At 36.5% G+C, this 72089-nt stretch overlaps 2 protein-coding genes across 2 annotated transcripts; one reads left to right on the top strand and one right to left on the bottom strand.

The window, feature by feature from the left end:
- The first annotated feature begins 1922 nt into the window (after positions 1–1922).
- smarcal1 (SWI/SNF related, matrix associated, actin dependent regulator of chromatin, subfamily a-like 1) lies at positions 1923–19652 on the top strand. Its single transcript, XM_059343433.1, has 17 exons — positions 1923–2729; positions 2819–3170; positions 3830–3880; positions 4209–4469; positions 4778–4828; positions 4929–5112; positions 5357–5507; positions 7293–7451; positions 7548–7613; positions 9546–9686; positions 10447–10665; positions 12672–12742; positions 12970–13072; positions 14992–15174; positions 16543–16643; positions 16854–16950; positions 19001–19652. Exons 1-17 carry the CDS (start codon positions 2373–2375, stop codon positions 19193–19195), a joined length of 2742 nt encoding a protein of 913 aa, XP_059199416.1. The 5' UTR covers positions 1923–2372; the 3' UTR covers positions 19196–19652.
- A 344-nt stretch (positions 19653–19996) lies between these two features.
- On the bottom strand, positions 19997–42241 carry nme9 (NME/NM23 family member 9). The gene is made up of 17 exons (XM_059343434.1): positions 42107–42241; positions 41960–42017; positions 40147–40250; positions 38693–38764; positions 37265–37381; positions 33646–33730; positions 33387–33469; positions 33192–33284; positions 30176–30330; positions 28966–29162; positions 27880–28024; positions 27685–27792; positions 26286–26437; positions 24663–24807; positions 22835–23097; positions 22581–22664; positions 19997–20301 (listed from the first exon to the last, which is right to left on the bottom strand). Exons 1-17 carry the CDS (start codon positions 42137–42139, stop codon positions 20237–20239), a joined length of 1959 nt encoding a protein of 652 aa, XP_059199417.1. The 5' UTR covers positions 42140–42241; the 3' UTR covers positions 19997–20236.
- Between the last annotated feature and the right edge of the window lie 29848 nt (positions 42242–72089).

A 72089-nucleotide genomic window follows, 5' to 3' on the forward strand; every position in this document is an offset into this window, starting at 1 on the left:
TTTTTAAAAGTGATATGGAATTAGACCATATCGCATATATCAATATAGTAAAAAATGTTTCTTTCTTTATATATAAATGCTGCCCTTACTAGGATTTATCATATTTAGTTCTTTTGTAATGTTCGTTTTTCTTTCCTAATATATATAATTGGTCTATTTTATTTCATAGGCTACTTTTATTTAAGGTATTTTTTTTTATCTAAATGTGAACTTTATGGGGCTTTGTTTTTTTTTTTTAAAAAGGTACTCCTGTTGTTATACAGTATTTATGTTCACTTAAATAAACAGTTTCAATAACTACTTGTGACATGTCATATTTGACTGTGACTGAACATTTTAATCTCACTTTGCAATAAAAATATTGATATATATATCGTATATCGATATTCAGCCTAAATATATCGGGATATGACTTGGTCCATGTCGCCCACCCCTAACTTTAGCTAAGATAACAGCTGAAAACACTCAAAGAATGTACAATCAGAGGTGGAAAAAGTATTCAGATCTCTTACTTAAGTAAAAGTACTAATACCACATTGTGAAATTACTCCACTACAAGTAAAAGTCCTGCATTCAAAATGTACTTAAGTGAAAGTACAAAAGTATCAGCATCAAAATGTACTTAAAGTATCAAAAGTAAAAGTACTTGTTATGCAGAATGGAGCCACTTAGATTGTTTTATATATTCCAAATATCATATTATATTATTATTATTGATGCATTAATGTATACAGCGTTTTAATTTTCTCAAGGTAGGGCTCATATTGACTATTTAATATTCTGTTATGAGGTTTATTTAAAAAAGTGTCTAATCACCTAAATTTATTGTGTTTTTTATGTTAAACCTCGAGTGAAAAGTAACTAAAGCTGGCGGCTAAATGTAGTGGAGTAAAAAGTACAATATTTGCCTCTAAATGTAGTGAAGTAGAAGTATAAAGTAACATGGAAATGGAAAATGGAAATGGAAATACTCAAGTAAAGTACAAGTACCTCAAAATTGTACTTAAGTACAGTACTTGAGTAAAAGTACTTAGTTACTTTCCACCACTGTGTACAATAAGGTTATCTCAAAAGACAGGTTAAGTTAAGTTTATTTTTGCTATATTCCACCACACCAATAGTGTATCTTGTCTTGATGAGTAAGTTCAAATATTTAGTTATTTTTCAGTTAGTTAGGGGCTAGCTGACGTCACTTTAAAGCTAACGTTAGCTTAGTTAACTTCATTTAATTTAGCTAATTAGTTTAAATTGTATGCAAATAAATGTAATCTAACTAAACTTTTATATTACATTCTTCTTTTGTGTCGACTAGGGAAATTGTTTGGCACCTTTTTTCCGAGCTAGCATATAACTTAACAGATAAATAATAATTATTATTATTTTTTTTTTTATAAATAAACTTTATTAAGGCAGTGGGGTGTAATACAAAAAAATACATCAGAACGTCGCCAGGGGGTTTCAATAAATCATAAAGAGGTTGTCATACAAAAATATTATAAAAATTACAAATATTCAGAGTTTTAGCAGCTTTCAAATTAGTAGAGTCTTTAATAGAATTAATATACTGCTTGGTTTCACTTATAAATATAGAAAAGAGGGGATTTTTTTTTGTGTATCGAGATTTATGTATGTGATATTTTGCCAATAGTATAATTAGATTTATAATGTAATATTGATTTTTTTTTGTGTATGGGAAGTCAGTGAAACCAAACAGTATATTTTCAAAACAAAGGGACAAATTAGGTTCAATTGAAAAAAAAAGGAAGTTACAAATATCTTTCCAGAACTTAGACGAAAAAGGGCAAAACCAAAATAAATGAAAAATACTTTCAGGGTGTCGTAAATAATAATAGTCTATGAATATAACGTTATATTGACGGCTGTTTTTCCCCCGTCACCAAGCAACCGCCCTCTCCACGTGCCTGCATGTTTATGTACGTCACTTCCTGCGCGGCAGATACTAAACCAGCTAGCAGAAAGCAGCTTATGATGTTTTGACATGCATACTTCGGACAAACTTTACAGCATTTGCCGTCTTTAGCTCGCGCCGTTAGTCACATGCTCTCCCACGTGTTAATGTTCACGTGACGTATATCTAAAACAGCTGTCGATATACTTATGTTGCTACGTTTCCCTGTTTCCGTCTACGCTAGCAACGTTAGCTGGTAGCAAGGTTAGCAGGGAGGCTGCAGTGAAAGTTTGTAAACATTTAAGGTAACGGTCTAGATTGTTGTGGTAGGGCAGATGGGTCTACATGGAACACGTGTTTGTAGGTAACTAGGTGTTTTGGCTGGATCAGAGTGTGACTGTGACGTGAATCATCTGGACTTGTGAATGACGAGTTAGCGTTAGTTGCTGCAAAGTTGATCATCATGTCTAATCAGCTGACTGCAGAGCAGCAGAGAAAGATTGAAGAAAACAGACGAAAGGCTTTGGAGAGAAGAGCCCAAAGACTTGGACAGACTATTAGCAACAATAATCAGACCTCAGTAAGCTTCAGTGGTACATCAGTGCAGGAGCAGCCCTCCTCTAAACAGACCTTTGCCTCAGATCCTGCTAACCGGACTCATCACAGAGAGACACCGAGCTCCGCTCCTGCACCAAAACGGTTCGTTCCGCCCTTCAAAAAAGACTCACCAGCCTTCAATAATTACAATCAAGGTCAAAAGAATCAGCAGTTATCTAGCAATAGCAACCAAATCAACCAGAGCTCTTCTTCTTCAAGACAGGTGAGATTTGTGCTGTAAAGTTGAACCATTTCTTGTTTGGAGGAAAAGTATCAATATTTCCTGACTCCTTATACTGTCTTTCCTTGTAGATACAAGTCATTGATCCTCTTCCTCAGGCAAGAACTCACCATGTGAGCAGCCCTGTCTTGTCTAGTGGAGGAAGCTTTGGTGTGAAGCCAGCTCAACCCAAACCTAACCCCACCTCCAGCAGCTCTGGTGGTGCTATTGGCTCATTCTACAACAAAACTAGTAAACCTGCCCAAAGTCCTGTGGCGCAGCTTCCCTCCAACTCATCAACTTCGAATGCTGTACCTGCAAAAAAGCCTGCCATCTCTGTAAGAGGAAAATGTGTATCTCACTCAGAGGACCGATTCAGAGTAGAAGTGGGCTACCACGCAGAGCTGATTGCTGTTTTCAAATCTATCCCCTCAAAAAACTATGGTAGGTATCTGCCACTGTAACTGTGCTGTTTTGAATTTTGATGCTCAGTGCTTTTTGCAGTACTCCCATGTACACCGTTGAGGAAGACCACCACAAATACATTTTTCTCAGTTGAAAAATGAATTACCAGATTCATAATTAATTCAGGGATGTAAAAATACTTGGGCAGCATCTTGCATTCAAAAAATATTCAATATTTCCTATACAGACAGGACAACAAAAACTGTCAACATTGAACTCCTGCTGGTCAAGTGATTTCACATATATACCTCATAGCAAAATTAATAAACCCTCAATAGACGATGTAGGTCATACATCATCATGCACCAAATGGGTCTGTGTATTAAATCTCACTCATTTTAGAGTAGCAGCAGGTCTAACAATTTTTAAATAATGGTACAATACCAATAATACCCCTTAAAATAATAATATAATACTCTATTATCTATATATTGTAATAATAATCTATTAAAATAATAGAAACTGCTTTCCTTTGGCCAAAGCTAATGAGCTCTCTCCTGTAGTTAAATCCAGGTACACAAATCTTTTGTCATTATCGATTTTCAAAACAGGAATAACAATTTCCAAAATGTATCAGTTCTGTGTCATATGTCTTGTTTTGTATGTTAATCTTAGTAAAGTATTTTTTTCTGCCTTAGATCCTACTACTAAGATGTGGAACTTCAGTCTGGAGGACTATCGACAGCTAAGTATGAACATCAGGGAACTATTAACTGGAATATGCACTTGTGTAGCCTAAATTAAAGCTCTGACAAAGTATTGCCTCTCTACCTTTAAACAACTCCTGAAGACCCAGCTCTTCAGAGAGCATCTTCTCTCCTAGCACCACACAACATTTCTAAAGAATTGTCACTAGCACTTATCAGCGCACTAATGGCTCCTATTGCACTATACCTTGATTGTTTCCCTTTTTCCTGTAAGTCACTTTGGATAAAAGCGTCTGCTAAATGACTAAATGTAAATGTATTGCTTGAGCTGCTGCTGCTGCATCTCTTCTGTCTTCACCCTGTGTTGCAGTGGAGCAAGCAGCTACTATTGCCTCTGTGTCTCTGAGGCCTCTGGAGGGGATGGAGGCAGTGGACGTTGCAACAGCCACCAGCGCAGCTCGGGATGGTTTAGCTCTGGGGGCGCTGCTGAAGCTGTGTAACGGCTGGCAGAAACCTGGAGCCGCTCTGCGGGGCCAGTGCATCCTGGTGTCTCCGACAAAGTTCGAGGTTGACGTCGGTTACCATGTCGATGTCATAGCAGCATTCAAGCAGATGCCAACAAAGAACTATGGTAACAATTTAATTAAGCGGGCGTTCCCGGTGGCACACCTGGTAGAGCGCATACCACAGAGGCCCAGTCCTCGTACGCGGGCGGCCCGGGTTCGAATCCGGCTCGGAGCCCTTTCCCGCATGTCTTCCCCTCTGTCTCCCCCTTTCACTCTCAATATCTAATCTGTCAATAAAGCTACAAAATGCCCAAAAAATATCTTAAAAAAAACAACAAAAAAACAATTTAATTGAGCAATCAATATTTATTTCTGTCTCAAAAATTATTTGATGACTTCTGATGCAGGATGTTGTTTTTTTGTTGCTTGGCAGACATGAAAGCAAGAAAGTGGAGTTTTTCACTTGAGGATTACAAGAGACTCTGTGAGTACCATTTGCTTTATTCAGCTGGTTTATTGTTGCGGTCCTGTTTGTCTCTGTTACATTAGCCATCTTGTCTGACCGTGCTGTGTTCCACACCCAGTGGATCTCCTCAGTGGGATAGCAGCAGTGGAGGTGGAGCCTCTGCCCAGGGCAATAGTCCAAGCTTTCTCTGCCAGGTTTGACGGGAGTGAAGCCAGGTCTTTAGACGTCCCCGATGCAGACCTCTCCAGCATCGATCCCTCGCTCACCTGCAGCCTCATGCCCTTCCAGAGGGAGGGAGTCAAGTAGGTGCCTTTGGGCAGCCATTACTGCTCTTTCTGCATGGTGTAGCCAAAAACTCAACACTAGAAGGCAGTTATTCATCAATTATTTGCTCAGTCTTGTGAATAATGAGGAGATAATTATCATAGCAAGCTGATCTGTCTGTGCCATCCCTCCTTGACTTCAAGTTTGCAGATTAAATGGTTGGAACAGTATGACTTCCACTCACAGTCCTTTTTAATTTTAGCATTTCTTGTGTCCCTGTAGTTTTGCAGTGTCTAAACAAGGCCGCCTCCTCCTGGCTGATGACATGGGCCTGGGAAAGACTGTGCAGGCCATCTGTATAGCAGCCTACTACAGGAATGAGTGGCCCTTGCTGGTGGTGGCTCCCTCCTCTGTGAGATTCACCTGGGCAGAGGTAAAAGAAAACATTCTGCAGAGTTTAGAAGAAAGATGTCTCATTACCTATTAAGCGATAGAGTTTATCATGTCGTTTCCATTTAATGGTGTCATTATTGGTCTCTATTAAGTCAGCAGGCACCCTCTTAAGAATATTATTCTAGTCTCCTTTGACAAAAGTTCTGCCTTACACATTATAATACTGGTTTCTGCTTAAAGCTCATCTGCATTTGAGAAATGGTAATACTGTTCCCCAAGGACTGCTTGTCCTCTGTAAGGTACTTTATCTTCTCTCGGCGAGATGGCAGTATTGAATTTCATGCTTCTGTTTCTTTGTCTCATGGGTGCAGACGATAATTTGGACTGTTGATGGATAGTTTATTGTCATGGTATAGAAAACACAACAAAACTTCATCTGCATTATCACTACAAAATAACAGCATTAGAAAAAATAAATCACTGATTTATAATCAAGAAGAAAATACAGTTCATTTATTTGGCTATTTTGTTGAATTCTGTTATCCAGATATAAGATTCACCTGCTTCACCTGAAATAGTTAATATAGCTTGAGCTTTAATTTTTACACTTTGCATATTATTTTAGATGGTATTGTGGGGTATTTGCCTTTTAGTTTGATTGAATTCAATAGAAAGGTAGACTGGTTTTTATACTGCTTTAGTGTGGCGTCCATTCAGTTGTCAAGCGAATTTTAAGCAAAAAGAAAAGAAAGAACAAGAAAGAAACTAGTTAAGGTGCGTTTCCATCAACTGATTTTTAGAAGAAAGAGATATTTCAAACCAGAAACAAAAACACAGTACCTTGGCCATTATCTTCAGGAATTTGGTTAAACTGGGCACATTTTAATAGATTTTTTTATCACCTAGTAATGTCCATGTTTCATGCTGTCCTGAGACAAACTAATATATTATTCGGGGCGATCAGTCGTGAGCTAAATGTTCACTACGCCAGAACTCATTCAGCAAAGGTGTTTCCATATCCCGTTTAGTGCATCAATGTGCGATTTTTAAACGTGATACTACAAAATGTGCATAAAAATATTTAAAGTAAACTCAGCTTTTGTCCTTATTTTCCCTTGTTCTATGTCAATGTCTTGTAATTTATTCTCAGGTGTCCCTTTTGTCTGAGCGTGTGACTCATGTTCTGCAGCATATATTCACTGCTTAACTCGCAGCAGCATTACCAGGCTGCACTAGCGGCACATTTTGAGGAGAAGAGCTTAACTTGGCCCTCTGTCTATTGACAAGACAAGACAGTCTGCTCTCTAAATAGATATCTTGGATCAAACACAGTCTCCCAATCAGGAGTTGGAATCGCAGAGGAGGGTTTAGTCACAGAATGTCGGTCCATTAAAGGACATTTACTCTGTCTGGCTTTGCTCTTCTTATCTGCACTGTTAGTCTTGTGCATTTGGTCAAATCTATTGCAAAACATGGGAGCTATAACTTTAATGAGTTTAAGTCAGGTTGACAGGCAAATAGAGAGCAAGTAAGTGAACTGTCAGAAACATTTGGGCCACGGGGGACATTTTCTTAACTACATGATTAGTTGTTTCTAAATGGGAACACAGCGATAACACAGAGAAAGAATTATTAGTGATTAAAAGCTTTCAAAGCAGCTGTCAGTCACAGAACTGTTATTGAATGTGTCTGTTCGTTTTACATTTCAGAGGCTGACTGCTTCACAGTGGTAGGGAAAAGAACAGCCTGAAACCCAGAAGCTGCTGTTCTGAGGAGTTTTGTTTCACTCTTTGTGTCTGACTTGAGTAAGTATCTTTGTCTGTAGGCCTTCAGGCGCTGGCTGCCCTCCCTGAGTCACGACAGCATCAATGTGGTGGTGAAGGCCAAAGACAATCTGCGGTCAGGTTTGGTCAACATCATCAGCTACGACCTGCTGAGCAGGACGGACAAGCAGTCAGGAAAACCTTTCAATGTTCTTATCATGGTGAGCTGGGGGATTCTGCTGTGCACGATTTAAAAATGGCTGCTCTTTTTTACTGAATGTCATAAATTTCCTTTTCTAAATTTCCTTTCTGTGCAGGACGAGTCTCACTTTTTGAAGAACATGAAGACTGCCCGTTGTAAAGCAGCTTTGCCTCTTCTGAAGGTGCTTATTCTTCACTCTTTCATTAACCCATTGAAGCCTGGAAAGCGGATATGTCGTTTTGTAGTATTTGTATAAGCTCTGAAATACTTTTTGAATTTAATTTCTATCTGCTACAGAGGCTGAAAAATCTATTATTTAGTAGAAGCGTTGACACTTCTGTTGAATTTCCAGAAACACTTCAGATTTTAGGGGCTGATTTTAAAATCGCCCAGAGATTTTACAGGCGTTTCAGGCTTCAATGGGTTAAGTGTCTGATTTGGATTAACCCTTTATCGGACAAAGAAACATATTTGGTAACTTCAGCTGACATCTAAATGAGATCCCTGTGGCTCTCCATGAGGTTGTAGACCAACATGGATTTCTCAAAACTAATCAGCGAAGATCAGGCTATGTCACAGATAGTGACACCATGGCATCTACCCAATTCGTGTAATAATAATTAAATAGTAACTCAATTGGTCTTGATTTGCAACTTAAAAAATTAAACATTTTGAAAAAAAGTCACAAAAGTAAAGGTCTTGTAATATCCTCCAATAACACCTGGTTGGGTTGAAATTTCCAAGTATTTCAATGAGTGCCCTATAAAGGGTTAACCTTTTTTTACTTTCGATAACTGTTTTGACTTGTAAGTGATGTTGGAAAATAACCAAAGCAGCAGATCAAAGAATACCGGGTTCCATGCGTCCAAACAATCAGATTCATATGATAAAGAGTTCGAATGCTGCTATGTAAAACCTGTAAAAGGTTCCTTACATCACATTTGAGAGGGTTCCAGGTTTAGCAAGTAAAATTGTCCAGATATTTAATATAAATTCTTCGAACACGACCTAGATTTACTTAAAAGATAGACCTTCGGCCAGTTGAACAATTGATAAGATTTTAATAGGAATACTGATTTGGTATTTCTCCTTCTTCTTCTTTTAGACTTATTATTTTAACCAAGGTAGACTCGACCTTGCAGTTACTGTATGTGTGCAGTTTAATCAAAATCAAAAGGCCAACCTAAGAAAAAAAAAAAGTTATGCTACCAACATTAAAAACCAATTGAAACTTTTTTTAATAAAAAAAAAAGATCCATGGTTGACCAACAGAATTGTTATCTTAGCTAAATTCAAAACTCTGTTACATGTGAATATACATTCATTTTAGTTCATTTTATGTGGTTTTCACCTCACCTCAAATACGCATATAAAAAATAATAAGTTATTACTTTACTTTTGAAGCCTAAGGTTACTACTCCATATTTTTTTTTTAATTTTCATTAGGTCCATAAAGATTTATACTGAAAATGAAAGAAGCAAACTAAATAAATAAAGATATACTGTGCCCAAGTCCCGAACAAAAATGTTTCAATGTAGGGGTGGGCGATATGGCCCTGAAAGATTATCACAATATTTCAGAGTATTTTTGCGATAACGATATTCTCGACGATATTAAAAAATGCTGAAAAATATATAGAAAATTATGTTTTAGTCTAAATAAATAAAAATCGTGCAACAAAATAAAAATAAACCGGTATAATTGCGAGACGGTATGGCACACCGTTATTTCAATGGATTATTGATTATGTCAAAAAGTTATAAATTTGGTTTGATTTTTTTATTTAATGAAAACGTGTAACCTGGAGTTTGAACACAAATCTTACAGTAGTGGTACTACATGTTTTCAAAATTATTACATTTTAAAATATATTTTTTATTTGCTACAGGTTCAGATAGGATTCCTGTACTAATGCAGTTTCCCCGTTTGTGTCTTTGTCTTAAAGAGAATTATAGTTTTGTATAGTTAGTGAATGTGTATGTTTCCCAGCATCCATAAACCTGCTGAAGTCAAAACATGGCAGCTTTTGGCTCGTGGTTGGGTTTAATTTCCTGCTTTGTCAGCTAGATTCCCTCGGCAGTGCTCTGATCAGAGTTGTTTTTCCATCCTCAGGCAGCGAAGAGAGTGGTTCTTCTGTCTGGGACCCCTGCCATGTCCAGACCCTCTGAGCTCTACACCCAGATCCTGGCTGTCAGACCTTCACTCTTCCCTCGCTTCCATGAGTTTGGGCTTCGCTACTGCGGTGCCACACAGGTAGCTTAAGCCTCAAGAATCCTCATCCGACCAAGTGTGATGCTTAATACTGTTGAGCTGTAATTGGCGGTAGTTCTAGGACACCTCAGAGAACATGGGCGGCTTTAGGCTTAGTGAATATTTATTTATCTGCCTCACTCACATTTAAAGGCCTGCAGTTCTTTGAATGGGATGTCCAGCATGTGCAGTGAGGTCTGCAGAGAACAATGGGATAATAAAGGTGCACTTTAAAGCCAGTGTCCGTTGGTGCATGGCTGCATGCATTAAAGCCTGTGTTAAGTGTCAGTGGACTCCTTTTACTTTGTCTCCACTCTTCTTCTTTTGTTGCTCCATCCTCGCCACTTAATCTCCTTAATTAATTTTAGTGGGGTCAGTTAAAGAACACTCTAGATGATTTAAAGGCCAATTACATCCTTAATTTGGTCAAGATGACTCATTTTGAAGATTGTCGAGATTTTGCTCTGCTTTGTAAAAGTTTGGTTTTTCCACCGTGAAAGTCTAATAACATGGCTTTTTGCTTTCTGATGGAGACTCGGAGCAGCTGGAGCTCTCACGGTTTGATTGCTATGACTAAAACCTGAGCTTTTCAGTCTATAAGTTTGTCTTTGGCTTGACTTGTGTCAAATCTAGTCCCTGTGTTTGATTAAACAGACCCTTCCACTGGCTTCCTCTTGAGATTTTCCTGTCAAATTTGCCTTATAATCCTTTGTCTTTTCTCCTTCATCTCATCATTTCCCTCTCTATCCCCCGTCCTCTCCAGGCGACGTGGGGGTGGGACTACTCCGGCTCGTCTAACCTCGGGGAGTTGAGGCTGTTGCTGGAGGAGTGTCTGATGTTGCGCCGCCTCAAGCGGGACGTCCTCTCCCAGCTCCCTGCTAAACAACGCAAGGTCGTCACGGTGACCATCGACGGTGTCAACGCCCGCATCAAAGCTGCTCTGTCAGCTGCTGCCAAGGAGCTGGCCAGTGGACACCGCAATGTAAGTTACAAACTCACAGCCCCGAGGAAAACTAGACAAGAATTTTAAGTTTTCTTTTCAATAGATGATGTTGGTGGTTTATTATAGAGGAAGTGGAGAAGTGTTTGTTTAACAAGCATTTATTCCATCCAACATCGGACTCATTTTTGCCATGGTTACAGAAGATGAATGAATTGTGACATTGAGATTGGACACTTATTTACATGTCATGGCAGCTATTCTTGGACATTTGCAGGTTGCCGAAGATTGTACATACATAGTCAACATATCATACACAGATGAAACATGTGTCACATGTAGTTAAACTAGTCAGACTGGCCACTGCTAATATGGTCAGACTGTATGGTCAGTGTGTTGTCAGCATATCAATATCTTACTAAGATGTACAGTAGAGACACACAGTCTGTTCCTCAATGTACACATAAAGGGTGTTTCCAATACAGCCCAACACCCGGAATGAGGCGGGTGTCACTCACCAAAACGCCCCTAATTTGAATATGAGCCGTCCGGAGCGGTCTTTTGACAGGACTTTTTTCGGCCCTGTAGAAGAGAAGGGATGTATTTCTCCCCTGAAAAAAGCCTGGTTGCTGATTGGATAGAACGCTAAGCAGGATGTGACGTAGTACTCGACGCCACAACAACACGCGCCATTTGTAAAAGCCGGCAAAGCAGTGTTGCCAACTTAGCGACTTTGTTGCTAAATTTAGCGAATTTTCAGACCGCCTTAGCTACTATTTTTCAAAAGCGACTGCCGACAAATCCAGCGACTTTTTCTGGTGTTATTGGAGACTTTTGGAGACTCGTTCGAGTCGAAGCGGCACAGTCCTCCTGCAGCAGTCTCTCCCAGCTGCAGTCACAGAGCCGGAGGGGATGTTAACCCCTTAGCGTCCAGTCTGCAAATTGCTAATAGGCTAACAGTTAGCTCTGTAGCAGTACAGTGTGTATGTGCTGCTGCTGCAGGAGGTGTTCACTTAGTGATCTCTGTTTGTTTACAACAAGCACCGGACACTCTGTACACAGTTAGCGATGCCGGTTAATTCACAATCACTATGTTTATGATCAGTGGAGACACTGTGCATAATTAGCCATGCTGGTTTGTTTACGATCAGCTGCTGACGTTGTGCACAGTTAGCGACGGCAGCCACAGTTGCATTTCACATGTTTGATCCGTTGCGTATGTGATCACGGTCGAAACTGTCGCTAAGCGATTATGCGACGATCAAAAACCATACGTCAACTCCAGAGTCTCATAAATCCCTCTGGGGGCCTTTTTTGTAATGGAGACACGCAGAGTGAGCGGACATTTGAGAGGGCGTGGCCTGAGACTTTCCCAGCGGCCACTCGTCCCCCTAAAGGAAACATGGTCATACCTCAGTATCAAGTGTGCTGAGTTTACCAAAACATGCTGTGTAGGAACACTGAGAAAAGCATACTAGCAATAGATGTATTCACAAATAACACATTGGAATGATTAAATCACTAAAGATTCAGCCAACTACATCAGTTTCTTTGCACTGTGAATTCTGTTGCAATAATGCCATAAAAATTTTCATTATAATCCATCTCTACTTAATGCTTTTGGCTGAACAGCATATTCTGTCCTTTGAATTATTCAGTACCCACACCTGTTGATTAAATGCATCCAAAATACAGCAGCTTATTCTACTTAAAATGTCTATGTGACTAAAAAGGCCTCATAGTTTAGAAAATATTTCTCTTTTTTAGCCCAAGAAAAGTTCCATGCACTGGTTCTGTCCTCTTTGCATCAGGGAGTCATTTCACGTTGCAAACACACAAGTGCTTTTAAATTGACCCAGAATATTCGAGCAAGTCTTATTTTAAGGATATTTATACACTCTGATGGGATTGAGTGGCTTAGTGTGATTGTTCATTATCACACTGCTCCTCAGAGTAATGGCAGTCTTATCAAATCATCAATCAGAATCTCCCGTCAGTTCTTATCTTGTGCCGTTCCTTATCTCTTTTTTTTTTTTTTTTTTTTCCAGAAAATGGAAGAGAAGGAAGCCCTCCTCGTCTTTTATAACCACACAGCTGAAGCCAAACTCCAAGCCATTATGTAAGTACAGAGCCTCTAATGGTCGGGCATCAGCGAGTCGAATCAGCTTAGATGTGATGAGCACTGAGATTAAAATGTAAAATGAATCAGAATCTTTTGTCGGGCCATTGTGATTGCACTGGATTTGAGATAACTTGATGAGTTTTTTAAAAAATACACTCGAGGACTGAATATTTCACTGGTGCCTTTGAAACAGTTGAGAGCTGTGTTGTTTCTGTCACTGCCAGGGAGTACATCACAGACATGCTGGAGTGTGGGCGGGAGAAGTTTCTAGTGTTCGCCCATCATAAGTTGATCCTGGATCACATCACCACCGAACTGGGAAAAAAGGTGAGTAAGATGTACAGACAGCACACTGCACAAAAGCCTTAAATGCAAAGAAATATGATTTTGACTTAAAAGAAGTCATTTTGACATTTTCAACCGGACTGGTTCTTTCGTGGGAGTTAAAGACAACTCTTAGGTCGGCTCTCATCAGTAGCTGCAGGGAACTAGTGTGGGCAGCACATTTTAAGCCTACAACTACTACTACTACTACTACTACTACGACTACTACTACTACTACTACTATCATCTAAAGCAGCGGTTCCCAAACTTTTTTAGCCACGTACCCCGTTCTATGTCCAAACCGGGTTGACGCACGCTCAATCCCCCAAACCTTAAAAAAAACGAAAAAAATGCAGTAACCTTTTTTTATAACCATATTAAAGGCGGCATGTTAATCATCCTCAAATGACCAGAACACATATATAATAAAATAATCACGATCACAACAATGAGCTCTCGCATTTGAATTCATCTGTAACACAGTTTCAATATAATGCAACAAAGTTATGCACAAGCTTCCACTTTTAAGAGCAAAGAGGATGATGACAGGCTCAGGATCAGAGGCAGAAAGCAGATGAGTTGGGGAAAATGTTATAAAAATTATGAGCCGCGTTGAACAAAAAATTGCAGCCAGTTTAAATGAGCGTGGAGCTAAAACAACCCTGTCATCATAACACAGGTTGGAAAAATGGAAGAAGATAACTTCTTCTACGCTTCATTTTAAGATGAAGTGCATTTTGAATAGCCTGCATTTATTAATCAATTAATATTACAGTTTTTGATTTTACATTTTGTCTTTATTGTGTGTGTGTGTGTGTGTGTGTGTAATTATCAGACCGCGATTACATTTTTCATCTCGTGCACCACACATTGAGAATCCCTGATCTAAAGTTTTACAAGGAAGAGTTGTTAAATGCACAATAGGAAGTTTTCTGCCACTCAAACAAAACCCTAACAAAACGTTTTGGGTGTGTAAAGTGCTGTTGTATCATAGGATGTCTTCATCGCCATCACTCTGTTTCTCCCGTTGAGGATTCCTTCACTGTTCATCGTTCAGGAGGTTTTTTACTGAGAGCTGAATTAGTTGATTAAAACTGGCAAGAACACTGAATAAAGCAGTATCAAGTGTTTCTGCAAGCCAAGCTGCCCCTAACATTTGCTCAGCTTGTTTCTCTGACAACTTAAGCTCCAGATGTCCAATAACTAAAAACCTTCATCTGGATAATCATCATCTGTATTTTAAAAAATGGGACTTAAAACAGGATTAAAAAGTCACATTATTACAGCTTCTGGCGGACAAGTTGATACAAAGCTGATGCATGTGCAAAGGGGATAAGACGCCGTGCACAGGTGACTAAATGAATTGGACCATTACTTTGATTAAAATTGTAAATTTAAGTAAACAAGTCCAATCCAATCCACTTTATTTATATAGCACGTTTACAGCAAACACAAGGTTTCCAAAGTGCTGCACTAAAAGATACACAATAAAAGCACAATAAAAAAAAGTAGATCATAAAATGATAAAATACAATAAGATAAAATAGAATAAAATAAAAATAAATAAAATGCACTGCCCGCACAAAATAAAATATGCATGTATACACATAAAATCAAGTCAACAAAATACATAACATAAATCTAGTTATTCTTAGACCTTTTATTGGAAAAAGATTACATCAGAATAAATTAGATTATACTTTATCGATTCCACAACGAGGAAATTCACTTGTCACAGCAGCAAAAACAGAAGCAAAAGGTGTAAATATAAATTACAGGAGGAAAAAGAAAAAAAAAGGAGTAGTTGTTTGAATGAAAAATATAATTACAGAGCAATACATATACATATATACCTACAGATATACATATTATATCTTTTTTCTGCTAACTAAACCCATTCGGGCCTTTAATTTCTCCTACAGAATGTCAGTTACATCCGTATTGACGGGTCGACTTCTTCAGCTGATCGGCAGCAGCTGTGTGAGAGGTTCCAGTTCTCCACTAAGACGTGTGTGGCGTGTCTCTCCATCACGGCAGCCAACATGGGTCTCACCCTGCACGCCGCTGACCTGGTGGTCTTCGCCGAGCTTTTCTGGAACCCCGGGGTAAGCCACCGAAAGTCTTTACTGCACTACAATATACTGTGTACTCATTGTGATATCTTTATTAGGAACATAGTTTGTTTTGTAGTTTACATTTACATTTTGGAGCCAATTTGATAGCAGCATGACCCATCTTTAGCCTCTTTAACCCTTCGACTGTGCACCCATGGTCCTCAGTGGTCAAAAAGGACCCCATGACACAAGACTGTCGTAGCCTAAAGCCTAACCGCAGTAATTACATTTTTGGTCGAAATTGAGTTATAACTAAAAATGAACTCCTTGATGTCTGTTTTATCTTGTGACAAAGTTTCAATTTTGCTTTATTTCAGAGAAATAATGAGATAAAAATTGCAGTAACTACAAAATCCAACTCAAAACCAAAGCAGACAGCAGTATGTTCACTTACAATGGACAGTGTAGCCTTGTATTTCTTCATTGTGTTGAATAGTGAAGACAAGAATAATAGAAATTATAGGTTTATTTGGTCGGGAAATTATTATCTAGATATTGATTTAAGTAAAAAAGTGAGATAGAATTATATTAAGACTAAAATATAACATTACTTTATAATATTAAGTCTAAAATACACAAATCTTTGAATAGAGTTGTTAAACTCTTTGAAATACATTTATGACAAAAATTAATTTGAAAATGTTTATTCACTGAAAAGAAAATATAAAAGCTGAAAGAAGACAACAACATTGTAGTTACTGCACTCGTTACTATTAGAACCTTTTACAACAATGCAGAAGCAGAGTGCAGTAACTATATTTTTGGGGTCAAAGGTCAAATAAATCGTCATGATTTTTGAGCATAAAAATAATATCAATACATGTAGAAATAAGTGTCATATCACTTTCCTACCAATAACCCATTTGGCTGGCCAGTTAAAAAAGAACTGAGTTTTACCCTTTGCTAGTTACTGCAGTTAGACTTTGTAGGGCAGTATAGACCTAGATATTTTTTCTCAGGAGTTGGGGAATGTACTTAAAATTGGGAACTGTTTTCACTTTTTTACTGCCATTTTTCTTACCTTACCACTCCCTACTCAGTACAGTCAAACTACATTCTAAAAATGGAGATTAAAGGGGGACATATCTCCAAAAAAAGAGCTTGATTCATTATGAACTGATTCCCTTATTCCACCTGACCTCTGTGCCAGAAACCACAGCTTCCGATCCAGGAGGAATCTTAATAGCTCTTTAATTCCACCCGTTGGCAGCTTTAAGTCTGAATAATGACTTTACATTTTATTGATATTTTTCCTGAAGCAGCACTCGCTGACCTTCACGGCAGCTGAAAGAAGCCAGGAAGCATTTTGTGGTACTAAGAAAACTCAAAAGGTTTTTTTTTTTTTTTTTTCTTCTGCAGGTTCTTCTTCAGGCCGAGGATAGGGTGCACCGTATTGGACAAACAAGCAATGTGAACATTCACTACCTGGTTGCCAAGGGAACTGCTGATGATCACCTGTGGTATGTGTCAATCAGTGGGCAGTATGACCCAATTACACTGATTTTCAAACTGTGTTTTCCTCCCGTAGTCATCTGTCTTCCACTAGTGAGCCAAAACTAAACCAGCAGGAGGTCCAGTTAATGTGGGTTGTCTGACATGCATATTGTGACAAGCAGGGAATTGAACCATGTCCGCTCTATTATAATAATGCATCTCTTTTATTGATTCAGGCCAATGATCCAGGAGAAAATGAATGTTTTGGAGCAAGTAGGTTTGTCTGAGTCAAACCTGTCTGACAAAGCAGTGAATGCCAGCTTCCACTCCAAGGTAAGCTCTGCATCTGCACATACATAAATAAATGATGTATAATCCTATTATATATAATAATATATTTTATAATCCTATTCTATACCGCCCTACAAAGCCTAACCGCAGTAACTACATTTTTGAAATTGAGTTATAAATAAAAATGAACTCCTTTATGTCTGTTTTATCTTGTGACAAAGTTTTTTAGATTTCAAATTTGCTTTATTTCAGAGAAATAATACTGTGATACAGTGAAGCCTTGTATTTCGTCGTTGTGTTGAATAGTGAAGACCAGAATAATAGAAATTATACGTTTATTTGATAGGGAAATTATTATCTACATAGTGATTAAGTAAAAAAAAAGTGAGATAAAATTATATTTAGACTAAAATATAACATTACTTTATAATATTAAGTCTAAAATACACAAATCTTTCAATAGAGTTGTAGTGTGAGTGCAATAACTACATTTTTGGGGTCAAAGGTTAAATAAATCATGACTTTTGAGCATAAAAATTACATCATAAATAAACTGCAGTAACTACGCAAAGGCTAAAACTGAGAAAAACTGCTTTAAAGTTTTTAACGTTTTTTAGCCAACATAATGGGTTATAGGTAAGAAAGTGATATGACACTTATTTCTACATGTATTAATGATGTAGTTTTCACTCCCAAAAATCATGACGAATTATTTGACCTTTGACTCCAAAAATGTAGTTACTACACTCTGGTTTTGCTGTAAAAGCTTCTAATAGTAATGCACAAACAGAAGTAGTAGTGCAGTAACTACAATGTTGTTGTCTTCTTCCAGCTTTTAATATTATAAAGTATTAATATATGAATAAGTTTTAATATAATTTCATCTCGCTTTTTTACTTAATCACTATCTAGATAATAATTTCCCTATCAAATAAACTTAGAGTGTCTATTATTCTTGTCTTCACTATTCAACACAATAAAGAAATACAAGACTTCACTGTATCACAGTCAAAGTTTAGCTTTGGTTTTGAGTTGGATTCTGTAGTTACTGCAATTTTTACATCATTATTTCTCTGAAATAAAGCAAAATTGACATCTAAAACTGTGTCACAAGATAAAACAGACATCAAGGGGTTCATTTGTAGTTATAACTCAATTTCAGCCAAAAATGTAGTTACTGCAGTTAGCTGATTCTCATGAACATGGTACAGCTCATAGCTAAAATTCAGGAGCATTGAATACATATTTTCTTTGACCCTTTATAACATATACAATGTAAAGTCGCTGTTTAATATGAATTTATAATCTATTTGAAGAATTTTGATGTATTTTCTGACATTTTTAGAGACACTGTGAGCAAAATTCATTACCGTAACACATTTTTAAATAGAAAAAAAACAACAAAAGGTTTTTTTTTTCTTTGGCAAGCACTTAAATATGCTCAAGGGTAGCTGGTAGCACCAACATGTATTTTATTAAAATATACACATTTTTTAATGCAAACAATTCTATCATTTAACATTTAACCATTTTTCTCATCAATTTTCATTCAGATTTTGTTCTTTATACATTGCTAAAAACCATTATATTTGATTATATTGTGTTAAATTATACATTTTTAAACAAATGCATATTTATTTTTATAAAGTTTATCAAATATTTATTGTATATAAGTGTGGGGAAACCATGACATTTTATATCTGGATGCATTACAGTAATGAATTTGTGAATCAAAAATATGTTCAAAAATATAGAAAATATTATTTTAGCACAAAACAATGAATTGTGCCTCATTTTGTTTATATTGTTCATTCATATAAAAGTGAAATATATTTAGTTTAATAAAGTATGTCCTTATAATCTTCACAGACATAGCTTAGACTGCCATCATGAGAACCAAAGTTAGGCTTTGTAGGACAGTATAAATGTAGAAATAAGTGTTGTTTCACTTACTTACCTATAACCCATTTTGCTGCCCTGTTAAAAAACTTTAAAGCAGTTTTTCTCAGTTCTACCCTTTGTGTAGTTACTGCAGTTAGACTTTGTAGGGCAGTATACTAATCAGTTTTTAAATGGCTGAATCCACACGTAGGACCCCAAGCAGAGGAGCATCATGGAGATGTTCCAGCGATCGTTCTCTGCTGGTGACGACATGGACGAAGACCTTCTACTGGAGGCTGCCAGCGAATGGGAGGACTCTCCACCTGCCAGCAGCTCTGCTCAACACAACAGCACGCTCAGACCAAACCAGAGCAAAGGGAGCATCAAAGACTGTTTCAGCAGGTGACTCACTCGGATTCTCTCTGTGCTGACAAATTCTATCGACATCGCTCCGTTTTGCTCATTGGATCAAGTCCCAGTTCCTCGTTTTTAACCTCATCATGGCTGATGTGAGCTTATTTTGTTGCATAGACGGTAACAAATGCTTCAGTGAATAAATTTAAATATTAACTTACAAAACTACATATTTTTTTGCTAATAAGGAAAATAAATAAATGTTTGAACCAAGGTCTTTTTTTTTTTTTTAAGAATCCTTCTGAAACAACCTTAAGCCTTGCTCTGAAATCTCAGCTTATCCTTTAAACTACAGCGGCTTGCAAAAGTCTTCATCCCCCTTGGATGTTTCACACTTTTGTTGTTTTTACATATGAAATCATGGTCAATATAATTTGGCAGTTTTAAAAATAATTTGAAAAAAATCCCTCTTTAATATCAAAGTGAAAACAGATTTTTACAAAATAGTATCAATTAATTAAAAATACATGAGTTATTTTACTAGCTGGAACTCTGTTGAATTAGGTCAGTTACTTTAAAGGGTATGAATACTTTTGCAATCATTTATTTTACCTTATATATTTTTAATTAATTGATAACGGCTGCTTGGGAAATATAGTTGTTTTTTTTTCGTCAGTTCGTACTGCCTGTGAAACATCTGCAGCATAACTTAAAACACAACACAAAAAGTGATGCATATAAACGACAATATATTGTCCAGAAAATAACTGTTGTGTCCATTTTTCTAATATTGAACGATAAGTCAATATAGTAACTATCGTGACAGGCCCAAATATCAGTCAGGATATTTTATTACATTATTGGGTTTTATTACATTTTTGATTGACATCATTGCAAATTTTATTTCATTTTCAGGCGTTATTACATCATCAGGAAATTATTACATTATAGGGTGCTACAATCCACCATCTCCATGTCTATTGAGTGTGTAAATGTCAGATATGTGTTTATTTCATGATTCATGAGAGGACAGATGATGCATACTGTTACAAAATAATCCAAAAATACAAGAGAAACTACTAAATGTGCTGATTCAGTGCTCTGGGTCGTCACTTCCTTCAGTCTGTGGGCTGCTAGGATCAGAACTATGTGGCTCACCTGTGAAGTAAAGAGGAAAGTTAGCTCAAGTCTTCTCAATGATAACAACAACAACCACATATTAATGAATTCCCTATACAGCATGGGTCTCAAACTCGCGGCCCGTGGGCCAATTGCGGCCCTTGTGACGTTATTTTGTGGCCCTCACCTTGATATGAAAATTTAATGTGAGTTTAATATGAATGGCACTTAACCGTGTTGTGTGTGGAAGGTCCCTTTATTGCGCAAGCTGGAGCTTTGTTTCACTTGTTTCTATGACGACGTTAACAAAAAGAAAGGCAGCTGCTACCGGACCGTTTATTATCTGCCGAGTTGTTGTTACCGGAAGAAGTGGAAATGTTATGTAATGTCATTTTGTGTCTTTTTTTGGTAATTTTGTGTCTTTTTTTGTGGTAATTTTGTGTCCTATTTTTAGTTATTTTGTGTCTTTTTTTTAATTTTTAATTTTTTAGTAATTTTGTGTCTTTTTTTGGTAATTTTGTGTCTTTTTCTAATAATTTTGTGTCTTTTTTTTCAGTAATTTTGTGTCTTTTTTTCAGTAATTTTGTGTCTTTTTTGGGTCATTTTGTGTCTTTTTATTGGTCATTTTGTCTTTTTTTTTGTTGTAATTTTGTGTCTTTTTAAAGTCATTTAGAGTTTTTTTTCAGTCATTTTGTGTCTCTTTGTTGTCATTTTGATACTGCCTCCAGCGGCCCCCAGGTAATCTGAGTTTGAGACCCCTGCTATACAGAGACATCCTGCAAGCAGTAAAACTGTATTAGATCAAATTCATCATCCACAGGACTCATCAAGGTGAAACATTTTGTCGTTCTCACTGCTACAGAATTGAATCATAAGAAGGTATTGCCCATTTGAATTGAAATGATCCTCAACAATGCAGCATGTTATGATTTACTTCATTCTCCAGACATAGAGACCATAAGAGCCGTTTACATCTCCATTCCAGATGACATTATGAAAACCAATGGCCTCATTTTTCTCTGAATCAGAAGAGGTGCCTCTTCTTGCTCATGGAAACTATCTGAATTGTCAAACAAGAGATGTATCTACTGTACTTCCTCGCTACTCTCAATTCCCAGGACGTAATGCAGTAATTGCGGTGTCCCAATTCAGGAGATGGATCCTTTTGAAAGATGCAGCCTAAACATAGACGCTCTGGACGAATCTGCATCTCCTCCACAAACAAAACTCTTCTCGCCTCACAAAGACCAAAGTGTGTTGTGCTTTCCAGCAAAAACTGTAACATCTGACAAAGTTTAACCCTCTGGGAGCACCCGGGACATTTTCAGCCATATTTGTGATTTTCCAGTTTGATTACATGTAGTGCTGTCAAGAGATTAAAACAATTGAGAGATTAATTAATTATGATCTGTAATGAATTGATCTAATTAATCTATTTTTTAATCTCGCCTAAAAATGAGTGAGGAAAGCCCTCAACTTGAGGTATTTCCGTTTAAATGCATAAAATTATAGTGGCAGATCAAAAGATTGATAAATAACAAAAAAAGAGTGGCATCATAAAGTGATATATTGTTTCTAACAGATTTGAACAGATGTATAAAATAGGCCAATCTTTTTCTGAAATAAATATTGATATGAGAAAAGAAAAATGAATATTACAAAAGAACTAAACATGACAAACCCTAGTAAGGGCAGCAGTATTTGACCATTGTTTTCTTCAATTTCTTGCCAAAAAACAGCTCATAAGAGTTTAATTTAAGAGCTGATATCTAGACATTTTCCATGGTTTTCTTCATAATAACCAAAATCAATATCAAGAAAACCATGAAAATGTCTAGATATCAGCTCTTAAATTAAACTCTCATTAACTATTTTTGTTATCATTATATTTGTCCAAACAAATGTACCTTTAGTTGAACCAGGCATTAAAATGATCAAAAAATTGAAGAAAACAAGGATGGTCTCATTATTTTTCCATGACTGTAGGGAAAGAACTTTTTAAAAACTATATCGATATATGCGATATGATCTAATTCCATATCACATTTAAAAATATATATGAATACATTTTTTATATCGATATATCGCCCAGCCCTATCTGCTTCTACTCCAGCTATATTTTAAATTCATTAAAATGAACAATAAATTGAAGAAAACAATGGTCTAATCATTTTTCTTTCATTGTGACTGCATTAGCCTTTAGGTGGGAACAGCCCTTTGTTTATGATGTATTCAGTCTAGAAATGCAGGATTTGAAGGACTGGGTCCTTGAATAGGGACCGCTAACATGTAATCCTTTCTTCTTACTCCTTCCATACCTTCCTGATGGTTATTGGACATTTCTTCCGTTGGAGATCTTGACATTCCCATGTTTTCATCGGCAGAACTCTCTTGCTCTTTTGCTGCAAGGAATTTAAGAAATGTACAGTATTTTTCACTTGGAGAAATATAGCTTGATATCGCAGGAACAGGGTGTAAAAACCAACAAAATCATCAGATCAAAATTTGTTATTTACTTGGAACCAGATGGCGTGCCAGATGGAAATGGCTGTCACACACATCATATGATTACCTAAAACGCTTGTGTCAGTCTCTCCATCACCGGTGAGCTCTGCGTCTGAGCAGATGTCGCCGAAGATAAAACGGATCTTCTCCTCTGCATGCTGCTCATTTGAGGAGCCGTGGACCGAGTTCTGGAGGATGTCGGAGGCAAAACGGGCCCTCAGAGAGTCTGGGGACGTCTCTTTAGCCTGGTCCGGGTCAGTGGGGCCCATCATGGCTCTCCACTCCTCCACTGCATTCTCCTTGGTCAGGACCAGCATCATACAGGGCCCACTGGAGCAAACGATATCAGGATATTCATGTAACAGACGGGATTCTGTTTAATTCAATCATTTTAAATAAGTTTTGCATTCAGAGAACTGTGCTGCTGTAAAAATATGTATTATATAACATGCAAATACTGCTTTTCACTGGTGTTAGGTTATTTGTTTATTTATTTGAGAAAAAGAATAACAAACATGACAAACTAAATATGATAAACCCTAGTAAGGGCAACATTTATATTTAAAGAATTTTTTTTTTAACTATATCAACATATGCAATATGGTCTAATTCCATATCACATTTAAGAACATATCGATACAATTTATAGCAATATATCGCCCAGCCCTAGGTTATTCATGTAACAGATGGGATTCTGTTTAATTCAATCATTTTAAATTAGTTTCGCATTCAGAGAACTGTGCTACTGTAAAAAAATATGGATTATATAACATGCAAATACTGCTTTTCAGCCTGGTGTTAGGTTAATCCTTAAATACATTTCATAGATTTAAAGTAGCGATTGGACTAAAAGTCATATCCTGATATATTTAGGCTGAATATCGACATACGATATATATCCCGATATTTTTAACGCAAAGTAAGAGAAAATGTTCAGTCAAAGTCAAAGCCGGATATGACATGTCACAGGTAGTTTTATTTATATGTATTATTTATTTACAGTTCATTTAAGTGAACATACATACTGTATAACAACAGGAGTACCTTTTTTTTTTTTTTTTTTTTAAATCAGAGCTCCATAAAGTGCACATTTAAATAAAATAATATCTTAAATAAAAATAGCCTATGAAATAAAATAGGCCAATCTTTTTCTGAAATATATATGAGAAAAGAATAACAAACATTACAAAATAACTCAATATGATAAACCCTAGTAAGGGCAGAATTTACATTTAAAGAAAGAAAAAAATCTAACTATAGCGATATATGTGATATGGTCTAATTCCATATCACATTTAAAAACATATCGATACATCTTTTATATCGATATATCTCCCAGCTCTAGGATATTCATGTAACAGACAGGATTTTGCTTCATTTTGCATGCAGAGAACTGAGCTACTGTAAAAATATGGATTATATAACATGCAAATACTGCCTTTCAGCCTGGTGTTAGGTTAATCCTTAAATACATTTTATAGATTTAAAGTAAAACATTAAGCAGTAGTAACATTCCACAGTTGTTATAATCCTCAATTAAGGCTAAACCTGCGCTGATCCTGAGGAATAGTGACGGCTAAGGTGGTTTCTCAGGCTGAATTGCCGAGCTGCACACATCTTTCTGCCATTGTGTCCAAGCAGTTGTGTAACAGCCAAGTGAAGGGACTAATCGGAGCGGAAGATAACTCTGAAATCTAGATGTGCCGTGGAACAAAGACTGAAATTGAGATGGACTTCCTAGTCACTTGCCTGAGGCTGCCTTGATATTAAGCAGCTAAGATTAATGTTAAAAGTGCTGTTAAAACTTCCAGCGGCAACAGGAATTAGGGCAGGTCTGCTAAGGTCGCTTTGCCCTTCACTCTTGGCTGTTAAGAGAGAGAGAGAGAGAGACTTACCGGCACATGAATTCCACCAGTTGGTTGAAGAAAGGCTTTTCTCTGTGCTCTTTGTAAAACTCCTCAGCCATCTCCCTTGAAAGCACCGTCTTCTTCAGCTGCGTCACAGAGAAACCGCTTCCTCTGATCTCCTGCAAAATCTTTTCTGTTGGAGCGAATAGAAAACAGTATGTGTGATAAACTCAATAATACATCTCAATAAATTAGAATATCATGAAAAAGTTCAATGTTTTTTGTCAATCATTTCAGAAAGTGAAACTCGTACATAATATATACGGCCCGCACCCTCACTTGAAGTGGCCCTCAGTACAACTACATGCATTTGAGCATGAAATCTCATGAAAAGTGCAGTGTAAAAATGCACAAAATTACTTCTTGCAATTAATGTTGGTCTGCTGTTCTTTCACTGATAAAATAAAAATCACAGTAAGTGGTTATTTTTTATTTGCTTCAAACCTTTTGTATTCCTATTTATACTGTTATACATGCATTTGAGCATGAAATATGTTAAGTTAATGCATTGTAAACATATTTAAAATTGCAGTTTCATCATATCTGGTTAAGTGCACGGTCCTATATGTGGCCCTGTGGTAGTGAACATGAAAAACTGTGGCCCCCTGCAGCATTTAAGTTGGCCATCCCTGATATAGATCCATTACGCATAGAGTGAAATATTTCAAGCCTGTTTTTCTTGTAATTTTGATGATTCTGGCTTAGATATAATGAAAACACAAAACTCAGTGTCTCAGTATAAAACTAGAATATTGCTGGTCAGTGTAATCTGCTGGTCCTGGGTCAATGGTGGTTTGGGTCCATGTCCTCTGCTGCTGTTGCTCCACTATGTTTTCTGAAGTCCACAGTCAACATAGCAGCCATCTAGCAGGACATTTAGAGTCTTCATGCTTCTACAAGCTCTTTGGAGATGCTGCTTTCATTTCCCAGCAGGACTTGGCACCTGCCCACATTGGCAAAGGTACCAAAAGCTGCTTCAATGACCCCATAGGAGTCTATGGGCTGTTGTCAAGAGGAAGGTGAGAGACACCAGATGAGCTGAAGGCTGCTATAAAAGCAACATGGTGCTGTAGGCTGATCTCCTCCATGCCACCAAGTATTAATGCAATAATTCATGATACAAAAGGAGCCCAACGAAGTATTGATGTATAGAAATTAAGATACTTTTCAAAAGCCTGACATTTGTGTTTAAAATATCCTTTTTTTATTGATCTTATGTGATATTCTAATTTTCTGATACACTGAGTTTTGTGTTTTCATTATCTCTAAGCCAGAATCATCAAAATTACAAGAAATACAGGCTTGAAATATTTCACTCTGTGTGTAATGGATCTATATAATATACGAGTTTCACTTTCTGAAATAATTGACAAAAATATTGAACTTTTTCACAATATTCAATTTTTTTTTAGATGTACCTTTAAATTCCAAATGTATTACATTATTGTTAAAAAGTGGACATTGTTCATTTTTTCATACAATTGAACCTTCAATATTCTTCAAGCTCACTTTTTCAACCATCTTACCCATTTCTTTTAGCTGATAATAAAAATAGTTTCGTCATTACTTTTATCTATGTAATTCTACCTTAATTTCATTACTTTTAGCTACCTCTGTGCTCCTCCATGGCGTCAGGTTTGATCACTGCCAGTGTTTGCTGTTTGGGGAAGAAGAAGTCGATCTCTCTCTCTGCCTCTTCGTGGCTTTCACTGCCGTGCAGCTGGTTGATGGGCTCGTTCTCCACAGCAAACTGGGCTCTTAGACTGATGAGGGATACTGAAGTCATCTTAACAGCTGTGATCAGACTGTTAGCTCTCAGATAAAGATGATAAAGATGACCTAATATTTGATGGTTTCCTGGATTTAGTTTTTGGATGAAGTGGTGTAATTTATCGTACTCTTCTTCACTCTCACCAACCTGTCTGCTTCTAGGGCTGGGCGATATGGACCAAAAGTCATATCCCCATATATTTAGGCTGAATATCGATATACGATATATATCGCAATATTTTTATAGCAAAGTGAGAGCAAATGTTCAGTCAAAGTCAAATATGACATGTCATGTAGTTTTATTGAAACTGTTTAAGTGAATATAAATACTGTATAACAACAGGAGTACCCTTTTTTTTTTTTTTTTTTTTTTTAAATCAAAGCTCCATAAAGTGCACATTTAAATAAAAAAATATCTTAAATAAAAATAGCCTATGAAGTAAAATAGGCCAATCTTTTTCTGAAATAAATATATTTATATGAGAAAAGAATAACGCACATTACAAAAGAACTAAACATGACAAACCCTAGTGAGGGCAGTATTATTTGACCATTGTTTTCTTCAATTTCTTGTTCATTTTAATGCCTGGGACAACTAAATGCCAAAAAACAGCTCATAAGAGTTTAATTTGAGAGCTGATATCGAGCCATTTTCCATGGTTTTCTTGATAATAACCAAAATCATGTTAAATGTCTAGATATCAGCTATGAAATTACACTGTTATCAGCTATTTTTGTTATCATTATATTTGTCCAAACAAATGTACCTTTAGTTGTACCAGGCATTAAAAGACTGTAGGGAAAGAAGTTTTTAAAAAACTATATCGATATATGCGATATGATCTAATTCCATATCACATTTAAAAATATATCGATACATTTTTTATATTGCCCAGCCCTATCTGCTTCTACTTCAGCTAGATTTTCGACACTTTTAAGATTGTCTTTCACGAAAAACTTAGTCTTGTGACTGCACCACTGTCAGAGAAACTGTTATCTATTGATAACTATCTATCTAGTGTGCCTTCACTTTCCTAATCAAACATTTGTTTTTAATAACCTGCAAACCCTGACAATATTAAAAAGAGGTCAAAAGACAAATACAGAGATCTTAAACAAGCTGACTGATGGATTCATAGTTAAAACTCAAGCGCTTTTGTGCACATATTGGTAATTACTCCACAGTGACTTCTCTGGACTCATTTAATTGTGTAAATGAACAGACACACACATCACTGACCTTTCAGGACTCTCCTCTTTGGCTTTATTAACGTCTGTAGGACCGAGGATGTTCTTCCAGTTTTCCACAGCTCCTGTTCTGGCCAGAGCCAGAGCTAGCACTGGACCACTGTACAGACACACATGTTAGATGTATCTCTGCAGTAACATACTACTACTTAGATTATTGTAAAGCATTTATAACCTTGACCGTTACCTGGTCATGCTTCGGAGCAGGGCAGGGAAGTATTCCTCCTCAACGTGTTGGAAGTAAAACTGTCGGACCTGCTCTTCGCTCAACATCACCTCTCTTTGGAGAGCCACGCTGAAGCCTGACTTGTGGATTTGAGTCAAGATCTCCTCTGCAGAACAATAAAATATGCACTAATTTAATAGTAACATTAATAATACATTTTATTTGTAATGCACTCAACAGACAGCAATGCAAAATCAGAGTGCAGTAACTACATTTTTGGGGTCGAAGGTCAAATAAATTGCCATGATTTTTGAGCATAAAAATTAAAATCATCAATACATGTAGAAATAGGTGTCATATCACTTTCCTACCTGTAACCCATTTGGCTGGCCAGTTTAAAAACGTTAAAAAAAACTTTACAGCAGTTTTTCTCAGTTTCACCCCTTGTGTAGGTACTGCAGTTAGACTTTGTAGGGCAGTACATGTTAAAAGCATAACAGTCTTATGATAAAAATGATTAAAAAGGATAAAACAGCTAAAAAAAATAAATAAAAAGTATACATATATACATACGTACATACACAATCTAAAAAACATCTGGATGGGAGGAACCAAAGGTTTTGCTAAAAAGGAAAGTTTTTAGTCCTTTTTTAAAAGTGTCTATGGACTGTGGTGCCTTCAGGGAGTCAGGAAGGGCGTTCCACAGAAAGCCCTGTCTCCCATGGTGCTGAGTCTTGTTCTGGGTGCCAGTTTATTAGGTACAGGTAGTTAATGCAGTGTGATACAACAGCCCTGCAATACATCATTCCTTTGTTAAAGTTTAAATGTTTCTTTTTTATTGAAATAGCTTTGGTTTAGTCTTGCATTGTATTATCCCCCAATAGTTTTATCTGGATGTAACAATAAACTGGCATAACTGACAATTTTAATAAAGATGGCCATATTCCAATTTGAAAGTAATCAATTTTTCTGCAGGAATCAATTCCCTCATTCAACACCTTTGCAGTGTGAATCAAGAAGCAGTCCCACCGTGTCAATACCAGCCACCTTTGTGTGTGTATCTGCGCTCGCACACGTGTGTACTTGTGTATTTGGCACGCGCCCCACCTCTGTTTTCTCTGGCAACGTCAGGCCGGATGAGAGCCAGTGTCCTCTCCACACGCTCTTCCTCCCCATCCTGCTCTGCTAGCGAGGCCGTCCTAAAGTTGGGGAAGAAGAAGGCGAGCTCCCTGCTGGCGTGGTCCATGTCCTCACTACCGTGCACGGCGTTGAACAGTGTCTGTGTGCCGTATTGTGCCCGCAAGCTGCAGGAAGCCAGGGGGGAGAAAGGAGAGCAGAGCAGATGGTGGCTCGGCTGGAGCTCAACCAGAGAGAAGCAGAATGTTTGGGTGTGTCTGACGGTGCAGGCGAGAATGTGCTGTTTATTTGCTTTCACAGACTTAAGCCTGGGATTGTTTCACACTGTCCCGATCAACAGTGCATGAATAAATGTCTACGCTGTAAACAAAAGTTCTTCTTTACAAAGACAGGAATTTATCTTTTCATTATACCATATCTTACTGTTTTAAAGCCGTTATTAACCCTCTATGGTACGGTAATGCCTGTAAGTTTTGGCCTGTCGGATTTCTACAATGCATGTTTTTGAGTGATGCGATATTTTAAAAAAGAGGGAAGAGTATAGGGAACCAATAGCAACGCTTTAATTTGTCACATGACCTCCAGGAGGCCATATTGAAACCCCTGTTTTACAGACTTTTACAGAGGAAACAGCTTTGCCATTTTGTGCCACAAAAAATCACTCACAACGTCATTTCCTGACAACTCCATCTGGAAAAAAATATATTCCTACTGATATTCCTCATTTTTGATAGTTTCATACACTTAGACTGTTGAAGATATTAATTTCAATGGGTCGTTGGTTCAATGGTGCCTACAGGCAACATTCAACCGGTTAAAAAAACTCCTTTTATAATGTTTTTAAATTTAAAATGTTATGTATTGTACCCTGTTGAAGCTACTGAATCTCTTACACATGTTTATTAAATAAATTATGTTAAAATTAATTTAAAAAACTTTCTTTTTCACTTGCGCACCGTTATGGTACAATGTTGCCTACGGACAACAAACCCCAAAAACTTAAGGTAAAAATAAATAAATAAATAATAATAATTGTAAAATTTCTTTACATTATGTTTATTTAGTCTATTTTAAGACAAAACAAACATTTTTGTCCTAACTGGCATCATAACGCGTACCATAGAGGGTTAATATTTACTCTATTCCTTTCTGAACTGAAGTATTATTCCCAGTAACTAACCTTTCTGGGTTTTCTCTCCGGGCTTCCTCTATATCTGCTGGCCCAATGAACTCTCTCCATGCTGGGACAACATTAGATGAGCCCTCAACCTGAGACAGTACCAGAATATGGGACGGTCCGCCAGACATAAACTGCACCAAGTCCTCAAAGCAAGCCTACAAACCACCATCACACACACAGACAGACAAGAACATACACATGTTAATTAATACAATCAACACATAAAACCAGAAACGTCTTTTCAAGTCTTGAATCACATCTTAAATTTACAAGAAAGAGAGGAAAATTAGTATGAATAACAAGGCATTAATGGTGGAAAGTAACTAAGTGTATTTACTCAAGTACTGTACTTAAGCACAATTTAGAGGTACTTGTACTTTACTTGAGTATTTCCATTTAATGTAACTTTATACTTCTACTCCACTACATTTTGAGGCAACTATTGTTCTCCTTACTCCACTACATTTATCTGACAGCTTTAGTTACTTTTCAGGTCGAGATTTAACATGAATAACATGTTATATAAGACATGTTTTCCATTAAACCTCATAACAGTATATTAAGTAGTTAAAAGGAGCCCTATCTTTACAAAATTAAAACGCTGCTTACATAAATACATCAGTCAAAATAATCTTATAATATATTTGGAATATTTACTGGAATCTCAGTGGGTCAATTCTGCATAACTACATTACATTTAGCTGACGTTTTCAGTCACTTTTTTGTTTGTTTGTTTACTTTAGTTACATGAATATCATGTTACATTTACAGTGATATGATTTTTTAAATAGTTAGACCTCATAACAGTATATTAAGTAGTTAAAATGAGGCTATCTTGAGAAAATTAAAATGCTGCTTACAAAAATTCCTCAATACAAATATTCTAATATATTTAGAATATATAAAACAGTCTGAGTGGGTTTATTCTGCATAACGAGTACTTTTACTTCAGTAAGTTTTGAATGCAGGAGTTTTACTTGTATCTGAGTAATTCTGCAGTGTGGTATTAATACTTTGGTAACACTTTACAATAACCAACTAAGTAATGTTTATAGATGGTTTATAAACCAATTATTAACCATTTACAAAGTGCTATACATATTTAATCTTTAAATGTTTTCAACAAATTTCTTAAAGGTATATGAATCATTTCAAAATCATTATCATACTTAATATGGTGTTAAAAATGTTAAAATGAGTGCAAGTAAAACTATTAATAAACTATGAATTATAATTGAATTGTTTGTTAATGGTAAAATAACTATAAACTTACATTAATAGACCATCTATTTGTCATTTATAAATAATATAGTTAGTTAAACATTAATAAATTATGTATTTACCATTCTAAATGGCCTATATACGGTTTATAAATGATGATTAAACATTAATAATCTGTTTATTATTTATACATGAAGGTTATTGTAAAGTGTTACCAATACTTTTGCCTAAGTAAAGGATCTGAATACTTCTTCCATCACTGCACGGTATATACATATACAAATACAGTACACAGGCGATAATATTCCATTATTGCTTCACCTAGCCACCCTTTTTGTTTCTGAATCTCTGATCATTTAGTCTCATCACAAACCGCGCGATAAGCAAAAAAAAAAAAAGCTGCTTACACTGCAGATCTATTTTGAGCCCCGTACAGAAATGCAGATGGAAGTGTGATGTATTGCAAACTAATTGGAATGATTTTTGCACCGGTCATGACTGCTCTCCCATTAGGATGCCCACTTAGAATTTAAATGGCCCAGACTAACCTCATAAACACACGCCGCACTAATCAGCAGTTTGACTAGCATCTTAATCTCTGCAATGAGAAACAGACATGAGCATCTGTCAAATGTTTAGTCTTTGTTTTGTTGTTGTTTTTTTTCATGCAGTGGTCAATTTTGAGGTTTTGGGATATAACATGTCTTCTTTCAGAATAGTGGGAAAATATTTTACTATATTTGATCCATTTCCACATGTAGATTTCTCCTAAATTAATTTAAAGCCACTGTTCTATTGCAACGCGTAGTACTGGGAACGTAGTCTCAACCACGTCATCTGAGGCTTCGTTACACATTTTCCATGGTTGTCTTGATAATAACAAAATCATCATCAAGAAACCCATGTAAATTGCATGTTTTAGATGAGTACTTACATACTAAAAGGGGGAGATTTCACTCAACCATACCAACAGTGATGGTATTACACTTTTAGGAGGAACGGTCTTCATTTCAGATAGGCTACTCATTATTTTTACATTGAACATGTGATTATCTATAGTCTATAGATGGATATAGTCAGATTGCAAGAGAAATACAAAGTGGTGGTTCTACACAGGGGCCTCCAGGGGCCACTGCCCCTGTGAAGCAGCCCTTGGCCCCTGCTGTGGCCCCTGTGTCAAATTAATAATAAAATGATCAATTTATAACGATGAACGACAGAACAATTCTCACCTATATTTTGTTCAAACAATATCTCATTATACAGAAAAGGAACCCAGAATGTGTACATTGTATAATAGTTTAATTGTGCAATAAAAGCTCATGTATATAGAAAAAAAGATAATTCTCACTGCACTGCACTTTCAAAATAAAAAAAGTAATTGTGCACAAAAATGACAAATGTCATTGTCTTACGAAAATAATTGTTATTGTTGGTAAGTCTCATTGTTTCAATCAATGTATTTGTGTCTTCCAAATATACTTAAATGACATTTTTAAATAGGCTAAAATAAAGGTTTTAAATGCTTAAATATCATATTTGCCGTTCTTTATTGTGCCCCTCTGATTAAACACTGGCCCCTCCTTGGCCCCCACAGTAAAATAGAGAGAATAGAGAGAATACAGTAAGAATTTCAAGCATTTACAAGCACTTTATCCAAAATCCAAGCACTTTTTAAACCTTGAAAATACATTTAAATTCAAGCATTTTCAAGGATTTCAAGCACCCGTACGAACCCTGAGTCTTATCTCTTTGTGCCATTTTTTGCTTTTATTCTATTTTATTCTCATCATACCTCTTCTGCTTTGTGCTGGTAGAAATCTCGAGCCTCTGCCTCTGTCAGCGTGCGCTCCTCGTGGGCCAGGATCTCAAACCCAGCGTCTTGAATCTAGCCGGGGGGGGGGTGATGTCAGGATAATGAACTAATGTCAGCAGGAAAGCTTGAGACAATCTCGTCTTCTCAGAGTGTGAGCAGTGTTTCTTTGTGTACCTTCATAATGATCTCATTTGCCTTGCCGTGAGCAACAGCATCTGGTTTGATGAGAGCAACTGTGTAGGACTTACTGGCAGGAACTAGAGGAGAGAAGAACAGCTTGAGTGATGATCAGTAATGCAGATGAAATTGTGAACAGAATCGTGATGACGCTGCTGAACAACAGTGGTAATCACGGTAATGACAACATTACCAGCAATATTACTAATGACAAATTAAATTGACAGCTAATTTAATTATACAGTTGCCACAGTACCAATTATGCTGTCTTCATTCTCGGACTGCTGTGGTGTCTCCTCTTCCTCTTTCCTCTCATCATCCACCAGACCGTCATCTTTAACCTGATGGACAAAATCACATAAAAATGATCCATGATCTTTTCAAATGGTAAAGACTTGACATCCAATTTGCTAAAATAAGACAGTACAAGGTAATCAAATTGAAAGGGTAACAGCTTATAAATATTTAAGGATCACTATTGATCAGAAGCTGTTATTTAAACCCCATATTGAAATAGGGCTGGGCGATATGGACCAAAAGTCATATCCCGATATATTTAGGCTGAATATCGATATACGATATATATATCCCGATATTTTTGTCGCAAAGTGAGAGCAAATGTTCAGTCAAAGCCAAATATGACATGTCACAAGTAGTTTTATTGAAACCGTTTATTTAAGAGAACATAAATACGGGATAACAACAGCAGTACCTTTTTTAATCATAGCTCCACAAAGTGCACATTTAAATAAATAAAAAAAAAAACTTAAATAATAATAGCCTATGAAATAAATTCAGCTAATTTTTTTATGAAATAAATGTATTGATATGAGAAAAAAATAACGAACATTACAAAAAAACTACATATGGCAAACCTCTAGTAAGGGCAGCATTTATATATAAAGAAATATTTGAACTATATCGGTATATGCAATATGGTCTAATTCCATATCACATTTAAAAATATATATTTTTTATATCGATATATCGCCCAGCCCTATATTGAAAGCCTTGTGACAAAACTGAAACTAAAATTAGGATTCTTTTTCAGAAACAAATCTTGTTTCTCCTATCGGTCAAAGAAATATTTGATTACTGCAACTTTCTACGGTGATCTGCTTTATATGAATGCAACTAATCAGAGCCTTAAGAAGTTGGACTGTGTTTATCATTGTGCTCTGTTTCATTACTGGTTTGGGAAATCGTACGCATCATTATATCTGTATGCCACGGCTGAAATGCCGTCTTTGTATGTTCTCAGGCTCTCTCATTGGTTAGTTTTTATCTATAAATCTATTCTTTGGTTGCTTCCCTCTTACCTGTGTAAATACATGTGTAGAAACAAAACTCAACATGGTCTACGCTCGCAAAATATTGTACAGATTCTGGTGCCAAGAGTGAGAACTGAGTTATGTAAGAAAGCTTCTAGTTACGCCCCTTTATCATGGAACAATCTGCAAAAGGAATTTAAATTATCTGAATTGATCACAATCTGTGAATTCAAATCGATTCTAAAGGACAAAGAAATCTCTTCCCTTGGTCAGTGTGATTGCTCCTTATAAGTCTCTACTGAGGCTCCTTCAGTGTTGTTGTAATGTTGTATTTGTATTTAATTGTTTATGATAACTGTGTTTAAATGTTGTAACTTGTCTCTTTTTATGCTGCTTTCTTGGCCAGGTTGGATTGTTTAATCTCAATGAGACTTTTACCTGGTTAAATAAAGGATATATATATATATATATATATATATATATATATATATATATATATATATATATATATATGTATATATATATATATGAAATATATATATATATATATAAAACACTCAACATGAATTGGAGCCTAAACGATAAAGGCTCTCTGAGACCGGTACCAATTAAGAGGAAAATAAGAGGAAACATTCATAGATTGCTACTATTGCTGCCAATATAATGAATGTTTTGATCTGGAATGAAAATAGACCCTATCTATGTGGATTGTACACTTATTTCTCCCATATGACTACACAAAGCTACCCAGAAGGATGCTTTCTAAAATAAATACCTTTTATTAAAGAATGTTTTGCTTTATTATACATATAAATATACTCAAATAACTACATATAAATAGACAAGGTATTACATTCTCAACCATTAATGAAAAAGGGGCTGAGAAAATAAAAAATGATTAAAAAAAGGCTAAATAAACAGTTAATGTTCAGTATCAGTCAATTGCAGACCATAAATAAATGAAAAATAATTAGCTAACACCATTTCTAAATCACCTGTTTTCTGTTTTTATACATCCATAAAAAAAGCATTAATTCAACTCATATCAGAAAACATATCCATAATAGGTCAATATTGCTTAAATTTGGGTTTAGTAAAAAACAACTTGCATACATACTTTTTTGTGTGACTAAAGTACAGCTGCAGCTACTGATTATTGTAATATTCATTAACCTGCCAGTTATTATCTCAATTTAATTGTTTGATTTAGTCATAAAATAGTGAAAATGGTTATCTTGGTAGGGTGATTTCTACAAAGAGCTTGTTTTGTCTGACCAACAGTGCAAAAAAGATTTTTTTCTTTTCTTTTAGGACGAAGAAAAGCAGTAAATGCTCATATTTGAGAAGCTGGAACCAGATAATGTTTGGTTTTCATTTGCATCCAATGGACTTGGACTGCAACTTGATTTATGCTGATTTATGAGTGTGTTTGTCTGTACAGTTTGTCTTGGCAACTTTTTTAGTCTCTTTTCTCTGTCTGTGTGTATGCTGGCGAGTGTATTGTGGTTGGTGGTTTCGACTTGGGTTTATTGTCTTCAGTTGTCTTTTGTATATAAAAGTTCAGAATAAAAAAAAAGAAACAACATTAGTTGCTGATTAATTTTCACTCAGTTGACTTATTGATGAGTTGACTAACAGGAAGGTATTCAGACATGCCACAGTAGTCTGCAAAACTAATAAAATCACTTTTTCAGTCTCAGGGTCATGGACACAGACACAACTGAGTCATTGTTAATGTTATTAGCAGCACTGGTACTTTTCCAACTATGACAAATCAAAATCTCTGCTGTGAAAAAGGCCCTATTGTTTCAGCTTCAATTTTTGTTGTTGTTTTTCTTCAATTTCTTGTTCATTTGAATGCCTAGTACAACTAAAGGTACATTTGTCTGGACAAATATAATGGTAACAACAAAAATAGCTCATAAGAGTTTAATTTGAGGGCTGATGTCTAGACATTTTCCATGGTTCTATTGATAATGATTTTGGTTATTATCAAGAAAACCATGGGAACTGTCTAGATATCAGCTCTTAAATTAAACTCTTATGAGCTATATTTTGGCATTTGCACGTTTAAATAAAAATAATATTTTAAATAAAAATAGCCTATGAAATAAAATAGGCCAATCTTTTTATGAAATCAATATATGTATATATATTATAAGAAAAGCATAACAAACATTACAAAAGAACTAAATATGACAAACCCTAGTAAGGGCAGCACTTATATATACAGTCATTGAAAAAAATATTAGACCATTGTTTTCTTCAATTTCTTGTTCATTGTAATGTACAACTAAATGCCAAAAAACAGCTGATAAGATGATTAATCGAAAACCATTAATTAAGAAAAACATGGAAAATGTCTAGATATCAGCTCTTAAATTAAACTCTTATGAGCTATTTTTGTTGTTATCATTATATTTGTTCAAACAAATGTACCTTTAGTTGTAGCAGGCATTAAAATGAACAAGAAATTGAAGAAAACAAGGGCCCAATCATTTTTTCCATGACTGTACGAATGTATGAATGGGTGACGTTGCATGTGAATCAATGTGTGTGTGTGTGTGTGTGTGTGTGTGTGTGTGTGTGTGTCTTACTGCTCACCGCTCTGCGTTCTCCTCCTTGCTCCAGGACCAACTTCTCCTTGCCCAGTTCCTCCACAATCATCCTCTGAAGAAGAGGAGCTTTAGCGCCTCGCAGCACCGCCACCAGCTCCCCACCCTGTTCATCACACAACAACAACAACAACAACAACACTCTTTGATTACCATTTTAAGGATTACTTCACGCCCAAACATATCATTTGTACATCAATTACCGATTCTGTATTATTCATTCTCTTTTATCCGAACTGTGCTCATTCCTGAAAATATACTCTTATTTTTTATTATATTTTTTTGACTCTAGTCTACTCTTTTGTATCTAGCTTACAGTGCCCTTCTGTAGTCAAAGCATCTGTGGAAGTCAACACTTTACTTAAAGAAATACTCAAAGGATCATTTATATATCGATTTCTCACCCCGTTACCTTTAATTCTCGAAGAAAACTTTTCTCACATGCCTCCAGGGTCAACCAGGAATCCACAAACAGAGAAGATCCTTGACGAATTGAAGTAAAAGGGGCACATTAAACAAAAGCAAAACTATATCAAAACATCAGTTTACTAACTCTCACATAACTTGCGGCAGTATAATCCAAGTTTAATTGATCCAGTCGTATGCTGTTAAACACTGCCCCCACTTCTTTAATTCATCAAAAATCTTCCAGTTTTTGGATTCTTCATTCACTGTGGAGGCATGTGAGAAAAACAAAGTCAACACAGAATCGTGTGAATGAAGAATCCAAAACTTGGATATACTGCACAAGTTATGTGAGAGTTAGTAAACTGATGTTTTGATATAGTTTTGCTTTTGTTTAATGTGCCCCTTTTACTTCAATTCGTCAAAGATCTTCTCTGTCTGCTGATTCCTTGTTCACCATGGAGGCATGTGAGAAAGTTTTTCTTCAAGAATTAAAGGTAACGGGGCGAGAAATCGATATATAAATGATCCTTTGAGTATTTCTTTAAGTAAAGTGTTGACTTCCACAGATGCTTTGACTACAGAAGGGTACTGTAAGCTAGATACAAAAACCCCATGAGTCAAAAAAATATAATAAAAAATAGGAGCACAGGTTCAGGAATGAGCACAGTTCGGATAAAAGAGAATGAATAATACAAATGAAATAATGGGCAGGATATTGCATCACCTCCGGAGAGATCACGACTCTATTCACATCTTTATTTCCTGGCCTACATCCTTCCACCTCTAAGCATTGTAGAGTCAGAATAAAAGGGAGAAAGAGACTAAATCAACAGATTACTGTAGAAATAACGAGTGGAAAATATTAAGACAGAAATTGAATAAAAAAGGACAAAAGGAGACAAAACAAAGAGCTGATGGCTCACATATATGCTGAAGCATAAACACATTTTATTGGACAAGCAGGCAGACACACAGTATATGCTCTACACACACACACACACACACTCACCCCATAGAAGAGGAAGGTGGGCTCGCATTTACCACGATATTTCTCCAAAGCATCAATGCTGTCTGCCTCGGCCTGCAACACAAACAAGTTTAAGGCTGCCTGCCACTCACAGATATTACTTTTAACCCTCTATGGTACAGTGTTTCCCTCAGACAACATTCCCATTTTTGGCCTGTCAAATTTCTACAATGCATCTTTTTGAGTGATGCAATACTTTAAAAAAGAGTGAAGAGTATAGGGAACCAATAGCAATGATGTAATTTGTTACATGATCTCCGGGCTTTGCCATTTTTCACAAAAGATATATTCCTACTAATAGGAGAGTAAACCTTCATTTTCGATAGTTTCATGCGATTTATCTTCTAATTAAATAATGGAAACTTGTTAAAATGCAACTGTTGCCCTGAGGCAACAACATACCATTATGGAAAGTTGCTATGTTGCCTCAAGGGAAAAATGAACTATTAAGGAATCATCATGGCAGCATGAGATATATGTAGCGTGTGTTTAGGTATATATATAATGATCAAAAACATACCAATCATCATAATTTTGTTTTGATCTTTACAATTTAACAAAGATATATTTGACGTTGGTTGCAGTAAAGTAAAGTTCAGGCTATTACTATACCCAACATACCCATTTTTGGCCTGTCAAATTTCTAATGTTTTTGAGTGATGTGATACTTTAAAAAAGAAGGAAGAGTATAGGGAACCAATAGCAATGCTTTAATTTGTCACATGACCTCCAGGAGGTCATATTGAAACCCTATTTTACAGACTTTTCCAAAGGAAACAGCTTTGCCATTTTGTGCCACAAAAAATCACTCAAAACGTCATTTCCTGGCCCTTTTCCATCTGGAGAAAAATATATTCCTACTGAGATGTGAGTAAACCTTAATTTTTGATAGTTTCATACACTTAGACTGTTCAAGACATTCATTTCAATGGGTCAATGGTTCAATATTGAAATCCTATTTTGCAGACTTTTCCAAAGGAAACAGCTTTGCCATTTTTCACAAAAAAATATATTCCTACTAATAGGAGAGTAAACCTTCATTTTCGATAGTTTGATGCAATTTATTTTCTAATTAAATAATGGAAACTTGTTAAAATGCAACTGCTGCCCTGAGGCAACAACATAACATTATGGAATCAGCATGGCAGCATAAGATATCGGTAGTGTGTATATATATATATATATATATATAATGTTCAAAAGTATACCATAGTCTACTATTATAGTGAACTTTATGTCTTATTTGCTTATAATTTCCACATATGGCAACAGGCAATGAACCCCAACCCCCCAAAAAATTGTTTATTTAGTCTATTTTAAGACAACAAAACACTCCAAACAGTTTTTTCCTAACTGGCATCATAATGCCTACCATAGAGGGTTAACATAGAGGATTGATCTAAATTGTTGACATTTTAAGTTCACTTGAGACTTACTGTGGCAAAGTGCAATAGGTCGTCACCCAGTTCGTTCTTTATTTTCCGTAGGAGACTAACCACAGCTCGACACGGCCCACACCACTGCTGGTAAACATCTACAACTAGAACAGAGACAGAGAGGTGGACTGGTGTAAACATTCAATCTGCAGTAATCCCAGTGAACACAGTGGGGCAGCAGCATACAATAAATTACACTGAGAGTGACAGAGATCATTCACACACTGGTTTTCTCTCTCTTAAATAACTGTATAACAGTATTGGACTGATTCCTAGCCAGGGTTGGGTGGTAAAAGATTACATGTAATTGTATTTAATAATATAAGTCATTATAATCATCCAGCCTTACATTTGAAAATAAAGCACAATTAGATGGCAGTAACATTGTCATGATTTAATTATGCCTGATTCCAACTTTTATACATGTCAATCTTTTTAATTATGAAACTTTTTTAATGATAATGCCAGTTTTGTTCATGGTGACTTAACTAATCGCCTATTTGTTTTTGTTTGTTAATGATTATTTAGGGATAATGGGAGTTTTTTCCACCTTTTTAATAACATTGAAGATAAACATTTTGTGTAAGTATCCCTCTTACATTACAAGAGCAAAATCTTCCATTTGGCTTTTCATTTAAAAAAAAATCAGCAGTAACAGAAATGTACACAAAGAAACAGCATCCTTCATGTTGTAGCTAGAATACACAGAATACACCTGTGGTTTGTGCCAGTACTGTTTTTGTATGGTTTTGACTTAACCAACAGTAGATGCTGAATACTCAAAGGGCAATTTTATTTGCATTTAAAAGGTTTTGTGATATTTAAAGATATTTTCTGTCTGTGTCCATTTTCTAGAATAAATTGCATTATTTCCCATTTACATTTCATTTATTGGATCTCCATTAGCACCAGCACATTAGCATAGCTATTCTTCCTGGAGTCCAAACATTAAGTCAAAATGTCCCTTCTCCAAGATCATCAACAAAACAAAAACAACCACAACAACAATAACAACAACAACAACAACACCAGTCAATACAGTCACAACACATATTCAGTCATGGACACTGACAAACATGTATCACAAGACATGATGCAACACTTGTACAGTACAAATAAGAGTCCATACACAACATACAAACAGATACCAAAAATATAAATAAATAAAAGACAAAAAAAAGGATAGTCTCACAGGATAGAAAAATTGTTTATACATTTCCAATGTTTGATTTAGAAGTAATTAAAAGTAATCCTTAAATATTCAGATTAGATTACATTTTTTTAATGAAATTCATCTGTATGCACTGCAAAAAAGGGTAGTCTAAAAACAAGATAAAAACACTAAATCTGAGGGAAATGATCTTCTATTTTAGCTGCATGGACAGATCATTTCATTTGACAAGATTTCTTAGATTAAGATTATTAAATCTAGAAATAAGCATGTTGTACGCTTAAAATAAGACATTAACTCTTAAAACAAGATATATTAATGCTGAAAGCAGCCATGAACTGGCCCGTGCAGAGTGCACTGCACATTATTTGTTTCTTACCAAGATAAAAAAACAACAACTTTAGATTTAGAAGTGTTAGATAATGTATCTTGTTTTAAGAGTAATTTCTTATTTTAAGCGTTCAACATGCTTATTTCTAACAATCTTTATTTAAGAAATCTTGTCAATTGAAATTATCTGTCCATGCAGCAAGATAATTTCCCTCAGATTTAGTGTTTTATCTTGTTTTTAGACCCCTTTTTTTGCATTACATTACAGACATTTCAAAGTTGACCAAACAGTATGGAAAGCACAGTTCTTACCTGTTAAACCTTTGGTTGAAAGCATCTCCTCCCATTGCTCCTGGTTTGTGACAGACGCCTGTATAAGAATAAAATTAATTAATATGAGAGCTTCATAACATAAAGTTACTTTAAAACATAAAGGAGGCGCCATGTTGTTTGTCCAACCTGCAGACTCGCTTCTTTCTTCTTGCCTGCCATTTGATTAGTGCGTCAAATTAATAGAGCATATCTGAAAGAGCTATCAAATGATTCAGCTTTAATTAAATGAAATATTAGTATGTCGGGTGTCTAATCGTGTTACCAGCTCCTCTGATACTGCTCGCGCTTGTTTGGGCCCTCGGTTGCCAAGCAACGGCGCCTTCCGCTGAGGTGTAATCATGTGATTGAGGTGAGATATTTATAGTATTTAACTTCCTGTTAGCTTGTGATGTCACTATTAATTAACACCAAACAGCGCATATTTTGTCATTGGTGACACATGATGGTGGAAGTGAGCTCTTCTCTCCGCTGCCCCCAGGTGGCGCTGTTACAAACTATTTACACTCATGGAAAAACATATTACAGCAGGGGTCTCAAAGTCGCGGCCCGCGGGCCAATTGTGGCCCTCGTGACGATATTTTGTGGCCCTCACCTTGATATGAAAGTTTAATGTGAGTTTGAATGGTACTTTACCATGTTGTGTGTGGAATGTTATGTAATGTAATTTTGTGTCTTTTTTTTGTAATTTTGTGTCTTTTTTTTAATTATTTTTTTTTAGAAATGTTGTGTCTTTTTCTAATAATTCTGTGTCTTTTTTTGTAATTTAGTGTATTTTGGGGGTCATTTTGTGTCTTTTAAAAGTAATTTAGTGTTTTTTCAGTCATTTTGTGTCTTTTTTGGGGTCATTTTGTGTCTTTTTAAGTAATTTCGTTTTTTTCTGTCATTATGTGTCTTTTTTTTAAGTAATTTTGTGTCTTCTTTCTTTTGGTCATTTTGATACTGCCTCCAGCGGCCCCCAGGTAATTTGAGTTTGAGACCCCTGTATTAGACCATTGTTTTCTTCAATTACTTGTTCATTTTAATGCCTGGTACAACTAAAGGTACATTTGTTTGGACAAATATAATGACAACAACAAAAAAGCTAATACGAGTTTAATTTGAGAGCTGATATCTACATTTTGAGGAAAATATTGTATTTTTTAATCCACTACATTTAGCTGACTTTTCAGGTCGAGATTTAAAATGAAAAATGTGATCAATTTGAATTGATTAGACTTCTTTTAATTACCTCATAACAGTTTATGTAGTAGTTAAAATGCTGCTTTACATAAATGCCTGAATAATAATAATCCAATAAAATATTTGGAATATATAAAACAATCTTAGTAGGGCCATTCTGCATGAGTACTTTTTAATGCTGATACTTTTGTACTTCTATTGAAATAAGCAGTGGTCGAAGAAGTATTCAGATCCCTTACTTAAGTAAAAGTACTAATACCACACTGTGAAATTACTCCACTACAAGTAAAAGTCCTGCATTCAAAAGTAAATAAAGCTGTCAGCTAAATGTAGTGTCGGAAAAACTACAATATTTGCCTCAAAATGTAGTGAAGCAGAAGTATAAAGTTACATAAAATGGAAATACTCAAGTAAAGTACAAGTACCTAACTCCTTTTTGACATACACTCACTTGAAAACTAGACAAGATATACGATGTTCAAACTTTTCTATTGTAAATTCATACCTTGCCATGTTGCAGAAAGGTTGAGACAGGGGCACACTTACCACTGTGTTACATCACCTTTTTTTGACAACCCTCAGTTAGTGTTAAATAACTGAGGACACTAGTTGTTTAAGTTTTGAAAGTGAAATTCTTTATTTATTTATTTATTTATTGTTGTTGTTTATGTATTTTGTGCTTCATAATGTGCCACGCATTTTCAATAGGACAGGTCTGGACTGCAGGCAGACCTGTCTAGTACTCACACTCTTTTCCTTCGAATCCATGCTGTTGTAACACATGCAGGATGTGGTGTGCCCTTGTCTTTTTGAAACAAGCAGGGATGTTGACTGGTTGGCAACATATATTGCTCCAAAACCTGTATGTACCAGGCGGCAACCTCCAGGTCTGAGCAGGGAGGCAAACCAGGAAGTGCCTTAAGCTGCATTCTACCGAAAATTCTAGCAGGAGGCGCTAAGTTTGGCTGCAAAAACAATCTGTCCATTAATTTCAATGCAAAATTTGAAAACTTCTCACTTGATTTATTACCTCAGAACATCTTTTTAGGGCAACACTATGGTCTCAGTCGCTAGTAAAAATCTTCTTCAAGACATTATTAATGTTAAGAGTTCTAATAATGGCCCCATTTAGAAGAAAATAGAAGATAAAGAATCATATGATTTGGGGGCGTGGCTACCTTTGATTGACAGGTCACTAACAAGGCGAGCCGTCATCTGGAGAGAAGCAGAACAATGCGTATCCACGGCAACGTGTCAATAAAGTTATATATAACGTTATATAGATATAAAAAAGAAAGTTTTGTGGTTTGGTCTCATAACTTTGATCCTTGTACTGTATTTTAACTTAATGACAGTTTATTTGAACGTTTTGTTCATTAAAAATGTCTTGTTCAGCATTTGGTTGGACTAACAGACACTCCAAGGAGTCGCTGCTCAGTTTTCTGAGGTAAGAAAGATACATTTTTTTTGTTTTGTTTTTTGTTTCATACAAATTCAAAATCATTCAAGTTCATAAAGTCATTAAAAGGTGATTTAAAATGCAATGAATAGGATGTTTAAAGGGTTTAAAAATATGTCTTAAAGATAAAATGTGTTGGTTAAAATGCATTTCCTTTTGTGGGACTTTTATTGTGAAGTATAAGGGTCTGATTTGAGGGCATTGTGGGAAATGTGAGGTCGAAATGTGAGGCCGGGTCGGTTTATTATGGTTCAGTTGCATTATGGGTCAGAGCTGTAGAGAAGAGCATGCAACTCCACAGTGATAATTCTACATGTGGTCCAAGTGGCGCACACGGTAACTTCCCTTTTATATGTTTCACGTTTATGTAAAACACTCTTAATGTGCCCTATTATGGATATTTTGTGATATATTTGAAGTTAATTTATTCCAGCCATTTCTGTTGTGCCTATGTGCTTCGGACATTACAATGATACTTATGTCATTGAGAGTTTTTCAAACTTGTACGTCTTTATTTATTATAGTTTTCACAGTATCTGCTGAAGTACAGAGAGAGAGAGAGAAATAAACCTTCAAGACATCTGTATGAATGGTGGCCATTCATTTCGCTGGCCCGGTGTAGTTACAGTCACAGATGCCTGCTTTTGACCTTTGCGCTGGAAACAATCTTGGGGATCCATTTCCTCTTTACTTTCAAAAACTATATAAGATGTGGACCAGTCAGTGTACTTTGTGTCAGTCCATCTCAGACGAGCTGAGGCCAAAAGCAGCCGGCAGTGTTTCTGGAAGTTGTTGATAAATGGATTTGCATAGTAGAGACTAATCTTGAATTTGTAGTTACAGCAACAAACTGTGTTTACTGACAACAGTTTCCCAAGACCATGCACGCAGATGGCACTAGGGACAAGGGGGATACCCCGTAAATATGTTGGTTGTTTTTACACTACAGTTCATTTTAAAATGCTTAAATAAAACATATTTGGCTTAAGACATGGAGTGGAAAAGTAACTAATTGAGTTGAAATAATTTGGTGAGCTTCGTCCCCCCAGGTCAAAAATCCCATCTGCTCCCCTGTCCAAGACCTTGTAGCAATGTCCATCATGGCGGTTGTATGCTGTGCTGTCTGAAGGATCAAAGGTCATCCATTGTTAGTTTTCAGCCTTGCCCCTTTTGATTTCTCCAGATTCTCTTAATTAAAAAAAAAATCAGTTGACTACGCTAAGCACCTTTAAACATAAATGTTCACACTGTGTAAGTGAAATAATAAACAGATGTCGAAATTCATTTTTGAAACCTCAACCCTCTGTGGTACGCATTATGATGCCAGTTAGGAAAAAAATGTTTGTTTTTTTTGTCTTAAAATAGACTAAATAAACATAATCAGAAGAAATTTTATAATTTTTATTTATTTTTTATTTTTTGGGGTTAGTTGCCCGTAGGCAACATTGTACCATAACAGTTCACAAGTGAAAATGAAAGTGAAAAAACAAGTAAAATTCATTTTAACATCATTTATTTAATAAACATGTGTAAAAGATTCAATAGCTTCAACAGGGTACAATACATGACATTTTACATTTAAAAACATTATAAAAGGGAAAAAAAACAACTTTTAAAACCGGTTTCTTGTCTGAATGTTGCCTGTAGGAAACATTGTACCATTGAACCAACGACCCGTTGAAATAAATGTCCTCAACAGTCTAAGTGTATGAAACTATCAGAAATAAAGGTTGACTCACCTATCAGTAGGAATATATTTTTCCAGATGGAAAAGGGCAGGAAATGACATTTTGAGTGATTTTTTGTGGCACAAAAAGTCTTCGAAATAGGGTTTCAATATGGTCTCCTGGAGGTCATGTGACAAATTAAAGCATTGCTATTGGTTCCCTATACTCTTCCCTCTTTTTTAAAGTATTGCATCACTCAAAAACATGCATTGTAGAAACTTGACAGGCTAAAAATGGGAATGTTGTCTGAGGGCAGAACCGTACCATAGAGGGTTAAACTCAGGGCTCTGCTGTCTTCCTTATTCTTACATTTTTTGTAGTTGTATGTACTGATGTTTTATAGCAGAGTCGTGACTAAGGCATACTTGCTTGTTCGTATGTGTTGTTGAAAGCAACAGTGTCACAACCTTACACTTCTCAACCTTCAAAAACACGCACTATGTTTGTGTGACATATGCTAGTTGTGTTGTTGTATTGTCTGGAAACTGATGTGTACAGAAGGTTACTGAGGTCATTTCCTACAAAAAAAACACACTCTAGGAGAAGCCCACTTTTTCACTTTGGTGTTGAAATTCTCATATGTTCTCACTCAGTGCAACCCTGACACCTCAAAGAGGTTTCCCTCCATCTGTAACATTTCATTTAATAGTGAAATAGGTCCTCTGAAGAGATCACTTCTGCCTGCTCTTCCCTCATGAATTTCAATGAACTGGTGGCACTTAAGTGGTTCAGCTCCACCGCCTCCTCCCTCACCAAGTGGGCCCAGAAAAACAAGCAGAACAATTAGAGTAATTTTGTAAAAGGACAAATCACAGTGCGTTCATGACAGTGAGCGAGACAGAGACTCATAAAATGAGACACTCAAAAAGAAATGGCAGGGTCTTTTATGCTATCGACAACAGCCCTGCGGTTTGTTTTGCTCTGGCTGTGCTGCATGTACCATCTGACATGTTTCTATCAGTGACCCAGTGTCTCGCTCTGAGCTCATTATGCAGCCAGATGGGAACTACAATCACCGCCCCTCTATCATGGTGGCTGTGACAAGGTCCTTGCCCTCAGAAATAAGATTCATAGTGCAGTAATATGCAGGCCTGTGTTTTTCTTCTACTTTTCATCGGAGAGATGCAAGGAAGCGATTGCTTTTGTTCTATCAAGTCAATGAGAAACATTGATTCGATGCTTTTGTCCCATGTGCGCATTTCAAATATTGGCCTTTGTGTCACCAAATGTCATCAGTAATGACTGCTGCTGCTGCGTGCGGTTGACTGTGTGCTGAACAGATATGCTTCTTGCAAAACTGAAATGTGATTGCTGCGTCCCCGGGGAATGCACTTGGAGAAGATTGTTGGAGGGTATTCAGACGAGATGTCACTATCTAATTCAAAGCCGTGGAGCCGAATTAATCACTTCTGCAAGTCAGCGTGGCACACGTTCAGACGAAGAACGGCTGCACACACTTCAAATTAATACGCTGTTCTGTCTATATCTTGAAAGGTGGTGAGTAATCACGCCCGCGGTCGCAGGGTTCGCCTTTTGTACCGTGAATATCCCTCAAAATCTGGATGCATCAACAAAACAGAGAAGCAAATTGTTTCTGCCCTTATTTTAAATATAATGACTGACTCATTTAACTTCCTCATGCAGCTACTTACAAACTTCTGTGCACTTGTCCGCTCAAATTATGTCTCAAAGCAGATGCTTTACTCAATATTCTGGCCTCCAAACATTTTGTTCCATAAACATCAAATAGAATGCTTCAAATGAAAGACGTGTAAATCCAGCAGTACTTCACCGCTGACCCTCGACTGAATTCAGAGAGAATTATTCTGCAGGATGTCAGAGTCTTTGCCACGGGCCATTTGTTTGACAGACTTTGAAGGTCTTTGCTTGAAGCTGGTTATCATACTAATGTAAAAGGTTTCCATGGTAGAGCGCAGGTCCTTCCCCAGTCTCTCAGTAGGCCTTCAGTGCCTATGTTCCCTTGAAGAAACCACTTATCATCTTCTCTGGTGGATTGCTGTTAATCTCTCCGCAGCGATGACAGACACAAAGGATTTGAGAGAATGACAGTTTTCGGAAATTAATCTCCATTAGCGCATCTTAAACACAGAAGTCATATCTATAAGCCTCATTAAAGAAGAACTCCATTTGTTGTGTTTATTTTTGGAAAAAAGGCTCCATCCGACCATCCTCGGAGCACAGGCCCAAAGGGCTTTAGTCTAATTGTTCACAAACAAATGTTGTAGAAATCCCAGTTGGTCTGTGGCTCCGTTTCCTATAAGGAATTGTTCAAAACAAAGCAAATATCTTAATTTGTTTTCTTGTTATTGTCTTTCTTTCTTCATTTATTTTGTGGCTCAGGACCATGGTCACAGAACAGACTAATTAGGCTACAGGAACTGCTGTGGCGACACAATTAACAAATATCCAATATCCTCAATAAAGTTCTTTGAAAAACAAGATTTCTCTTTCACATTGGGAATATTATTTTAATGGCTAAATTTTAACTATAAGATCTCAATTGGACTTCCTGGTTAAATAAAGGTTAAATATAAAAAATAAAAGTCCTCATTATAACTGAATCTGTAAATTATTTGTTTGATTAATTAATATTTTATTGGTAAAATCAAAAAGTAGTGAAAACTTGTGTATTTTTGTTTTAAAAATGACTGATTATTAAAGTATTTACTGATTATTTTCTGTCAATTCACTAATTGGTTCATGAATAATTGTTTCAGCCCTGTCTAGCTGCTGCACTTGAAATTTAAATGCAAGCGTATAAATTTAAACAGCAGATGTTGAAATGTATAATAATAGTTGTGATGAAAGGAAGTATACAACTTCTCAAATCCAGTGGTGGAATGTAACTAAGTACATTTAGTCAAGTACTTTACTTAAGTAACATTTTGAGGTACTTGTACTTTACTTGAGTATTTCCACTTTATGTAACTTTATACTTCTACTTCATTACATTTTAAGGTGAATATTGTACTTTTTACTCCACTTTTGACATGAAAATCATGATACATTTAAGGTGATAACATGTTTTTTGTTTTTTTAAATTAACATCATACCAGTATATGAAGTAGTTAAATGAGCCCTATCTTGACAAATGAAACATAAATATACATATACGTACATAGATGTATCAATACAATTAATCTGATAACATATTTAGAAAATATGAAACAATCAGAGTGGGTTCATTCAGCACAATATGTACTTTTAAGTACATTTTGAATGCAGGAGAGAGAGAAAAAGAGAGAAATGTTCTGGGGATCCTTTTTTAAAAGTCTGATCTAAATGGTTTTCTCTTTTATGGACAGGTGAAAAAAAGATGCTCGGATAGTCTTTCAAGGTCTCTTTTAAAAATCTGTGAAACAGGTGTGCAGGTTTTGGCAGGTTCTTCAGGATGATTTTTCCTCAGTATTTGTTGTCAAAAATGATATTCTGCTACAAGAGGCCAAAGTGCACAGCTACCAGTGGTGGAATGTAACTAAGTACAGTTACTCAAGTACTGTATTTAAGTTCAATTTCAAGGTACTTTACTTGAGTATTTCCATTTTATGTAACTTTTTAGTTCTACTTCACTACATTTTGAGGCAGATATTGTACTTTTTACTCCACTACATGTAGGTGAAAACTTTAGTTACTTTTCAAGTCGAGATTTAACATAAAAAACTTGATCAATTTAAAGTGATGAGACATTTAAAAAAATAAATAAACCTCATAACAGTATATAGTAGTTAAAATGAGCCCTATCTTCAGAAAATTAAAACACTGCTTACATAAAAGCATCAATACAAATAATCTAATAATTTATTTAGAATATATAAAACAATCTGAGTGGGTCCATTTTGCATAACGAGTACTTTTACTTTTGATACTTTAAGTACATTTTGATGCTGATACGTTTGTACTTTTACTTCAGTAAGTTTTGAATGCAGGACTTTTACTTGTGATGGAGTAATTTCACAGTGTGGTATTAGTACTTTTACTGAAGTAATGGATCTGAATACTTCTTCCACCACTGACCACTACCCCATGTTCTAAATAAGACTTCAAGCATTTGTGTTGTCTTCCAAGTTTCAATTTATCCATGCACTCTAGCCACAAGGTGCATAAATTGTGTGTTAGAAAGTTAAGGATTAGATTAGATTAGATTAGATTCAACTTTATTGTCATTGAACAGAGTATGTACCAGGACAACGAAATGCAGTTTAGCATCTAACCAGAAGAGCAGAGTAGTAAAGTACAAGGTATTTACATATGAACAGAGTGTATAAATATAGTGCAGGTATGAATTGAATATGTTAATATATACAGTGAATGAATGTTATAGAAATATATACAGTAAAGAATGTACAGTAAAGCAGCAGTGCAGGTAGATGAATGGATGATAATAAATAGTCATAAATCGTCATGGAAACCTCACTGTCATGTTTTTTTCTTCTTCTTTTGACTAGAAATGTCTCTCATGTTAGCTTTGTCCTATTTAGAGCAACAATTTTTCACACGCCTAAAAGCAATTTAGCAACAATTAAGTTCAGAAAATGGATCACAAGATTTAAGCAATTTAGCAACATTCTTTTCTCACTTGCCTCACTTGTTTTTATAATGTCAAAACAATTTTTCACAAGTGACATTTGTGCTTATGACACTAGTGACATTTTTTTTTTTTTTTTTTTACAACAAAACCTTTTTAATTGACACATTTGCAAATGCTGGTGCTATCTAATGCAATTCAAGATTATGATGTAACAAACAACAGATGTTTGTGATAAGAAAAACATCCAACAGCAGAGACTGATGCTATTTTTTTCCAAGAGGGCACTGTTGGCTCAACATTGAACCACTCCTCCCCCATCTCACTTCTCCCAACACACACATACACACACACACACACACACACACACACACACACTGAAACACACACATACTGCTCTGTGAGTTTTTTTAATCGAAGGAAAGCCCTGTGCTCTCAATATGCTGGTTGCATGCTTATCAGCTCTTCCAGGCCTAAAACTTATCCCGTAAGCAATACAGCAATTGAATACAGAATAGCTTAATTTTCGCTAGCATATTTGTTAAAAGTCATGGTGTATAATGTCACACTGAGAGAATTAGAAACACTACTTCATCTCACGATTTCACCAGGCTGTGTTTGGGAGTGACAGCTATGCTGTAGAGTGATATGCTGCTGGATGTAATGAAGCATAGACACTGTTAGTGTTGTCTCTCCTCCAACTTTCTATTTTTCTTTTACATCATGACAACCATGACTGTGTGAAGCTCCGCGCCTTCGTACACACAGAGGAGTCCAGCTGTGAAGTGGTTTGTTCTCTTTCTGCTGCACTAATGGAGGATTTATACCGAGTGAGGGGGAAATAGTGTGAGCCAAAGGGGGTTGAGGAGGAGTGCAGACTGGCAGTCAGTCAGTCTCATACACAGACAGACAGCGGCGGTGATTGACTGTCAGTCTGTAGAAACGGGAGGGAGCTTTCTGCTCTCTTCCCTGACAGGCGGCTCCACTAGTGACAGAGGAAGCCAGTATGGAGGAAGTCATCTGCATCTAAATAAAGACCGCCAATGGCTTTGTCAGACTCCATTAAGCAAATTGCCATGTTTGATAAATGCATCTACCATCTTTTTTTTTTGTACCCGTTTGTACAAATCAGCCTGAAGCAAAAAATAGCTTTTGTTTGCTTTCTTTTTTAAAAAAAAAGGAGAATGTGCAATGAGACGTGAGAAAGGATTCCACTGAAATATAATTTTGATGCAAATTATGACTGATTTGTGTATTTGTGTGATGGGTTGCCTCATATCAGGTGTGCTATGAAAAACAATCACTCTGGGCTATATGCAATAGATTCAGGTTGGTTTTTTTATTAAAATGTTGAAATTCATGATTACTTTTCCCACTGCTATTGTTAAAATGTATTTTATATTCATATGTTTGTTAGTTTTTTGCAAGCAGAAAGGCTGCAGCTGGTTGCTCCACACTGAAGTCTGAATGTTGGTCCTACCCCCCACACTGCCGCCATCCTCGTCCACAGCCTCGTCATTTCCCGTCTGGACTACTGCAACTCTCTCCTCTTTGACCTCCCTCACAAATCACTCCATAAGCTTCAACTGGTCTAGAATTCAGCTGCCCGCATCATAACAAGAACCGCCTCTATCCAAACATCACCCTGTCTTCCAACAGCTCCACTGTATTCAATACAAAGTCCTCCTGGTAACTTTCAAGGATATTCACAACCTCGCCACCCCATATCTGTCCCACCTCCTCCATGTTCCCTCAGATCCTCCATACACCTGTCTGTCCCCTCCACCCGTCTCACCATGGGAACATGTCTATGTTCCCCGGGTCCTATGTTCCCCTCTTTGTATGAGACTGGGGAATATAAGACCCTTTTTCCCCGTTTTGCCCAAAAAGGGTCCTATGTTCCCCGGTCTGTTACTTTTTCCACCATTACTGCCAAATCCCATGGCAAATAGGCCTATAGGCCTACAGGCTGTTTGACACTCATATGCAAATAGGCCTAGACGAGGAAAGATTAGGTCAGGGGTGGCAAACCTGCAGGTCTCCAGCTAACCATAAACCTAAACCTAAACCTAAACCTAACCCTAATATATGTGTGTATATAGGCATATGTGTATATGTGTGTATTTGTATATACACAAACGATATGAATTTTAATCTCAATTTTAATGACTTATGTCAGATGCATGTTTTCTTTAATCTTTCGTGTGTTTTTTTTATATGTACATAAAGAGAGATGCTTTTATACAAAATTGTTTATTCTTATGTAGTTTATGTTTTATCATTTAAAAGGCCTTCCACAGTCCCGAGTTTAGCAGCACCCAGCACTCCCTTTAAGAGAAAATATATATATAAGAAACATCTATTTATTTTAAGTAAATGGTTGGAAAACAAAAGCGGTTTATTTCATTATTTAATAATATATTCATTCTCTATGCTCCTGGGAACCAACTGCTAGCCTATGGGTTTTACTGATCCTCCCAAAAAAAACCCTGAATGTACAATATACTGTTTTATATCATTTTGCTGCTCTGCTCCCCGCCTCTGTAATTCATTACCACCCCAACTCAGAAACATTGATTCACTCCCCCATTTCAAATCACAACTCAAAACACATCTGTTTAAAACCGCCTATTCCCTCTGATGACAAATGTCCTGTCCAATCTATTGTATTGTTCTGAATTTTGTGTATTTTATTGTTGTTTCTTTTTTCTATCTTTTTTGTACAGTGTCCTTGAGTGCCAAGAAAGGCGCCTTCCAAATAAAAAGCATTATAATTATTTTTATTCGAACAAGGCAGCTAATTTTTGCAGCCTTTCCTCTCAATTAAAGTGCTAGATTGTTGCCGTGACTCTGTGGCATCATTAGAGGCAGGTCTCTGTTATCTGTCACGGCTGAAACAGCTCCAGGTTAATAGCTGCATTCACTCAGTCTACTTATTCAGCTCTGCTGCTTCCAGAGAGCCTCATTTCCCAGATATGCAGCTCCCTTCCTCTCTTTCTTCAGGGAACAGTGTTCATCAGGGTCATTCTTTCTTTCCAAGAAATATATTTAATCGACAATTTTAGTATCTATTAGAATCTCTAGTGTTGTAAAATGAATGATAATACAGTAACAGAGGTAGAGCGGGAACTTTTAGTTGATTAGCTTGCAGAAAGTGTCTGTTTTCTCAATTTTTTTTGCTTTTTTTGTTTTGTTTTTTATTTATTCATCTATTAATATTTAAACTTGTTTTTTTTGTTGTTTTTTTACTTGCTTGCATGTTCGAAATAAAGACAATCAATCAATCAATCAATCAATCAATCAATCAATCAATCAATCAATCAATCAATCAATCAATCAATCAATTAATTAATTTGTTGATCAGAAAAATAATAATAATAAGCAGCTAGTTTTTATTATGCCAAACATTTGATGGATCTAACCTAGTTTTTCTTACATGGAAACTGTCTTCCTCCCAAAAACAACACTATAGCTTTTTTATACAAGCAACTTATTAAGACCCAAATTAAATTTTGTTGTCAGGTTGCAGTCTCTAGTCACTGTAGTAATTATAACCGGCTCAGTACTATGCAGAAGCCTGTTTTGATAACGGACACTTTTATTTTGAAAGGATGAAAAGACACTTCCTGTCGATTGTAAAAAAAAATAATAATTAAAAACTCAAGTGAGATTTTACTGTAAAGCATATATTTTCTTATATATAAAAGGTTAGTTTCCACAGTAATCTTGCATAATTAAGTGTGTTTTGTGTTTAAACAAATTTTGGATAAAAATTAAACCTAGTAATTCATGCTAACAAGGTTTGATACAGTAAGCTATTTTTGCTCAATTTAATACTCTTGTAGCTTTATCTTACTTAATTCTCAGCTCGTTGGCTTATTGACGTACGACCGCAGAACTGAACGCTCGGCGTGTTTCAGTTCAGTGATACTGATACGCAGTCAGAGATAAAAATTAATATTAAAAAACCCACAATTAAAAAGTCCACATGATCAACTAAATGTATTATTCCCATTTCTAGTTATAACAGACACATGACTTTAACCCAGGAGACCGCTGTTTGTGTCCCATGTCGCTTACTAACAATAGGAAACGCTTCTCTGGGTCATTAGAGGGAAGGAACAAACAGCCTATGTGGTCACATGGGTTGCAGGACTTCTTGTTTACATGACAGTAAACAGTAAAGGGTTTTGGCCTGCTGCTGAGACAAAACCAGATGGGGTATTTTTCACAGTTTTATCGCTTATACAGGTGCATCTCAATACACAACATTTCCATATTAAACATACTTTTTAAAATGTGTCTTTTGTAATATACTTTTTTTTGAGACACTGATTTTTAGGTCTTCATTAAATGTAAGCCATAATCATTATAATTAGGAGAAATTAAATAAATTAAGACATGAAACATTTCATTCTGTGTGTAATGGATCTATATAATGTGTCATTTCCACTTTTTGAATTGAATTACTGACATATATAACATTCTCTTTGATATTCTAATTTATTGAGATGCACCTGTAGATGAGTTCCTGTAATATCTATCTATATTCTTTTATTATGATACTTTAAAGGTACTCTGAGGAGGGTTTTTAATAACATTTTTTTACCATTAGTAGTGCTACGGAGCTACGGAGTTCTAGTTTTGTTTTTGTCACACTTACATGCACGCAAACAGTAATAATGTGTTCACAATGCTAAAGAAGAAAAAAAGACTACAAGCCTGCAAAAAAACCTAATGGTTAGAATACTAAAATATTAACATGATAAATATTAACAATATAAACTTTTCTATGATATTCAAATTTATTGAGATGCACCTGTCTCTCTCTCTCTCTCTCTTCATTTCAATGCACCTCGGAGCTGCTTTCTTTGATAATGCTGTTAATTAGCTTGAAACCTTATCCACAATTCCACAGGAACATCTGATTGTCTGTAATGATTTCAAATTATCATTTGGGATATATATATATATATATACATATATATATATATATATATATATATATATATATATACATATATATATATATATATATATATATATATACATACATATATATATATATATATATATATATATATACATACATATATATATATATATATATATATATATATATATATATATATATATATATATATATATATATATGAATCAACAATGAATTGATAATGAAGAAATCATTACTTGCAGCCCTACATGTAAGAAAAGCAAAACAAAGAACTCACAGACAATCAGATGTTCCTGTGGAATTGTGGATAAGGTTTCAAGCTAATTAACAGCATTATCAAAGAAAGCAGCTCCGAGGTGCATTGAAGTGTGATGCTGAACTGTGAATCCATATGTTAACACCTGAGAACTTAGCTTAGCTCCTCTCACCTCCTAAGCTGTCATCAACACCCCCGACACAGACATAAAAACACCATCAGGACCTCCAGGAGATTGGACGACCTGCTATCTGAGATGTGCCTTCAATACTGATAATTCAAAGTGATACCTTGTCCTGGTTGGAGAACAAAAAAGCCCCGGGGCAGCAGCGGAGAAGAAAAAAGAGTAAGTCAAATCAGACCTATTAAGTGGATTACGAGTTATCTGCAGCACAGCGTGTAATTGGTTTTGTGTTATCGTTGTAACGTCAGATAGGTGCTAATTGAAAAGCCAGTTTATTAGTGGGTAGACAGCCTTCAGAGGGTTGGGTTGTGGTTTAAAGGTCTTGTTTCAGATAGCCTCCCAAATGATTATAGATAATAGACTGCTCCTATTGAAGCTTGCAGCTCTCTCAGATGTTATTCCCCTGTCAGTTTTCTGCTGATTTCATCCTCACTTTGCCTGCGAGTCTTGTGAGAATAGAGCTCAGTGTAGCCGTAATAATATGTTTCATTCTGAAGTTAAGATTTTATTCATACTCTTCAGCATTTTTATTTTTTGTAGCTCTGCAGGGCTCTTACAATAGCGCCATTCTTATGTACTTGACAAAAGCAATCTGTCTGAGGCCAGTGTGAGTCATGAGGCAAAACAAGCAAACACTGCAGTCCTCCAATCTATTTTCTGGGGCTTCTTGTGAAAGCCAGAGACAGACATTGTCTTAGAAATACTACTTTTATTATTTTCAGTAGCTCTGTCTGTAATTTGAAAGGTGTCTTGATGCAGATGAAGTGTTTGGAAGAAGACAGTGAACATCCACACAGAGAGAGAGGAGGGAGGGACTCCAGATACTATAATGATGCTGCCAAGTTGTTTGAATTTTGGCATACAGGTTTTTACATGGCAGCGGTTGATTTACGGCTGCCAGACCTCTTTGGCCATGACCGGTGCGAAAGAATAAGAGATGAAAAATGCCTCCGTCTAAAACTCAAAGCACATAATCCTTAAATCTCAGACAAAGCTGCAACAATGTGAGAGATGAGAAACAAACAAAACATCTGTGGAGGCTGCGAAAGGTTCTGCTCGTCACATTGTCAGACCAACAGAAACAGCAGGCCCCCGGCCCTTTTGATGATGACTGACGGTATACAGTTGGAGACACGCAACGAGAGCTCGGGGGATTTCTCTGAGGTCGTGTAACCTCATGGTAAAGCTCCTCAAACGAGCTGTGTGTCCTCACAGTGCTGCAGATGGCACAAAATGAGCTGCCGTCCTCACTATTCCAACACAGAGAGAGCTGAGGTGCTCAACTAGCGGCTCTGCCTCCGTCTTTCATCTCTCACATCTGCACATTTCTGAAACAGTGAGTGAGTGGTGTAGAGCGGCAGGAGAAATCTTTATCCTGCCATGACATCCACTGCTGACAAAATCTTTCAAAAAAGAGAGCTGTCGAGAAGGCAGTGTTCCCTCTATGCAAGTGGGCTATTCAAGATTCACCTTTTTTTTGGGATGCTGCTGCTGCTGCTTTCTTTCAGTGCTGATGGGTGCAGATGGGGTGCCTCAAGTCTGGCTGTGAGAAGTAGAAATACCATAGAAGTGTGTGCATCCTCTGCTGATGCATGCGGCTCGCTAGCATGCATAATTCAAAGATTGAATGCAGTAAAGATGATGTGCCTGACTCACAGTGGAGGATGGACCGCCACCACCAACTCTCATAGTTTCCCCAACACTGCGTGAAGTCTGCATTAACCAGTCAACAAAAGTTGTAGTGGCAAACGTAGATCTCAATTCTAAAGCCACTCGATTGATGTAGCGCTCTCGCCTCACAGCTAGAAGGTCCTGGGTTTGATTCCCGCCAGGACGCTGTGGCCGTTGGAGGCGTGTCCCCAGCTCCATGTCTCCGGTGTCCGCAGAGCTGGTCGGTGTCGGCAAAAGGGCCTTTCTGTTTGGAGTTTGCATGTTCTCCCCGTGTCCCCCGAGGATCCCCTTACAGGGACCTCTCACAAAAACATGCATTGATCCTTGTCGCTAAGGAACCGGTGGCAATAACGTGATCCTCCCACGCGCTACGTCCCACCGGGGAATCTTCCCCTGTCAGGTGTCAAGAAGCGGCCTGCTAACTCTGCATGTATCGGAGGAAGCATGTGGCTAGTTCAGGGCTCTCCCCAGGCCGACAGAGACGAGGTAGCGCCCCCAGGATCATGTCGTAGGACAAATTGGGTGATAAAATAAAATGGGTTACAAAATCGTGGGATAAAAAATAAAGCCACTCGATTTATTAGCAGTAGGGTGGTGCAGCTGGCTCGACTCGTATGTTACTGTTTTGTGTTCCTTCACAAACCGAATTTTACCGTATTTCCTCAATTTAAATCCGGGCTCCTATTAATGGCCGGCCTCATTTAGTAACCGGGTGTAAAAACAATTTTCAGTAAATAAAAGCCGGCCTCTTTTATAAGCCGGGTGTCTTACCGGTGTTATGTCAAAGTCTGTTGCCCCGTCGATATGTGTCCCCCTTACCTTAACCTGCACCAACCTGACCCCTGACCCCAACCAGTCCTCCTTTAAGTTGTTAACATGACCCCAAGTTTACCTTAACCCCAAACAGTTCTCTCTACAAGGCCCAACCTTAAACTGAAATCCTAACTCCAACCGCAGAGGTGATGCTACGGAGAACACCATTCAGGAAACATCATTTGACGGGTAACAGATTTCAACACAACACCTGTATTTTGAAGTTTTGCCACACGAGTTAGTACTGTAGGTAAATATGGTTGTTTCTCCTGCTGTCCTAGTCATTCTCTGTAAAGTTGAGCTGTTTACGCATGTTCTTCTGGGCTTTTTAGTAGTTTAGACATTTTAAATCCTGCTTCAAATGAATCTTCAGCGTGCTGTTCATTGTTTGTTTACATCTGAGTACTTCCAATATGGCCGACGTCCAGGTAACTGGCTACAATGCGCTGTGTAAAACAAAGTGCCGGTCGGAGCTGCTCTGATTTTAATTTTTTTAATAAAAGCCTCCTTCAAATAATAGCCTGCCCCTATTATTAGCCGGGTCACAAACTGATTTTTTATTAATAGAAGCCCCAGCTACTATTTGAGGAAATATGGTATTTCTCGTTGTTGAATCCAGGTATTTCCATTAATACACACATCATTCCAAGCTTCTCTTGGTTTTCACAACATCAGGAAGTAACGGTAACATCTGAAAGTGACGGTCAAAAAAACTTTTTTCCCTGTACCTCTTACCGCTCTGCTAATCCACGTTTTTACCTTTTAGAAAGTCCTTCAGAATAATGCAATGTGCATGAGCAGCACCTACCTCAGGTGCTGTGTTAAATTTGACAACTATGCAATAAATGTCATAACACAACCAAAACCAATATAAAACACGCTGTAATCTACAATAAAAATCTCAACTTTCTTTAACATAATATTGGCTCCTACAAAAGTAATTTTTCATTCGAGCCATTGGTTACACTGGGCTAACTCCCACCAGCACCAGTAACCATGACTAAAAAGTATAAAACGTGTGATCTTTGTGATGTTATTATTTCTTGCAATCGATGCCAAAATAGCAATGCAGCTGGCTTTCTGTTTACCTCACAACAGAGAGGATCTATTCACACCCTCAGCAGTAAATGTCAGCTACCATTTAGGGCGTATATCCAGAAAATGAAGGTTTATTGAATTAGCCTTGTCTTTAAAGTGAATTGCAGTTGATTGTCACATTCACTTTCATTCAGCTGGCTATGCTTTTATCACCAAATAGTGTTAGCAGCACACAGAGCGTCTGTAGGCTGAGCTAATCTTCTTTTGCTTCAGCCCTGAAAGGTAGCCTCCACTCCACAGAATTACACTCACAATGAAAGATCGTTTTAACGGTGACATGCCAAACTGGAGGAATTGGTTTGGTGTATAAAATGTGGCTGAATGCATTTAAGATCCCTTGTTGATCCTTGTTTTGGCTTTAAAGAAACTGGCGACAAACAGCTGCTAATAGAGGCTGTCTCCAAATGCAGATTATATCTGAAGTGATTCAGAAAGCTTAAAACTTCTCTGAAGACATTCAGGCTTGAGGTAAACAAGCTGCCTGACAGGTGCAGCTAATCGTAAGTACAAAATGCATTGAGTACCGGCCAGCCTGTCTCTGTTTCATTGTGTACCTGTTAGTAGAGAAATACCACAGCCAGACAAGGAGACACAGTGGATAACCATAACCACTTAGCATTGATTGACATTTTCAAATTAAAAGATGTCTTGATATTCAGGTTTAAACTGGGATACATATGGTTGAAAAGTTGCAGGCTTAGTTACATATAGTCATTTTAAAAGAACTAGTGCAGTGCCCGTAGGAAGTATGTACTTGTTAGCATGCTAATCGTGAGATAGCACATTATGCAGTATGCTGCACTAAAAGTACATTAACATGAACCCAATTAGCTGATATACTATTTTGCATGTAAGTATCTCATATCAAATGATTATGGGTATTACGCGAAGCAACATGAATGTCATCCCTGAATCACATAGTAATGCAACATAAGAAGTGAATGAAGCTAAATCTCCGCTTAGCATGCTAATCGCGAATAACAGAATTTGCACATTACATGCAGACCACTACAATGTCTACAACTCCATAAAACACTTACTTTTCATAAGGTACCACACCATGCAGCACATACACATTGAACATTGATATTCACTGGAAACTATTTGAATATTATTGGAAAATTGAACCTTGTAGCCACTTTAAAACTCCTAAAGATAGGTAGGCTAAATAGACTTCCAGATGAGATGAGTCAGGGTGGAAATCCAGAGTGAGTTGTGTTACTGACCAGGTGTAGGCCTATCACACAATGGGGCGGAGCTCCCCTAAAAGGCGTCCGATCGGAAACAGTGCTACGTAAATAATGATATTTTGAAAAATTAATTCAAAATCTTCAAAATCGAGGATGCACACCTTCGTGCCATGACACATAGGAAATCTGAACGGTCAGAGAGATGTGCCATAGACACACACACACACACACACACACACACACACACACACACAAACACACGCACAGACGCTTCTTGCTTTTATAGATAGATGTATATGTTGAATCATATGTATTTTAAACGGTGCATGACAAATTTAATGCTTAATAGGTACTCTTGGTCCCTGATTGCACACTTGTTGCATTACACAAAGGTGAAACATTGCAAAAGCCATCTAATGGATGTAAAGGGAAAACTTACATGACATTTCTATTCATGTGGACTCGTGTTTCTCCTTTCATAGAAGAAGAATTCTTCCTCTATCCTCAGATCTGAAAAGTGAAGCCAATACAGACATGCCTTAAACCTGCATTATTTCTATTGGCAGCCAGGCGACTCCCCTAGCTGCAAAAAGAGGTCTGATTGTATAGAAGTCTATGAGAAAATGAGCCTATTTCTCACTTGATTAATTACCAGAGTAAACATTCTCATAATTGGTTTATGGTTTCAATCTCTGGTTTTAAATTTTCTTCAATTCAGCATGATTTTTTGTTGTAAATTATAATCCTTATTAGACTAAAACAGATAAAGCAGGGTTATATGTTGAGTTCTATGGTTAGAGTTTTCTATGGTTACCATTCAATTGCAGGCACCAAGAAGCCAAACTCAAAGCTTGAAAAATATATTGCACACACCAAATGGTTGATGGACCATATTTTATACAGGCTTTGGTTTCTGTCCAGCTGGTGAATGTTTGTCAGAGATTAAGAAAAGATCTGTCTCATTGCTGCTAAATGCTCCTTAAGGTTTACTGTATGCTGTCAGGGTTATCACAGCTTTATAACTGATCCAGTGTACAGTGGAGTGACCCCATGTAGGTATTTCATACTGTCAATATAAAATATTGATTCAAGCAGCTTTAAGCCATGTCTATTTTAAGGCACGCTTCTGTAATTGTGCCCACAAGCTGTGAGTACTTTAAGTACTACTAGATTTCAGTATACAAGGTGTTACCCAACACACCATCACTACTAAACACACACACACACACACACACACACACACACACACACACACACACACACACACACACACACACACACACACACAAAATAACGAGCCACACAGTAAAAAAGAGGAATGACTCCTCTTGATGCTTTATTTGGGCTTTTATCAGCCTGTAAAGTGTATGATAGACAGTTTAGGGTGTCTGAACAGGGTGCAGAGCTCATTCAATCTAATAAAGTGTTAAACAACATGATGGGCTCACAGTAGGACAAGGGCAATGTGCTATCAGCTAGGACATGGAGCACAACTTTATAATGAGATTTAAAGCTATTCTAAGTGAGTTGGACAGTTAGCTGTACACCAAATGCTGAGACAAGACAATGTGACTCTGTATAGCTTTTATAATATCAGTGCATACTGTTGTTGTTGTTTCTGGATTCACTGAAACAGTCATAACATTTTATATTAATTTATATGCTTGTGAAATGCAACAATAAATTAACCCTCTGGGGTCTATGATGGTGCCATTCTGATCAGATCATGTGACTTAAACAAAACAACCAGGTCACATGGACACTTGAAACTTTCTCCCAATTTTTGTTTGACATTCCTAGGTCATGTAAAACCAAAGATATGGTTGTTTTAATTTGATAGTACAGAAATATTTCAGTGTTGGTGTAGCTCTCTAATTCGTACATAGTTTGTTTTGAAGAGTTGCAGCTAACAAGGGAAAAAGCCTATAAATATACATGTTTTTATGGGACTTTTTTTGTATATAGTTTTATTATATTTGAATGTTTACCTTTTTATATGTTCATATTTGCATCCTATGTTTACATTTTCAAGTTCCGAAACAGTTCATTGAGCATATTTGTGTTTTTTATTGTAGTAAATAGTATAATTCTTCAACTCGGATTACATGATTTTTGGGCTCAATATGTTGATCAAGTAGGTTAAAGTGAGAAAATAACTGTCAGATCATATAGGTGAAGAAAAAATGGATGCCAAATATGGGTATAGTAAACATTTTTTTATGTGGTACATGAAGGGCAAAATCAAAAGTATTCAAAAACAGCCAAAATAGGCTCAGACCCCAGAGGGTTAAAATCTAAACTTAAATAATCATATCAGAATCATGGAAAATTCCAACAGCTTCACAACTGAGAAATCTATGTAGATGACAACCAAGTTACACAGTCAAGAGCTCCAGAGAAAGTAAACAAGTGAAAGTTCGATTTTTCTGTCAACAAATCTAATCATATCTCCTGTCTCCAAGACATTACATCTATAGAGTTATAATTAGTTTTTTCTTTGCTTGCCAGTAGTCTTCTTCCCTGCCTTAATTGGGGCGTTGCTGCACTTTATTGTCACCAGCTGTCCATCAGCATTTGGCATGAAATCACTGGTAGAAATAAACAGTGGTGGAAAAAGTATTCAGATCTCTTACTTAAGTAAAAGTGCTAATACAACACTGTGGAATTACTCCACTACAGTAAAAGTCCTGCATTTAAAACTTACTCAAGTAAAAAAAAGTATCAGCATCAAAATGTACTTAAAGTATCAAAAGTAAAAGTACTCGTTATGAAGAATTTACCCACTCAGATTGTTTGATATATTCTAAATATAATATTACATTATTTGTGTTAATGCTTTCATGTAAGCATTTTAATTTTGTAAAGACAAGGCTAATTTAAATACTTAATATACTGTTATAAGATTTAATTTAAAAAAAAGTCTAATTACTTTAAATTAATTACTTTTTTTTCATGTTAAATCTTGACATGTAAAGTAACTAAAGCTGCTAAATGTAGTGGACTAAAAAGTACAATATTTACCTCTAAATATAGTGGAGTAGAAGTATAAAGTTACATAATATGGAAATACTTAAGTAAAGTACTAGTACCTCAAAATTGTACTTTAGTACAGTGCTTGAGTAAATGTACTTAGTTACTTTCCACCACTGGAATTAAATATTGTGTGCATGTGAAGGTAAATGTGAATATATGCTACAAAGGCTTTCAGATTTGGAGGCGTGTTCCCTCTAAGGCTTAGCGCTGTGCTAATGTCTAATCGTACACGAGAGCTTACTTTCAGACCTCTTTATGAACACTTTCTGTAAGTCTGAGGGAATAACCCGTTCATAGTGTTCACAGCGTTGTGATATTAAACATGGGAAGCCTGGAAGCATTAGAAAAAAGATAAACACAAATGGAAAGAGCAACTAATAGAAAAAAAGGCTTAGCTGCACATCTAAACACAGAGCTAACTGATTTATAGCCAGAACTGTGTGTTGTTGGCATGATGGGGATTTCAAAGCTTTCAGGTCCCAAACCAACAACTTCATGTAACATGTTTCAAGGTAATGTGATATGTATCTACACCATGGGTCTCAAACTCAAATTACCTGGGGGCCGATGGAGGCAGTATCAAAATGACCAAAAAAAGACACAAAATGACAACAAAAAAAAAGACACAAAATGACAAAAAAAAAACTAAATTACTTAAAAAAGACACAAAATAACCAAAAAAGACACAAAATTACAAAAAAAAGACACAAAATGACAGAAAAAACTAAATTACTTAAAAAAGACATAAAATTACCAAAGAATACACAAAATGACCCAAAACCCCCCACAAAATTACAAAAAAAAGACACAAAATTATTAGAAAAAGACACAAAATTACCAAAAAAACCCACAAATTTACCAAAAAACCCACAAAATTATTTTTAAAGTTTAGTTTAGGTTTAGTTATATTGAAATATAAATGTTGTGTTTTTCATCATGGTGTTATTGGTGAATTATTCAAACTAGTGAATGCATGCTATGCTTCAGTAACTTTTGAATGCAGGACTTTTACTTGTAGTGGAGTATTTTCACAGTACTTTTACTTAAGTAAGGGATCTGAATACTTTTCCCACCACTGATCGATATCATTTTCAGCATCTTATGCCTTTTGTATACTTATCAGGTGATGTTAATTAAGTATGTCTCCGTAGTGTAGCAATAGGTGGCATTTTCTTATAAAGCAGTATTTGCTGCTGCAAATTAGCATATAAGTGTCACTTCTGGGAGATACGCTTTGTAAAATTACCCCTCTCCACTAAATAAATTCCCCCGGGATGTAAGAGCAATCTGTACATGTGTTACTCCAACAGAACATATGTAAAATTATGCAAGGTGCTCTCAAAGTGCTGCTTCACTGTGGATTTAATGTTAATGTGGCTGTTTAGAGCTCATGGACTGATAGCTAAAAGTGCTATTTTAAGGATTACTGGATGACTATTTACTGTCATAGAGAAGTACAATTAAGCCTTTTCAAAAGGCATCTCTGGCTGATTGTCTGATTATCCATGAATATGAGCTGACGAAAGAGCTTGTCCTCCTTGAGCCCACCCTGCTTCCTGCCTGCCCCCCTCCTCCTCCTCCTCCTCCTCCTCCACCTCCACCATCACCCACCCCCGGCGCTCTGAACTCCACAGCCCTGAAAGTTCAAGGGAAAATCAGCCCTCCATCAATCACTGATGCAGATGAGAAGAGCGGGCTCTCTGGATCAGCTTAGCCTGTTGAACATCACAGAGCACAATTAAAACCCCTGAATGCAAATCATCTTCAGTAGACCACTAAATGAAAAGAGCCTTCCTTTCAAGAGTGCTCAATAGTGGCAGGCTTTTTCAAAGCCTCTTGCCCATGTGTGCAGTTTAATGATGAAAGTCAGGAAGCAGGCTGTGTCAAAGGGGGGAGACAGCACCCTGCTCGGCAAGGTTGTTACCATGAAATTTAGCAACGATATCAGGCTCATGAGGATGCTGTAACGCGCCGTTTCACTGAGGTGTTGTGCAGGATTACAGTGCTGTTCTTATTTAGATATTCATAATTAGTCCTGCCCTGCATCCTTCCTAACTGTTTCAAAGTGGAACGCATTAGGTAAAACTTTGCTAATTAAGAGCGGTACCTGTAGGGACTCTTTGATTTTGGTGTTTCAAGTCTGTTAATTTCTTTAAGTGTTTGACCTTGCTGCCTCTGCGGGGAAGTTTGGGAGCGAGGTAAACCGTTTCTCGCAGGGCTGTGGCCACGACTACGTAATTAAAAAGTGCTCCACAAGGCCCTAACCTTATTATTACAGCCCTGGAGAAATACCTTCAGATGTTCTTAAACACTCCTCAATGGGCCTGGGTGAGGAAGCTTATTTTAGACGGAGGGGTTTGAATAATTGTGCGACAGTGTGACATTTTAAAAAACTCAAAAGTCATACTTATTAGGAGTGGCTTTGCATTCAGCTTTGTTCTCTTTAGCTCCAGGGTGCAGCATGTTTTCATGCTGACTTGCACTCAGTGAACCTCACATGATGCTGACATAGTTAAACAAAACATGGTGGCTGTGTTCTTCAGGGACAAGGCTGCCGGTGTCCAAGCACCACTCTACTCCTGAGTCTCGTCATTAATATACCAACGCAGTCTGAGGCCACATTTCTCAAGGTGGGAAGTGTAGGTGTAATATTAACCAGAGCCTAAAGTAATATTCACAAGTCTCTTAACACTGTGGTGGTCCTAAATTGCCAATGTCTTAAAGAAATAGGTGGACAAAATACACTAATTTCTTTCTTGTCGAGATGGATACCACTCATCTCATCTGTTGGTTCAATATGAAGCTGCTAGATAATTTAGCGTAGCATGAAGAATGGAAGAAGGCGTAGGCAGCACGCCTCACTAATCAACATGTTCTATCTCTTTTTAAACCTTTGAACCTACAAAATCCAAGATGTAAAAACAGCTATTTGTGGTTTCAACGTGGGTTACGTGCCAGGAAGATGTTTAAGCAAGTTTTGGATTTGAAGTTGAGTTTTTATTATGTTTAATAAGAGATATCTCCCAAATTGACTAACCAAATGTTAAATGCACCAAATCCATCCTTTGCCGAGTGTTTGTGTGTGTGTATATGTGTGTGTGTGTGTGTGTGTGTGTGTGTGTGTGTGTATGTCCAAGGCCCAAGGGCATACTGTATACCATATTCAGGTTGTCATTGTTATATATACTATTTTATTTTATTTTTAATTTCTATTTTTGCTTTATTTTCATCTTGTGTTTATAGTTTCAACATGTTTTTCTTATACTTACTTGGTAAAAAGTTTGCTCTGTTCCATGTAAAAAAAATCTTGCTGTTTGATATACTGTAATTTGCTAACAAAAACTAATAAACACACATATTATAAAAAATCCACGCTTTGCCACTAAACATAGATTATTTAAAAAAACAAAACTGTTTTGATTAACTTTTTTAAATGATTAGTTTCAGTGTGAAATGCGTATGGTGTGAATGTGTTACTTTGTGTCTTGAGTTGTTAAACTCACTTTGGTTAAAACTTTTTTTTTTAAATGTTTTTTTTAAATGTTCTTTTCTCTTTCTTCAAGAATGCCTTCTTGGGACCTTGCAAGAAGGCATTCGGCCCATTATACTCCATAAAAACACAACTTTTACGCTCTGGTTATGGTAACACTGTTTCTAACTGAATGCAACATGAGCGAGCTTCAGCAACAAAAGATCGGTTAGATTGAAGTGTTTTCTATTAGAACACCCACACAGGCTGCAAGCAGAGATGCACAGCACGAAGCAGAGCGACGCAATGCCTGTTTCTATTCAGCCCTATAGTATGCTTTGGAAGTGCTGCAATCAGTGGAGTTATCTATATGGTACCCACTCACTGATTGAGTGTGTCAAATGCGACTCAAAAGGTTTAGATGCCACTGTAAGAGGCTGCAGAGATGATCATCAAGATAACATAGCATGCATTCATTAGTTTGAATAACACCACTTTCACCGATAACACCATGACTAAAAATACAACATTTATATTTCAATATAACTAAACTTAAGCAGAAAATAACCTTATGAGCTCTGCTAACTTTAGCTAGCCATGCTAATTTCATTAACAACCTAACTTTAACATTAACCAGAAAGATAACATTCAGCTACTCAATGATTTACAAATCCTAACCAACAATGCAAACATACAATATTGTTAAACAACAAGAAAAAAATTGCAAAATCCATAATGTAATCGTTTAAGCTAATGTTAACGCTAGTTTGCTTAGCATAGATAGCTAACATTTGTAAAGTTATAGGGTTAGTACAAGTTACTTGTGCTTATAATGTTATGTCACCTAACCTCAAAAGACAGGTATATTAAAATATATGTTTTATATATAATATATGTTTTCCTTTTATTGTGAGGCTATTTAAACCACATGCAATCATATACAGATGATTGGAGTGGTGGAAAAAGTATTCAGATCCCTTACTTCAGTAAAAGTACTGATACTATACTGTGAAATTACTCCATTACAAGTAAAAGTCCTGCATTCAAAACTTACTGAAGTAAAAGTACAAAAGTATCAGCATCTAAACTTAAAGTATCAAAAGTAAAAGTACTCGTTATGCAGAATGAACCAACTCAGATTGTTTTATATTCTAAATATATTATTTGATTATTATTATTATTGATGCATTTATCTAAGCAGTGTTTTAATTTTGAAAAGATAGGGCTTAATTTAACTACTTATTATACTTTTATAATATGTTTTAATCAAACAAATGACAAGTCACTTTATATTTATCATATTTTTATGTAAAATCTTTGTTTTTTTTTTAAAGATTATTTTTTTTGGCATTTTACATGCTTTATTGAAAGCGAGAGACAGATAGAAAGGGGGTGACAGAGGGGAGGACATGCGGTAAAGGGAGCTCAGGCCGGATTCGAACCTGGCTCCACCGTAAAATCTTGACCTGAAAAGTAACTAAAGCCGTCAGCTAAATGTAGTGGAGTAGAAGTATAAAGTTACATAAAATGGAAATACTCAAGTAAAGTACAAGTACCTCAAAATTGTACTTAAGTACAGTACTTGAGTAAATGTACTTACATTCAACCACTGCTTTTAAGACGAAGAAGGTGTAAGGAGTAATCAAATGAGATATTGTTAATAGTTGAGCTCTCATAATCTGGTCGACAGATTTTGTTATCTAGCTGTACAGTCTTTATGATAAACTAAGCTGCTGTAGCTCTTGTGTAACCCTCCACAAGAAAGCAAATAAGATACTTTTCCAAAATATTCCTTTAAGGCCAGCTTAGTAACACATATCCACTTAATGATCCTTTGAATCAGTAATCAGCATTGATACCGACTGTATCAACTAGATTGGGTATAGGCCACATGTGAACAATCCATGTTAACCCTCTGGAGTCCATCTATTTATTGAAAATACACATGTTTTATTTACAGTAATAACTTTATTTATATGATATGTAGACAAGCTGAGAAAGCCAGTTATAGTTCAATCATAGGAGCTTTCACAGTGTGCCATTTATGTTTCTAGACCATTTTTAAAATGTGAATTTTCTTTCTACAATGAAAACTATTACTATTTTTAATTTACATGCAAATAGACTCAAAACAGTCTATTTGCATGTAAAAGTTTTATTATTATTTTTTTTTTCCTGTTGTTTTTGTGTGTATAAATGATAGGAAAAAAGAAAGAAAAATGGTACATTTCCATAGACACCTGTGTCTTTTGTTTGTATTTTCGGTTCCTGGCAGCTTTATACTTTGTTAATTAAAATAAAATGAAAAATCTGACTGATAGCCAAGTTTGTGGTGAGAAAAAGGAGCCATGCATGTGATGTAAGGACAGACTGAAAGATGCTAAACAGAGACAGAAACGAATGCACAGGAAGTTGACAAATTTCAACCAAAATCTCCTGGACTTCAGAGGTTTAAACTGCAAAATGTCTTCTTACAACATTGACATCTTTGGTGCAATAACATTTTCTAAGTCAGATAGAAGCATGTATGATTTGTGTGTGATCTGTATGGCAGCCAGTTATTTGAAAAAAAGGTGGTCTTGATTAACATAAACTTACATACATTGTTGTTTTGTGAATTGATGTGAATTTTCTGGTTGAGGGGAAAAAATAGGGCTACAGACCATACATCTGTTAATTATTCATTGGAATATGAGAGATAATGTAAATCCTAGCACAATTGACACTATGGAGGCCAAGTAATGAGGCCACATAGTGTAAACAGGGTTTTAATGAGGGTTACATAAGAAAGCCTCCCACACAGCTTAGGACACTTGGAAACAGACCACCTGTAGGTTCCATGGCTCCTGGAGAGAGGAGCACCATGAATCATTTATCCATCAGGAAGTACACTATAACTAATTGCTGTGTGTTAGTGTGTGTGGGAGTGGTTGTGCATGTGTGTTCCTGTCATGTACTCTGACATTAATTAAACCTGTTACCTTTCCAGGCAATCCGTGGTCTGTATTTAGAAAAGCCCCACAGCAGCGTCTTCACACTATTTCTAAGGCGGAAGCTAAAGGTTGTACTGCCGTTAACTTCCTCAGTGCTGTTAACCCTCTAGAGTCCATGAAAGCCCCGGCACATCACTTCTTCATGACGTGAAGACATAAAAATGAAGCAACATTGAGTCTTGTCATCAGCTTCACTGTTCTGGCTTGATACTCCCTACCAGATTTATTTTAATGATATTCGGCCAAGTAAAACTGGGGATAATGTCAAATATATTTAGTATAAAATATAGAACTAAAGATTATCCTCATTTTACCTGTTATATGTTATATTTGCAACCTGGTCTCACAGGAATCCGTGAAATAGCCACGGATTTGCTTAACTCAAAATCCGTGGAATAGCCACGGAATCACTCAAATTTCCGTGAAACTGACATGGATTTCGCTACAATGCAAGTTAATGACAGTCATATCCCGTGGCTATTCCAACATACAAAGTGATTATGTACATTCACTGAGTGAATATTTAGAAAAGAAAACATATATTTCTCGCTAGAAATGTGATCAAAATCCATTTTTATGCAGAAACTAAGTCAAAATATTGATTCTTTCACTAAAAATGAGAGAACTGTCCGCCATGTTTTTTGTTCTGACCGCCGGGACCTTGAAAGTCACATGACTTGGAACAAACCAATAGGAAAAAATATTAACTTGCATTGCAGCGAAATCCGTGTCAGTTTCACGGAAATTTGAGTGATTCCGTGGCTATTCCACGGATTTTGAGTTAAGCGAATCCGTGGCCATTTCACGGATTCCTGTGAGACCAGGTTCTATATTTGCATATATTTTAATATTTGCAACATGCACACTTCTGTAATTTTCAAGGTCAGATTTGATGTTTTCCTTTGTTTCTTTTGGGTTCAAAATTTTGATCAAGTAAGTCAAAGTTAAAAATTGATTATCAGGACATATAGGTGAGGTTGCGCTGAAAAAACTGATACCAACATGGCATGGTAAAGATCTTTTATCAGATTTTTAATGGACATAATAGCCCAAGATTTCAGAGGGTTAATGAACCACTTGATGAATCTAGATATTGTGGTCAGGTATAAAAGCAGTGTGCTCTTCCTTGTGTGCTTTCTCGCTACAAGTGAGCCCCAGATGCCTCAGCTTGGCTGTTAAGGGATCAGTGCCACCTGTAATCAATACGTTTACTGCCCAGGAGGCAGCTGTTGATTGCCACAGACAGGCCACAGATGAGAAGATAGCAGCCAATCTGAAGGCACTGATCCAACTCACCATCTGCTCACGGAGACAGAGGGAAGACTGCATGAATCAGACACTCTTCCCTCGTCACCTTCACAATGTCCTTAGTCCTTTCCAGTGTGGAGGTGACGAGGTTTGAACCAGTGGCCTGAAAAACAGCAGCCACAGAGGTGATTATCTCTGACGTTCATCAGTTTTGGGCAATGATTATGAAATTGGAGCTGCTGCAGCAGACAGGAATTTAATTATTTCTTTTCTAGCAGAATCCTTTTTG

This window comes from Centropristis striata, chromosome 10 (assembly GCF_030273125.1).
Source record: "Centropristis striata isolate RG_2023a ecotype Rhode Island chromosome 10, C.striata_1.0, whole genome shotgun sequence".
Classification (NCBI taxonomy): Eukaryota; Metazoa; Chordata; class Actinopteri; order Perciformes; family Serranidae; genus Centropristis; species Centropristis striata.

Excerpts from the sequence above, each read along its gene's own strand:
- nme9 (XM_059343434.1), bottom strand. The coding sequence starts at position 42,139 with ATGGCAGGCAAGAAGAAAGAAGCGAGTCTGCAG. Across the intron at positions 42,018-42,106 it reads AGAAAGAAGCGAGTCTGCAG|GCGTCTGTCACAAACCAGGA; the intron begins GTTGGACAAACA and ends ATTCTTATACAG. Across the intron at positions 40,251-41,959 it reads TTCAACCAAAGGTTTAACAG|TTGTAGATGTTTACCAGCAG; the intron begins GTAAGAACTGTG and ends TCTCTGTTCTAG.
- smarcal1 (XM_059343433.1), top strand. The coding sequence starts at position 2,373 with ATGTCTAATCAGCTGACTGCAGAGCAGCAGAGAAAGATTGAAGAAAAC. Across the intron at positions 7,614-9,545 it reads CAGCTTTGCCTCTTCTGAAG|GCAGCGAAGAGAGTGGTTCT; the intron begins GTGCTTATTCTT and ends TTCCATCCTCAG. Across the intron at positions 12,743-12,969 it reads GCCAAACTCCAAGCCATTAT|GGAGTACATCACAGACATGC; the intron begins GTAAGTACAGAG and ends TGTCACTGCCAG.